At 32.8% G+C, this 72,089-nt stretch overlaps 2 protein-coding genes across 2 annotated transcripts; one reads left to right on the forward strand and one right to left on the reverse strand.

Moving 5' to 3' along the window:
- The first annotated feature begins 33,021 nt into the window (after window positions 1-33,021).
- On the forward strand, window positions 33,022-34,640 carry LOC131174052 (uncharacterized). The gene is made up of 2 exons (XM_058137090.1): window positions 33,022-33,607; window positions 34,078-34,640. Exons 1-2 carry the CDS (start codon window positions 33,022-33,024, stop codon window positions 34,638-34,640), a joined length of 1,149 nt encoding a protein of 382 aa, XP_057993073.1.
- Window positions 34,641-46,057: 11,417 nt separating this feature from the next.
- On the reverse strand, window positions 46,058-50,250 carry LOC110660897 (uncharacterized). Its single transcript, XM_058137091.1, has 7 exons — window positions 50,043-50,250; window positions 47,603-47,767; window positions 47,365-47,495; window positions 47,029-47,249; window positions 46,740-46,946; window positions 46,536-46,616; window positions 46,058-46,409 (listed from the first exon to the last, which is right to left on the reverse strand). Exons 1-7 carry the CDS (start codon window positions 50,248-50,250, stop codon window positions 46,175-46,177), a joined length of 1,248 nt encoding a protein of 415 aa, XP_057993074.1. The 3' UTR covers window positions 46,058-46,174.
- Between the last annotated feature and the right edge of the window lie 21,839 nt (window positions 50,251-72,089).

Consider the following 72,089-nt stretch of genomic DNA (forward strand, 5'->3'; position numbering starts at 1 on the left):
TATATATATATATATATATATAAGTATCAAAGATTGAAACAACCAAAAGGAAATAGGTGAACTGAAATAAATAATTAGACAAATGAAGATGGGTAAGAAAGTATAACATTTGAGAATTTGATGGAGAGAAATAAAGGATGAAAGAAGGGATTTGGGAAAGGTGTTAGATGAGAGAGGCGAGAAGCAACTTGAGAAATGAAATAATGAAGAGATTTGAAAATTTTAATCCATGGAGTCGTCAAATTTAATAATCCTAATTATAATTTAAGTATAATATATTTATAATAAAATTTATATATAAAATAAATAAAATTTAATTTTATATTTATATTTTAAATTTATAATAAAAATAAATTCAGGTAAAATTTTTCAGTAATCAAATTTCAATTATTACAAGTTACAATCCATTACAAAATCCAAAAAAACATGAAATTAATCAAAAATCCAAAAGAACGTGTAATTAATAGTGAAACAAACCAATCTCAGACGACTGCTATTATCTCCTTGGGATCCGTGATAGTTCTGATAAATATAATGACAAGTGGAAATTAAATAGTACAAATGATGAATTTTGTTTATTTCTGAATGTTTTTCTGGTGAGTAAGTTAATAGACCATCTTGCCCCAGCAAAAGGTGTCAAATGCCGTCCGCTGTCTTCTTTATCATTATTGTTGTCGTCCATGGAAAGTTGACTTGTAGAGATGTCAACCTGTATACTTAGTATTTAGACTAACAATACTATTTTATAGCACAAGTGACATTATCTATGTTGATTTCTTGTATTAATTAGCACTGCTCAACTTTACCTGTGTGGTGTTATTTACGTAATTTTAGAGATTAAAAAAATGTAGACTCTAACTTGATATTGTTAAGTGAATAATATATTTTTTAATTATAAAATTAAGCCAAGTGTTACATAAGTAATTAAATATGTGAATTTTAAAGTTTTACCCAATTGACATTAATAACTAAAAAAAAAATCTTTACAAATCTCTTAATTCAGATTAAATGACTAGTAATTTCATATGTATTTTTAAATTTTATAATTAGAGGGTTAATAAAAATTGATTCAATTAATAAGACTCATTCAGTACTTGTATTAGATTAATAATTTGAGTTTTACTAACCAGCCATCTTGATAAGTGAAGTGTAAATTTCACTATAATCCCTCTAAGAGAATGATAATATACTTTTTCTGTGAATTAGGGAAAAATCTCCTCCCATTTAAATTTTTATCTTAAAAAAATTAATTAAAGTGAAAAGTGTATATATATAATTTTTTTTATATAAATATATGTTCGAAACAATTCTATATATTTATTATGTTGGAACTTGTAAGTTTGTAATTTCATGGTTATTATAGTTTTTTATTTAAATTTTGTTTGATATTATTGTTAAGACTGTTGTTGTTGTTGAGAATAAATAGTTGTTTAATGCTTATAATTAGATGATATTAAAAATTAATTTAAATTTAAAATATTTAAAATATAAATTTCAAAATAATAAAATTATTTTAAAATTATTTTTCAACAATATATTTTTTAATTTTTCAATCATAATTTTAAACGGTGTTTTAAGAGGAAGGAGGGAGGACCACTCTTGAGTTCCTCCAAAGCCTGATGCGCATCGATTCCTTCACCTACATTTTTCTTAATAATAATAATAATAATACGAAATTTGTATTTTACAATAATTTCATTATTGTAAAAATTTTTCAAAATAAAAAATACCAGTAAAATAACAAAATCAAGTGACGCCATCTACTTCAATGCTCATCCATGGAGGAAAGATAGATATATATGATAAGGAAAGCCATTACTGCCTTACCTTCTGAAAAGGATGTCAAAGATCCATCTATGGCTATGGGAAAAAGGGTATTAATTTAGATGTCTTTCATGCATAAACCTCATATATAAATATATAAATTTTATTTATTTTATATGTGATGTCATACTATATGTGTAGCCTTTATAAATTTCGTCTATTTTATATATGTATTTTAATAAATATTATAAATTAAAAATATGAATATATAAGTCTTGTGTTGTCTATTTTATAAATACATTTTACCATATATATTAAATATTGTGTCCTAATCAATAATGAATATACCCATTTTTAACTTTAACCTGTCGTGGACCTCACCATGGCTAGACAGACCAGCCAGCTAAGACAGCACATTTATATATCGGCCCTGTATGAAAATTTTATGTACTTGGCTGCACACTCACTGCCCCAGCCTTGGTCCCCTCCTTCCTCCTTCTGCTTCCTTTCTTGCCATTGGATTCTCTCTCTCTCTCTCTCTCTCTCTCTCTCTCTCTCTCTCTCTGTAAGCGTTAGGTGATACATGTAGAAACAGAAGCAAAGGCATCTAACAACCATGAATTCAGTGTCCACTGTTAATTATCACTTGAATGGTCACTACCAATAATTCTAGTGGTAGCTGAATTTTCAAGACCAGTATTCAAAATATAATATTTTGAATATATAGACCAAACCTGAATATATGTTTTTATATTTATTTTTTCAAAAAAGTTCTTTGATCTAGGTACAAAGTAAGTCCCCTTTGTACAAAAATATTAAGTTAGATAGAATTCCAATAAATAAACAATTTTTAAATATAAAGCCACCAACTGGGATGTATTTTTAGAGGATAAATTATAAAAATTGTATCTTAATTTAGGAATATGTAACAATAAATATATTTAAATAAATTATTTAAGCTATACCCGAAGCTTTCGAAAAACTCTTATGATAACCTTTAAAAAAAAATTCCCACCAACTTGCTTATGCTAATAAATATTAAAGAAAAAAATTTATTCATTTTGCTTTAAATTTTTTAGAATTGAAGCGCTTTGATTTCTTTCTCTTTCCTTTTAAGGAAGTATATGAACCAAATGGAGAACTTAGGTTCTCATGGAAAAGCAAATTCGAGGCCAAATTCAATAAAAAAAAAAAAAACATCAAACAAAGTTTAGCCTCCAGAATCAAGAAAAAGTTTAAAATTTAATAAAAATGTAAAGAGTGTGATTTTGATTGTAATAAGGGATTACAAGGATCAAAATTGAGTAATTAGACATTATAATAGAGAACTTGTTAGTTGAAATTCCAATCATTAAAAAAAGAGGACAAGTCAAAGAGAGAATTGTGAAATGGTAGTTATTACAGGAAGCATAGATGCTGTAAGGTTTCAAGAATAAAGAAGAGTTGAGTTAAGTCACAAGCTGGTTTAACTAAAGGCTATTTATTCTAGAAGAATGGTCAGTTATAGTTGTTATGTCATGTCTATTGTTTCTATTGTTGTTAGTTTCGAGTAGCTAAAGTAGTTTCTTCTCCTGCCTTGTATATAAGACCTCCTCTTTCCCTTTCTTGATCAATGAATTCATTCTATAGTTTCTCCAATTTCTTGTTATGGTATCAAAGAAATCTTGGTAACCGCTGTTCTTGATTCAGATCTATTCCCTTTTTTTTTTTTCTTCTTTTTCCCTTTCATAGTTCATTGATTGCTTAGCCATGACTACTACAAATCAAGCTCCAAATCATTTAAAAAATCCATCAAATCTCTATTTTCTTCACCCTATTGAAAATCCTGCTTTAGTTATTGTGTCACTAGTTCTTACTGGTTCAAATTATCATTCATAGGCAAGAGCAATCACAATGGCACTACAATCTAAGAATAAATTGAAATTCATTAATGGATCTCTTCGAATGCCACCAAGCAAGGATCCTCTGTTTTTTGCTTGGCAAATGTGTAATACGATGGTGTTATCTTGGATTAATCATTCTTTGTCTCAGTCAATTGCTCAAAGCATCTTGTGGATTGATTTTGCTATCAAAGTATGGAAAGATATCAGAGACAGATTTTCACAAGGTGATGTGTTTTGTATTTTAGATTTACAAGAAGAAATTTATGGTTTTAACCAAGGAGATCTCTTTGTTACTCATTATTTTACACAATTGAAAATACTATGGGATGAATTGGAGAATTTTAGGCCTTTACCCCAATGTTCATGTGCTATTTAATGTTAATGTAAAAGCATTTACAACAGTGAAAACTTACAGACAAAATGACTGTGTGATTAGATTCTTGAAAGGACTAAATGGCCAATTCACTACTGTAAGATCACATATCATGCTATTGGAATTCTTGCCTTCCATTAACAAGGTGTTTTCTCTTGCTGTGAAATAAGAAAGACATATGATCTATGGCTCTATGAGTGAACCCCTAATTTTGCTTAAGAAAAGTACTCAAGTTAATTTTCAGAAATCTATTTATGAAAGGGGTGGTGACAACTTTTCTCCTAAAGTCATGGAAAGTAGAAAGGGTGATTATCATAACAACAATCTTAGGGTCTTTACTTACTGTGGAAGACCGAAAGACACAAGAGATACTTGCCATAGAAACATGGTTTCCCACCTAGATTGAAGTTCAAGAACTCTTCTGGCCTTAATATTAATAATATTTGTTCTAAATTTGATGAGAAGCCAATTGGTAGTGATGCATCACTGTAGAAACTGAGGAAGAATTGTAAAGTAAACCATAGCTAGAAATAAGAGGAAATGGGAAGAGACATATTCTATATCTGTCAAGAATGACGTTTATATACAAAAAGTAAAAGAAATAACTACACATGCAAACAGCACACAAGCTGACGTGTTGAGCAGGAAAAAAAAATCTCCTAACAGACTCACAGCTCATTTCAGCTTACACCAAAAAACAATTCTCTATTGACAATTGATTCTTGCAACTACACTATAAAAGTTACATATTTACATCCCCCCCTCAAGATGGAGTTAGAGAGAAATCAACCAACCCCATCTTGGACAATAATAAACTAAATGCTTAATTACAGAGAGGCTTGGTAAACAAATCAGCTAACTTTATTGTGTAGTGGAAATGAACCCAGTAGCTAATTTATTTCGAACAATATGGCAATCAATATCAAAATGCTTAGTGCACTCGTGAAAAACAGGATTTACAGCTATGTGAAGGGTTGCCTGATTATCACAGCGCAAAGGAATGGGCAAAGCAACAGGAACCTGCAAGTCTTGTAAAATATAAGTAATCCAATAGAGCTCACAAACTGTAAAAGCCATGCTGCGATATTCTGCTTCTGCTGAAGAATGACTCACAGTGGTTTGCTTTTTAGATTTCCAGGATATGAGGGAGCACCCTAGAAATTGATTTATGGGTAGTAGGGCATGTTGCCCAATCAGCATCACAGAATGTAGATAACTGGAGAGAGTTTGACTGTGGATAAAATATGCCTTTGCTTGGACACCCTTTAGGATATTTAAGAACATGTAACGCTGCATCAAAATGAGGTTGACAAAGCAGTTGCATATACTGACTCAATTGTTGAACAGAGTATGTAATATCAGGTCTTGTTAACCCTAAGTAAAGTAATCGACCCACAAGTCTGCGATAAGAATCTGGATTAGGTAAAGGATTTCCCATAACTGGTGTTAGCTTGCATCCTTGAACCATTAGTGAAGGGGATGGTTTAGCATCTTGAAGACCAGCATCATGAATAATATCAAGAACATATTTTCTTTGATTCAAATACATCCTTGAAGATGATCTTGCAATTTCAAGCCCAAGGAAGAACTTGGCATAACCCAAGTCTTTAATAGTAAATTGATCATGAAGAAACTGTTTGACTTGTAAGATAAGATATTCAGCAGCTCCAGTAATCAGAACATCATCAACATAAACTAATAGAGCAACAAAGACAATCCAGTGCCTTTGAGAAAGAGACAATAATCATGGGATGATTGAACAAAACCAAAACCTTGAAGCTTAGCAGTAAATTCTTTATTCCATTGCCTTCCTGCCTGTTTTAACCCATACAAAGACTTAGTAAGCTTGCATACTTGACTTGGTAAAGCCTTATTATAACCTTCTAGAGGAACCATGTATAACTCTTCTTGTCACACCCTATGCCTCCGTAAGATGTAATATGATCCCGTAGTATACCTAATGAATTACCAAACTTTGTCTACTGATAACCCATTAAATACACTACAAGGGATTTTAAACATTTTCTTATTTCTTTTTACAGTGGTTAACACTTTTGACAGGTGTTAAAATTTTTTTAATCGAAGTTAAATCACATATTGGGTCTGAAATAGCCACAAATTTTATAAAAATTTAGGCAGAGTGCCATTTGTATTTGGAGCAAAACAGTTATTCAAAAACCTGTAGAAAACACTTCCAATATATTTGTTTCAGTTCCAAACTCCAATATGGCTCAACACAAATCAATTTTCTCAAACATAAGTCAAACTCAATTCAACATCACTTTCAGTAGTTTCAAAAATAGAATGCAAAATGACTAAGTATTTCAAAGATGAGATAAGAAAATTATAGTATAACATTTTTACAGGCCAAAATAATTTATAACTTTAGTTTACAACTGCTCAAGACCAAGTACAATATATACATACAGTGCAAATACATTATAATAATATTTACAAGGAAGTGGTATACTCAATATACCTGGCAAAATCCCAAAAGTATAGCACAAGCAGCCTACTCTGCTACTTTATCTGTCTGTCTACCTGCGACAGCAATGAAAAAGCTATCGCTGAGTAAAATTTACTCAGTGGTGTACAATAACAATTTAAAATGCGGTATATAAAACATTTATCGACAATTCACAATTCAAATGATTCACAATTTCATGTCACAATTTTCAAAGCTCATATAACACAAATTTGATCAAACAATTGAATAACACAGTGTTGCCAATCAATAACACAACTTAGGTCATGACACAAACTTTTCCGAACATGTCGTGTTGTACACCACGACAAGGCAAACTCACCCCAGTAATCAAAATCAATGAGAGAGGTGGCTAGCTAGCTAATGAAAACTCATCCATACTCACCTCAGACTGGCAAGTCAAAGAGGAAGGAATATAGTATACCTATCAGAGCACTTGTAGGCGTTACGTATTGCTGTCCCTGCAAGCTCCTGGGCGGAGAGTCATGCTTCGCCACAGTTCACGCGTGAGAGTTCCCAAAAATCGTAGGCGTTACGTATCGCCATCCCTACTTTGCTCTAATACCACTAAACACATTTTATCTCAAAATTTCTATTTACAAAGTAAGCAACACAATAATTCTCAAAGCCAAAACAATAAAAAATTATTCATAACTCATTTCTCCAAATAAAGTTTCTAGTAAAAGCAGTGAATATAAAAAGTATTGTGCACAGACCTTGTTTGAGTCACCTCTAGTCCTTGACTCATTGTTCCTTATGCTTTTTAATATCCTTTTCAACTGAAACATACAATTTAAAGTGTTTCAGTACTCAGTTAAATTGTTTCTAACAATAAAATCCAATATCTAAATTTTCTTAGTACTATTCCCTTCAATTTATTTCATTAGTCAAGCTATAATGTTGACCTTTGATGCACTCTAAGTGAGTCAATTTTAATGTTCTCAATTTGTCATATTTTATAGTCTCTAAGTGTTGGTATATGTTACCAATTTCATTTTAAAGCTTATTGTATTTTATTGCCATTTTCCGGATTTCATGGCCAATATTTACTGTCTATTGGACCAGGCTACAGTATAAATTTAATAGATTTCTCTTCATTATATTGTTTGTCATTGTGTCTTCTTTGATTTCCTTTTTGAATCACTCCATTTGGAGTTGTATAGCTCAAGTTATGATCAATTAACCATAACTAGGTCAAATCTAAAGTTTAGTTTCCTTTTTAGACATTTTCGATTCTGACTTTACTAATTTATTTGAACTGTTTGTAATCACATTGAGGTCTGGCATTCTTCATAAGTATTGTTGCGCTATGTCTTAGGGACAACTAGAAATTTTGCTTACCATTTTTCAAGTCTTATAGAATTCTTTATAGACAAATTGTTAACTTGGACTCAAAGGTCCTATATTGGCATAGTCCTCAATTAGGTCAATGCCTTTGACCTTAAATTCTGACCTTATACATTTATAATTTGAGAAAGTTGTCTAAAACAATATTTTAGGCCTCTTTCTTAGCTTTCCTGATTGGTATGGCTCATTTAAATTGGACACTTCTGGTGGGAGATATGCTTATTTGAATTTTCTGGATTTTATGGTCAAATGTGCTAATTCCAGATTTAGTGTGCCAACTTAATCAAGTTAATTGGCCTATTTCCTTTGATTTTTGGGTTTTGGTCAAATCACCAATATTGTAGATCTATGTCTTATTGGAATTTTGGGACTAATTTCATGTCATTTGGAGTTCTGTGGACCAAGTTATGGTTATTTTACTAATGCTGGTCAAGTTGCACTTATATTGCAAAGTTTAGGTCATTTTTAGGTCAAAGTCAATTCAGCCAGTTTTTGTAACCCAACTTTGACGATCATTTTCACTTGCTTATGGTCATTTCTGGGTTTTGGTATCTTCATAAGAGTTATAGCTCTATGTATAAGCTTTCCATGGTATAAATTTCAGGTCATTTGGACTTGTTTTGAGTGAGTTATAGCCAAAATACTGATTGCTGTTCAAATGGTCAATTTTCAGGTTTGCAATGTCACCAATCCGGATTTGGTCAATTTTCATGTCACGTTGTGGACAGAATTTTGGCAATATTTCTACATAAAAGTTGGCCTATTTTGTGTCTAGTTTTTCCTCCAATTGGTCTCATACCAATTGGGGTCACAAATTTTCACTTATGGTTCAATTTACCTACTGCCTTCAACACACACAACCTGCACATAAAAGAACAATTCCAATGTTTAATCCTTCTTCTCCCAAACTACAATACAATATTCATAGCACTTCTAATCTCATTCATCAAGTCTCAAGTTGGTCAATTTGGGCAGAATACACAAGTGTTCAATACACATATTACTACCCTAATTCTCAAAATTAAATTCAATACAATATATACATGTATTCACTTAATTTTTACTACATACAATTCCACCACTACTTCACATATACTGCCCTTAAACCATAATTACTGTAATTCATGAATTTAATTCATGATATCAAGCATCAATTCATGCACTTCAAGGCTGCCAAAAATGGCAGTTTGCTAAGGTCTCCAAATTTCTTTCCAAAACCCCTAAATTCAATACTTACTTACACATACATGGGAATTAATTGGCTAACACTTCAATTTAACTCCATCAACACTAATTCCCATCAATTTAATGTAAGAAAAATTCAAAGAACATGAGCTTCCATGGCTACCAAAAATTGTACACATCAATAACTCATCAAAACCTTCAAATTTCTTCACCATTTAACTCATCTCAACCTTAAAACAAACTTTAATGAAGTAAGGAATGAAAAACTAATACTAACCTCAGCTTGAGCTTCACAAATCCATGGAATTTCCTCTCCTTTTTGCTGTCTATATGTTGCCCATGGTGTGCAGACAAACTTTAGTGAAGAAATATTGAAAGATGGAGGCTTGAATCAAGAGAGAGAGAGCTTGGTTGGGACGTCCATGGAGTTGGTTTTGGCTGGATTTTGGAGAGGTTGAAGAGGACTTCATTTGCTGTCCAAAGGCCTTTTATATGTCCACTTCATGTGTAGTTAGTGCTCAACTAAGTGTAGTTTATAATTAATTAATTTCCAAGTTCCATAATTTGCCAATTTGCCACCAATTTCCACTATTTACATTATATACTACAATTCTTATTTTTCATGACATTTTCAAAGTTTAATATTGCTTATTTTTAATGGACATTTAGGTCAAAAGTCCACTCTAGGTGTCAATTGACCAAAAATTCCCTCTTCGGATCAAATTCAGACTTTTTCGGTAACACTGATTTACTCCTTGTACCGCCGATTTCCTTAATTTCCATTTTTCGTTTATACTAACTTATTAATTTTTTCTTTGACATTTCCAATGTCAATTACACCTCAGTAGACCTTTAATTAGGTCCCGAAAATATTTCCCTAAGTTTCTCGCCGTCCAAGGCTAGTCAACGGTCCTCGCCGTAACTTCTCGGTGCGGTCACCCATCGCAACGGGTTTGGCTCATTTAACTTAGTCACATTTTATCTCTTTTATTTTTCCTTAATTTTTTTCATTACATATTTCATTATTTTATACTTCCTCACTGTCAATTAAGTGTAGTTCCAAACATTCCGACTTTTCGGGGTAGGCATTAGCCGTCGAAACAGTAAGACATACGGACCACAAAAATGAGGATGTTACAACTCTTCCCCTCTAAAAAGGAATTTTGTCCTCGAAATTCATTGAATTTAAACAACTGAGCTTATCATTATCTCATAATTCTATTCACTTTCCTATCATTGTTTTCTTTTGCCTTTATTATTTCTACTCATGAAAGTCTATTATTCATTAGTTCTCTGATTTCTCATGCTGGAATCCTTACTGGTCCTTTAGTCTCTTTTACCAATTCCAGCTCTGTTAAATTACCCTTTGTCTAGGTATTCTGTATTTATCTCATACAAGACCTTATACCTTGGTATCTTCATACTTATTTAATAAATATCACTATACACAAACTCCATCAATGGAAGGTATCTATTCTTGCTTCCAGAGGGAATAGCACTATAACTTCTAAATATATTTTCAAATACCTAAATCATTCTTTCTAAAAAAAATATCAAAATAATTATAAGACTCTATATTAATGTGTAGATAACTTTACCCAACTTAGTTCAGCGTACTGGTGTTCTGCACTTTTTCCCTTACAGTGTTTCATAGGGTGCTGTTTGTATGCTAGCTTGACACTTATTATTGTATACAAATTCTGTTAGTGGGAGGTATCTGTCCCATATCCCCTCGAATTCAATGGCACAAGTTCTCAGTATATTCTCGAGGGCTTATTACATTTTACAGGTTATCATTATCATTTCATTTCATTATTTACAAAAACTCAATGAGTTTCAGAATTTACCTGAATTACTTGTTTCGACTGTCCATCCGTCTGAGGATGATAAGTCGTCCTGATATCTCTAAACTTATAGCAATTACTGTGGTACAGGTAGTTCACATTATTGTAATCGAGTTACTGACTCCAGCTACCTTATAAGTGTAGTCTTTCGATAGGCTAGTTCTGAAGTTTTAAATTTCTGACTAAAATTTTCACATTTATTTCCCGTAATAGTACTCTATTTGGGCGTAACCGTATCAATTTATAGATTACTTACAAATATTCTTATTTTATTGCACTATGAGGAAGCACATAGCTCTACACAATAATCCCGTGTTGGTACTATAATCTATAGCTTACAATACAAATATCGAGAACATTACATAGTCACTATGTTATAACCTCATGGACTAGGTTTTCTAACATCTTATCTGTACACTTATTTCCTTCTCTGTCTTTTAAAGTCATATCAGTGGTCTCTTTATGTAATTATTTAAATTTAAAACTCATTACTCATATTTATGCCCAAGTAACCTATCAAAGCACTTGCAGGAGTTACATATCGCCGTCCCCGCAAGCCCCTTCTCTGTCTTTGGTGGCAATTAAGGGTACCTATCAAAGCACCTGCAGGCGTTACGTATCGCCGTCCCTGCAAGCCCTTGGGTGGTACCTATCAGAGCACTTTCCAGGCATTACATATCGCCATCCCTGCAAGCCCCCTGATACCGATATTCATTATCTTTTAAAATCATATCAACCATATATTGTCAATCCATGACTTTCCATGTAGGCAGTACTGCTATCTGTAATCCTTAATTGGTATACCAATCGATCCATATGATATACATAAGCCTAGGTTTACTTTGAGCAATTAAGCATTATCAATTATCTAACAAAATCTTCATGTCCATGTATTGTGGAAAAGGTGGGTTCCACATCACTATTTCATGTGATTTAGCATGTAGTGATAACGAAATTTTCATGTCAATGTACAGTGGGAAAGTGGGTCCCACATACATGTTTCAAGTAATTTAGCATATAGTGACTTAGTAGGGATAAGCCAATAATGTTTTTCAAGAACCTTTCTTTAGGTTCAATTTCGAGATTTTAATTTTGCATATCACTTTGGACAGTTTGTGGCCACTGTTTGGCCCCATTTCCTAAAAGGAAATTGTTCTTTTATGCCTTGCCTTTATTTTCCAAATGACTATTCGAGCTCTAACTCATAGGTTTCTCCCTTTTCCCTATTTCACGTTGCCCTTGTGGGGTTGGGTTTGTACTTGGGCTTGGGATGACAGATTATCAGCCATTTGTTGAAAGAAAGTGGCCATTTGCTGGGCCATTTGTGCAGTAATTTGTACAGGTAGGGCTGATAAAGTCAAACTTCAGACTCTCTGAGGGGCTGGGGCGTCACCTTGTACTTTCGCCGTTACAGACTATTCTATTGTCTATTGTCTTATTCTACTCTTCCATATCTTTTCACAGGATTTTGTATCTCTTACACAACCAACACAAGGAGATTTCTCTCCATTGGATTATATTTATGATGTAATGTATTGTATGTATCAAACATTTGAGCAGTTGTATTTACCAACAAAAAGATTTCAAATTCACAGTTCAAAATTTACTTTAAAACCATTGCTCTTATACCACTAAACATGTCACACCCTACGCTTCCGTAAGATGTAACATGATCCCGTAGTATACCTAATGAATTACCAAATTTCGTCTACTGATAAACCATTAAATACACTACAAGGGATTTTAAACCTTTTCTCATTTCTTTTTACAGTGGTGAGCACTTATGACAGGTGTTAAAATTTTTTTAATCAAATTTAAATCACATATTAGGTCTGAAATAGCCACAAATTTTATAAAAATTTCAGCAGAGTGCCGTCTGTATTTGGAGCAAAACAGTTATTCAAAAACCTGTAGAAAACACTTCCAATATATTTGTTTCAGTCCCAAACTCCAATATGGCTCAACACAAATCAATTTTCTCAAACATAAGTTAAACTCAATTCAACATTACTTTCAATAGTTTCAAAAATAGAATGCAAAATGACTAAGTATTTCAAAGCTAAGATAAGAAAATTATAGTACAACATTTTTACAGGCCAAAATAATTTATAACTTTAGTTTACAACTGCTCAAGACCAAGTACAATATATACATATAGTGCACATACATTACAATAATATTTACAAGGAAGTGGTATACTCAATATACCCGGCAAAATCCCAAAAGTATAGCACAAGCAGCCTATTCTGCTGCTTTATCTGTCTGTCTACTTGCGACAGCAATGAAAAAGCTATCGCTGAGTAAAATTTACTCAGTGGTGTACAATAACAATTTAAAATGTGGTATATAAAACATTTTTCGATAATTCATAATTCAAATGATTCACAATTTCATGTCACAATTTTCAAAGCTCATATAACATAAATTTGATCAAACAATTGAATAACACAGTATTGCCAATCAATAACACAACTTAAGTCATGACACAAACTTTTCCGAACATGCCATGTTGTACACCATGACAAGGCAAACTCACCCCACTAATCAAAATTAATGAGGGAGGTGGCTAGCTAGCTAATAAGAACTCATCCATACTCACCTCAGACTGGCAAGTCAAAGAGGGAGAAATATAGTGTACCTATTAGAGCACTTACAGGCATTACGTATCGCCGTCCCTGTAAGCTCCTGGGTGAAGAGTCACGCTTCGCCACAGTTCACGCGTGAGAGTTCCCAGAAATCGTAGGCGTTATGTATCGCCGTCCCTACTTTGCTCTGATACCACTAAACACATTTTATCTCAAAATTTCCATTTACAAAGTAGGCAACACAATAATTCTCAAAGCCAAAACAATAAAAAATTATTCATAACTCATTTCTCCAAATAAAGTTTCTAGTAAAAGCAGTGAATATAAAAAGTATTATGCACATATCTGCTTTGAGTCGCCTCTAGGCCTTGACTCATTGTTCCTTATGCTTTTCAATATCCTTTTCAGCTGAAACATACAATTTAAAGTGTTTCAGTACTCAGTTAAATTATTTCTAACAATAAAATCCAATATCTAAATTTTCTTAGTACTATTCCCTTCAATTCATTTCATTAGTCAAGCTATAATGTTGACCTTTGATGCACTCTAAGTGAGTCAATTTTAATGTTCTCAATTTGTCACATTTTATAGTCTCTAAGTGTTAGTATATGTTACCAATTTCATTTTAAAGCTTATTGTATTTTATTGCCATTTTCCAGATTTCATGGCCAACGTTTACTGTCTATTGGACCAGGCTACAGTGTAAATTTAATAGATTTCTCTTCATTATATTGTTTCTCATTGTGTCTTCTTTGATTTCCTTTTTGAATCACTCCATTTGGAGTTGTATAGCTCAAGTTATGGTGAATTAACCATAACTAGGTCAAATATAAAGTTTAGTTTCCTTTTTAGACATTTTCGGTTCTGATTTTTCTAATTTATTTGGACTGTTTGTAATCACATTGAGGTCTGGCATTCTTCACAAGTATTGTTGCGCTATGTCTTAGGGACAACCAGAAATTTTTCTTACCATTTTTCAAGTCTTATAGAATTCTTTATAGATAAATTGTTAACTTGGACTCAAAGGTCCTATATTGGCATGGTCCTCAATTAGGTCAATGGCTTTGACCTTAAATTCTGACCTTATACATTTATAATTTGAGATAGTTGTCTAAAACAATGTTTTAGGTCTCTTTCTTAGCCTTCCTGATTTGTACGACTCATTTAAATTGGACACTTTTGGTGGGAGATATGCTTATTTGAATTTTCTGGATTTTATGGTCAAATGTGCTAATTCCAGACTTAGTGTGCCAACTTAATCAAGTTAATTGGCCTAGTTCCCTTAATTTTTGGGTTTTGGTCAAATTACCAATATTGTAGATTTATGTCTTATTGGAATTATGGGACTGATTTCATGTCATTTGGAGTTCTATGGACCAAGTTATAGTCATTTTACTAATGTTGGTCACGTTGCACTTATATTGCAAAGTTTAGGTCATTTTTAGGTCAAAGTCAATTCGGCTAGTTTTTGTAACCCAACTTTGACGATCATTTTGACTTGTTTATGCTCTTTTATGGATTTTGGTGTCTTCATAAGAGTTATAGCTCTATGTCTAAGCTTTCCATGGTATAAATTTCAGGTCATTTGGACCTGTTTTGAGTGAGTTATGACCAAAATACTGACTGCTGTTCAAATGGTCAATTTTCAGGTTTGCAATGTCACCTATCCGAATTTGATCAATTTTCATGTCACTTTCTAGACAAAATTTTGGCAACATTTCTACATGAAAGTTGGCCTATTTTGTGTCAAGTTTTGCCTCCAATTGGCCTCATACCAATTGGGTAACAAATTTTCACTTATGTTTCAATTTACCTACTGCCTTTAACACACACTACCTGCACATAAAAGAACACTTCCAATGTTTAATCCTTCTTCTCCCAAACTATAATACAATATTCATAGCACTTCTAATCTCATTCATCAAGTCTCAAGTTGATAAATTTGGGCAAAATACACAAGTGTCCAATACACATATTACTACCCTAATTCTCAAAATTAAATTCAACACAATATATATATATATATGTATATTCACTTAATATTTACTACATACAATTCTACCACTACTTCACATATATTGGCCTTAAACCATAATTACCATAATTCATCAATTTAATTCATGATATCAAGCATCAATTCATACACTTCAAGGCTGTTAAAAATGACAGTTTGCTAAGGTCTCCAAATTTCTTTCCAAAGCCCCTAAATTCAATACTTACTTACACATACATGAGAATTATTTGCCTAGCACTTCAATTTAACTCCATCAACACTAATTCCCGTCAATTTAATGTAAGAAAAATTCAAAGAACATGAGCTCCTATGGCTTCCAAAAATTGTACACATCAATAACTCATCAAAACCTTTAAATTTCTTTACCATTCAAGTCATCTCAACCTTAAAACAAACTTTAATGAAGCAAGGAATGAAAAACTTGCACTAACCTCAACTTGAGCTTCACAAATCCATAGAATTTCCTCTCCTTTTTGCTGTCTATATGTTGCCCATGGTGTGTAGACAAACTTTAGTGAAGAAATATTGAAAGATGGAGGCTTGAATCAAGAGAGAGAGAGCTTGGTTGGGATGTCCATGGAGGTTCTTCATGGAGTTGGTTTTGGCTAGATTTTGGAGAGGTTGAAGAGGACTTCATTTTCTGTCCAAAGGCCTTTTATATGTCCACTTCATGTGTAGTTAGTGCTCCACTAAGTGTAGCTTATAATTAATTAATTTCTAAGTTCCATAATTTGCCAATTTGCCACCAATTTCCACTATTTACATTATGTACTACAATTCTTATTTTTCATGACATTTTCAAAGTTTAATATAACTTATTTTTAATGGAAATTTAGGTCAAAAGTCCACTCTAGGTGTCAATTGACCAAAATGCCCCTCTTCGGGTCAAATTCAGACTTTTTCGGTAACACCGATTTACTCCTTGTGCTGCCGATTTCTTTATTTTTCATTTTTCATTTATACTAACTTATTAATTTTTTCTTTGACATTTCCAATGTCAATTACACCTCAGTAGACCTTTAATTAGGTCCCGATAATATTTCCCTGAGTTTGCCATGGTCCAAGGCTAGTCAACGATCCTCGCCATAACTTCCCAGTGCGGTCACCCATCACTACGGATTTGGCTCATTTAACTTAGTCACATTTTATCTCTTTTATTTTTCTTAATTTTTCTCATTATATATTTCATTATTTTATGCTTCCTCAATGTCAATTAAGTGTAGTTCCAGACATTTTGACTTTCCGGGGTAGGCATTAGCCGTCGGAACAGTAGGACGTACGGACCACGAAAATGAGAATGTTACACTTCTTCAATAAAACCATGCAGAAAAGCATTATTAATGTCAAGCTGGTGTAAGGGCCAATCTTTAGCTGCTGCTAGAGCTAGAAAAATCCTCACAATAACAAGTTTAGCAACTGGCGAGAGATTTTCAGTATAGTCCAACCCCAACAGTTGATTATATCCCTTAGCTACAAGTCTTGCCTTGTATCTATCAACTTGTCCATTAGCCAAATATTTCACTTTGTATACCCATTTGCATCGGATAGGCTTCTTTCCAGGTGGGAAGGTAGTTAGCTGCTAGGTATTATTAGCTTCCAGTGCATCCAACTCCTTTTGCATAGCTAATATCCAATTTTTGTCATGTTTAGCATGATTATAAGAACTAGGTTCTAGGATTTTAGATACATTAACAACAAATTCAAGGAAAGAAGGATTGAATTTAATAAAGAAGGAAGGCATGCCTGGTGTTTGTGTTGGAATGCAGTCAGTATCAATGCTATGAGACACAAAAGAAGGCTGCTGGACATGAGCTATAACATCCTGAAGCTAAGCAGGTTTAGAAATGGTCCTAGTGCTACGTCTGAGTTAAACATGAGGTGATGTGGGACTAGAAATAGGTGAAACATGTGAAGAAGGACAGAAAGACTCTTTTAAGGTTAATTCTAGGGATATGGTTGGTGACTGTGTTAGGGAAAGTTTAGAACCTGAGAGTGAAGAATTAAAAGGACTGGCTTGTGAATAAGAAGAAGTGTTGACTGGAGAAAAATGTAAGTCTTGTGTAGAAAATATGGGAAGTGGAAGAGAAAAAGAAGAAACTGAATGCTTAGTATTTCTAAAAGGAAAGATGGATTCATGGAAAACAACATCCCTTGAAATATAAAGATGGTTTGAATTAAGATCATAGAGTTTATACCCTTTGTAATGTGGAGCATAGCCAATAAGAACTGAAGGTATAGCTCTTGGAGCAAACTTGTGTTTATAAGGGGTGAGGTTGGTGGCATAACAAAGAAATCTTATTACTCTGAAGTAGTTGTAATTTGGTTGAGTGTTGAAAAGAACTTCAAAAGGGGACTTCCATTTTAAAATTTTGGTAGGTAGCCTGTTAATTATGTGCGTTGCTGCAAGTATAGATTCAGACTAGAATTTGATTGGAAAATTAGCTTGAAACATGATGGATCTAGCTACTTGCAAGAGGTGTTTATGCTTCCTCTCAACAACACCATTCTGCTATGGACTATAAACACAAGATCTCTGATGTAATATTCCTTTGGAATTGAAAATTTCAGTACTATTTTGGCTAATGAACTCAGTCCCATTATCAGTTCTTACTCTCTTTACTAACTTGTTATACTGAGTCTGAACCATATACAGAAAATTAAGAATGATAGATGGTAGTTGAGTCTTAGCTACAATCAAGTAAGTCCATGTATATTTGCTGAAATCATAACATCAAGATGAATGAGCTTAAAAACAGCAGAAGTACTGATATTACTAATGGGAAAAGGTTTTCATTGCTGTTTGGACAAAGGACAAACAGTACAAATAGATATTTTGTTAGAACTCATATTTAGTACCGTAATGTGGCTCAACTTGGAACAAGAGACATGACGTAGTCTAAAGTGCCAAAACACGACAGAAGACTCAACAGCAGAAGATTTATTACAAGTAGTAGCATAAACTTGACTAGAGTTGGAATTGACATTAAGGTAATATAGTCCAGCTCTAACTTGCCCCATAGCAATGACTTCATCACTCTACATATCCTGCAATAGGCACTTATCATGGAGAAAGGTTATTAAGATATTTGATGTTCTAGCAAGTGTATTGACAGATAAAAGATTAGATTTAAAATTTGGTAAAAATAAAACATTAGTGAGTATCAACTTTGGAGTTAAGGTAATAGTGCCAATATATGTGACATATTGGGATGAAACATCAGGTAGGTTAACAGTTTTTGGGTGTGACAATAAGGTGGTATCGTCAAAAGATTGAATAGTGGAACATATATGGTTAGTTGCACCTGTATCTATAATCCAAGTACTGTTGTGCTTAGGATTCATACCAACATGACAACTATTAAATATTTCACCCGCAAAATCAACTGTGTTGACGCTGATCGGCTCATTTTCCATAGTCATTCCCTTAATCAGTTTCATGACTTCACTTGCCAGTGCAGAGATATTAACATTAGCATTCCAGTCCTCATGTGCTTTCTGAGAGGTATCACTCATGGGGGATATCAACCATATTAGCTGCGACACTGAATTGCTGCCTACCCTTCCTCTGCTTAAAATCCTTGTACCATTCTAGATAGCTAAATAATCTAAAACATGATTCTTTAACATGACCCCTAACATTACAATGAGTACAGAATCTATCATCTTTCTTTCCATAATCCTTTTTTTTGAATGAAGGTTTATATCCACCACTTGGTCCACCATCCTTAGAAAAATCCTTCTTATAGTTCTGCATTTTAGCTAACATAATAGCAGTATTCTCACTGGATTCAATAGTAGTATTCTGCACCTTTCTATTTTTCTCAACCTTTTGTATCATAGAGTAAGCCTTCTGAACATTAGGAAGTGGATCCATCAACAGTATTTGATTCTTTACATGTTCATAATTTTCATTAAGTCCCATCAAGAATTGTATAAGTCTATCTTCATTGTCTATATCTGCAATAGCTTTTGTTGAACCACATTTACAAATACCACATGTGCATGCAGGAAAAGGACATAAACAGGTTAGTTCATCCAACATTTTCTTCAGCTTAGTAAAATAGACACTCACAGTTAAATTGTTTTGAGTAAATCCACATATATCTCTTTTGATTTGAAATAACAATGGACCATTACTTTGCCCAAAATGCTATTGTAATTCTTCCCAAAGTTCTTGAGCAGAATTAGTATATAAAAAAGCTTCAACAATTTCTTTTGATATAGCATTTAAAATCCAAGAAACAACCATACTATCTACCTTTAACCATCTCTCAAAGGAAGGTGAGTCAGTAGCAGGCTTAACACATTTCTTATTAATAAAACTCAACTTATCTTTAGCTCTAAGAGCTATCACCATAGATCTACTCCATGAAAGGTAATTATGACCGATCAATAGTGTGCTTACCAGAATGAGACTAGGATGATCTGAGTTTTGCAAATACAACGGATCTCTGGTAAGGCTATTTTGACCTTCAACTCTTATCTCACTTTTCACCCCTAATGTCTCGTCTATCGAACTCATATTGCAAAGTATACAAAGGAATTTGCAGAAAAACAAGCAAAGTAACAAGAACAAAGAATCACAGCCTTCAGGTAGAAAAATAGGCAAAGTAACAAGAACAAAGAATCAGAGCCTTCAGGCTCTGATACCATGTAGAAACCGAGGAAGAATTGTAAAGTAAACCATAGCTAGAAAGGAGAGGAAATGGGAAGAGACATATGCTATATCTGTCAAGAATGACATTTATATACAAAAATTAAAAGAAATAACTACACATGCTAACAGCACACAAGCTGACATGTTTAGCAGGAAAAAAAAAATCTCCTAACAGACTTACAGCTCATTCCAACTTACACCAAAAAACAATTCTCTATTTACAATTGATTCCCGCAGCTACACTACAAAAGTTACATATTTACAATCACAAAGTGACCTTGAGAACACATGTTTTGTTTTTACTCCAGAATAATATCAATGTTTGCTTGCTTTAATTCAACCATCTAATTCTAGTCAAGAACCTTATTTCATCAATCAAGTAAGCACCAATTCAACTTTAGTTCAAACACTCTTCATCCTATCACATCGAGTAGTTCTTTTATTCTTTCTTGTTCTTTGCACTATTCTTTGTGGATTTTGGATACAGGTGCTACAGACCATATTAGTTTTTCTCTTTCTTATTTTAGTTCTCATAAGAAAATAAAACCTATTGCTATTAAACTTCCTTATGGTAGTCAGATTATAGCCTAATTTTCTAGTACTATTCATTTCAGTTCTTTTTCTTTTTTTTAATCTCACAAATTTTCTTTATATCATTCAATTTAAATTCTTTCTTATTTCAGTAACAAAAATTACTTCCTCTCTTAAATGTTTTTTGATTTTTCATCATGAAAAATGTTCTATATAGGACATGAATACCTTGAAGATTATTAGTTTAGCTAAAGCAAGGGAAGGTTTATATGTTTTGGTGTAGCATACTACACCTTTAGTTTCACAATCTGCAACTTCCTCACCATTGTCTCATTCCAATAATATTAGTTTGCAGACCACTACCACCAGTCTCTCTACCTCAAATATTTGGCATTTTAGATGAGGACATTCTTTACAAAATAGAATGAATGCGATTTAGAATAAACATCCTTTTGTTAAATCAGTATCCAATCAAGTTTGTGATAAATGTCACTTTGGAAAACAGAAAAGACTTCCATTTCCTATTAGTAATACAAAATCTGCTACTATATTTGATCTTTTACATGTTGACATATGGGGACCTTTTACAATTCTGGATATTCATGGCCACAAGTTTTTCCCTTACTACGGTTGATGATTTTTCTAGAAATACATGGATTTTCCTTATGAAAAACAAATTTGATATAGAAATCTAACTTCAATCTTTTGTCAAACTTGTAGAAAATAAATTTTCTATCAAAGTAAAAACCACTAGAAGTGACTATGGCCTTGCATTTTCTATGTTTCAATTTTATGCTTCAAAAAGGAATTAGTCATCAAACAACCTATGTGAACACTCCACAACAAAATTCTACTATGGAAAAGAAATATCAACATATTCTTTATGTAGAAAGAGCACTTCTCTTTCAAGCTCATTTACCTAAAGTGTTTTGGTAATTTGCTATCATACATTCTATCTATCTAATAAATAAAATACCAACTTTTTTGCTGTAAGATAAATCTCCTTATGAAATTCTACATAATCAAGTTCCTAACCTTGATGATTTGAAAGTATTTGGATCTTTATATTTTGCTTCCACACTTACTTCCCAAAAGTCCAAATTTGATTCTATCGCAAGAAAGTCCATTTTTCTTAGTTACAAAACTGGTACAAAAGGTTATGTTTTGTATGATATTTCCTTTAGAGGCATTTTTCTTTCCAGAAGTGTGATCTTTTATGAGCATGTATTTCCATATCAGTCTACTGTACATTTTGTTACTGATAATTTTTCTTCTCCCATAGCTTCTATCCCTTTACCTCAAGATAGTACCCTTCCTGAATCTGATCTATTACCTTCCATTTTTAATATTTCTTTCCCACAATCTTTTACTTCCACTTCCCAACCTACTCTTAGACAATCTAACAGATCTAGGAAGCAACCAAATTATTTACAAGATTATTATTATAATATATTATCATTGCTTTAGATAACCATGATTTAGGTAATATTCTTTATCCCTTTTCCACTGCTCTTACATATGATTCTCTTTCACCTTCATACAAGCATTTTGTTCTTTCTTCCCCATCCATAATAGAGCCTAGGTCATATTCCTAAGATATCAAAAAAAGATTGTTAAAGGCAAGTAATGCAAACTGAGATAACTACATTGGAACAGAATAAGATTTGGGAACTTATTGATCTACTATGTGGCAAAACTCTAATTGGCTGCAATTGGGTTAACAAAATCAAACTTAAAGTAGATGGCTCTATTGAAAGGTATAAATCTAGACTAGTTGCCAAAGGCTATACCTAAACAAAAGGAGTTAACTACTTTGATGCTTTTTCCCCTGTTGCTAAAATGACAACTGTGAGATTATTATTGGCTCTTGCTACTTCTAATAACTGGATTCTTCAACAATTAGATTTTAATAATGCATTTCTGCATAGGGATCTTAATTAGGAAGTTTCTATGTTCTTCTTTAAGGCTTTTAATCTTTCCAACCAAATCAAATATGCAAATTGCTTAAATCTTTATATGGGCTAAAACAGGCTAGTAGGCAATGGTTTTCAAAACTCTCTACTGCTTTACTTTCTATTGGTTACTATCAATCCAGTCAGATTATTCATTATTTGCTAAAAAGACTTCACAGTATTTTACTACCTTGTTGGTTTATGGAGATAATGTAATTTTAATAGGCACTGATATGACTGAAATCAATCGAGTCAAAGGCTTCTTAGATGCTTCTTTTCGAATTAAAGACTTGGGTACCTTAAAATTTTTTTCTGGGACTTGAAATAGCTAGATCTTCTAAAGGCATTATCATTAACCAATGAAAGTATACAATGGAGATACATTCTTATGCTAGTTATCTTACATCTAAACTAGCAACCACTCCTATGGACTATGCTTTAAAGCTTCAAGAAAACAAAGGAGAAGTCCTTAGTGATCCCTCTTCTTACAGGAGATTAGTTGGGTGCCTTTTTTATTTGACTGCCACTAGGCTAGATTTGACTTTTATTGTTCAACAGCTTAGTCAATATCTAGCTCATCCTATAATGATCATCTTAAGGCTGCTCACAAGGTCTTTCGTTACATTAAAGCTTCTCTAAGTGCTAGCTTATATTTCCCAGCAAGTTCTAACTTGCAATTAAAGAGTTTTAGTGATTTAGATTGGGTAGGGTGTCTTGACTTTAGAAGATCAATCATTGGTTTCTGTGTATTCTTGAGTAATTCATTGATTTCATAGAGTTATAAGTAACAAAACACTATTTGAAAATCTTTTTCAGAAGCCAATGATGCTATTCATGATTTTTCCTATGGATATGGACTTGTAAGACAAGAGAGAAAACATCGGGTAGATTGCCTTGGGCAACTTCTCTAATACTTAAGTTAGTAATTAGAATTGAGATAGAGAATAATTAACTAGAGAGAATAATGTACCTGACTATGGAGGCTTGAGCCACTTATATAGGCATCAAGTAGACTCTTGTTGAGATAAGGAGTGTGATTATAGTATATTCCCATCTTAGAGGAACTTCAATTAGAGTGGGATTAGTAATCCAAATAAATATGGATGTTGATCCCCTGTGGATAATATTTGTATTTTAGAGTGTTACTAATCATTAGTCCTCCTTTGAATATGAATCTTAAGGTTCTTCATCAGATGGTGTATTAGATGATACAACTTGGCTATGTGTTAGAGCCTTTTGAGATTTTTGGGAAAACCATTGCCTTAGACATTTTTGTTAGTATATTATCACTTTAAAAGAGTAGTTTGTCGATGCCTTTTTGGGTAGACTTATGTCTTGAATAGCTTATCAATGCCTATTTGGGTGGACGTATGCCATGGTAGGCTTATCAATGCCTTTTAAAGCAGACTTATGCCTTAAGCTCTTTACAAGCGAATAGAAGCCTAAAGTTCTTTGCAATTGTTGGCTCTTTAGCAGGCACTATATCCTTTGAAGATTTTCTTAGAGATTTTCTTAGATACATTGAAGGAATTCTCAAAAAATAGTGATAAAATTTTTTAGCTGGGTTATCACAAGCCACAAACCATCCACTTACTTAATTCCTTTCCTTGTTCTGTGTTCAGAATATAAATAATATGAGGAAGAGACACAACTTTTTTTTTTTGTGTCATTCCCATAGACGACACCACTAATGTTGTTCATAAGTTTTTCCTGCTGATATGGACCTGCTGATATGGACCTACAAGACAAGAGAAAAAACACCAGGTGGGTTGCCTTAGGTAATCCTTTCGATGCTTAAGTTAGTAATTGGAACTGAGATAGAGAATAATTAACTAGAGAGAATAGCGTACCAGACTATGGAGGCTTGAGCCCCCTTTATAATGTCACACCCTACCCCTCTATAAGGCATAACATGATCCCGTAGTATACCTAATGAATTACCAACTCCGTCTACTGATAATCCATTAAATACACTACAAGGGATTTTAAAAACTTTTCTTACTTCTTTTAACACTATTTACAGTGTTAAAAACCTTTTTACAGTGATAGAAGTAACATATTTGAATTATTTGAAATTTAAAATTTTGGCGAGTGCCATCTGTATTTTGGATAAAAAAAGCACTTCAATATATTTCCAAATCTCAACTCCAACATATTCTCAACACAACATTTTTCTCAACTCAAATCCACAGTGATTTTTCAAAGACTGAGATAAAAGAAATATAATATAATTTTTTTTTACAAGCCAAAATAACTCATAATTATTTTACAACTTCAAGGTATAATTTGAACTTACAACTGCTCAAAACCAAAAACAATATGTACATGAACATACATTAAAATTCAAAATGTGGTATACTCGTTATAAAATCTTCAGGAGGTACTAAAAGCTATCAGAGACAATGTCTCAACATTAACCAAATACAACTTAAATCAAAATTCATAAATCATTTAAATGATGGATATGTAAAATCATAGTTAAATTCAAGACAATGAGTGTCAGAAGGAATTTAACACAATATCACAATAAATCTCAGAGATCAAAACATAGTTAGCTTCAAAAGACAGTGAATGTCAATAAGGATTTAACTCCATTTCACAATCTCATAATTCAAATCAATAAATCACACACACAGCTTAATCAGTTCCAAAGTTCAATTCGTCCCAAAAGCCGATGGCTAATGAGGTATTCAATTCGTCCCAAAAGTCGATGACTAATGAGGAATAACATAGCTAGCTAGCAAAAATATGAGTACTCATCCAATTCATCCTCAACAGGCACACACCTCAACACTTCAGCCAGAGAGGGAATTCAATTCGTCCCACTAGACAAGCTAGCAAGGAATACAATTAATATACATGATAGATGTGGTTTCAAACCATTTCCAATACTTTTCAATCAATAAGTATCCATCAATATCATTCAAACAATTTTTCACAGTTTCACAATTCAAAGCAACAATATATAAATAGTCATAATTTATTTATTAAAAATAATTCAAAAGAAATAGACAAACCTCGATAATGTTTCTTTCCCTGAGTCTTTACTAACTGAGAAACACAATTTGAAGTGTTTCAGTACTAAATTAAACTGTCTCTATCGATAATGTTTGATAAATAATTCACTGAAAGCTATTATTTGCTTAATCACCTAACATCGACCCTCGATGCGTTCTAGGTAAATTAGGTTTTAGTGTTACTAATATGTCACATTCGATAGTCTTTTAGGGTTGGTACATGTTACCAATTTCATTTCCTTGTTTAGTGCATTTTATTGCAACTTGATACTAGTTTGAACCTAGTTCCCTCAATTTTCAGGTTTTGGTCAAAACTACAAACTTGTAGATCTATGTCTTATGGAACGCGGGGCAAAATTTTAGGTCATTCTGATTTATGTAGACCAAGTTATGGTCATTTTACTATTGCTGGTCAAATGGCATCAAATTTTGTCATTTTAGGTCAATTTTGGTCAACTTTGGTTCGGTCAATTTTTGGACCCGAACTTGTGCAAGCTGTTTGACTTGCTTATGGTCATTTCTGGGCTTTGGTGTCTTCATAAGACTTGTAGATATGGGTCTTAACTATTCATGGTTAAAATTTCAGGTCAATTGGACCTGTTTTGAGTGAGTTATGGCTTAAACACTAACTACTGCCCAAATGGTCAGTTTTCAGGCCTCACTTGCACTTAATCCCGATTTGGTCATTTTTCAAGCTACCTTGCAAGCAGAATTTTGGTATGTTTCCTTCATGAAAGTTGGTACATTTTGTGCCTAGTTTCACCTCCAATTGGTCTCATACCAATTGGAGCCACACACTTAAAGTTATAGGCTGAAATGCACACTGTCCTTAAATACATTACTTAAACATCTAGCAATTACACATTACCTTGCTATAAGTCCATCTCTCTTACCAATTCTGATTTGGTACATTACCAAAACCATTTATCACTTCACAATAAAGTCACTTTGGGAAGAATACAATATCCTCAATACACCAAATGAAACACTAATTCACAAAGTCCAAATACAACAATATGTACACATAAACACTCCTAATTATTACCTACAATTTCCACAACCAATTTATATACATATTCATCAATCCTCAATGTCACAATTCACCCAATATCTTCATGAATTTAAACATTCATCAAGAAGTCCCAAGGCTGCCGAAATGCTCCCCATTGCCAAAGTTTCCCATGATTTCGTCAACTTCCATTTCAAGTGCACAATCACCATATACATGTGGGATTAACTTACTAGGACATTAAATCGCCCTACTCAACATGAATTCCCATCAAATATATGCATGAATATTTCATTAAATATACAACTCCATGGCTGTCCAGAATTGGATATGTCAATAACTTCTCAAACTTTAAAATTTCTTCACAAAGCAAACACCCATAACATGCTTACAAACTTTAACAAAGAAATATTCAAAAATACAAACTTACCTATTGTTAGGATTTGTTAAATCTTCACTAAAACTTCTTGAAATTGTTATCAAACTCTTCCTTGTGATGTGGAGGTAATCTTTAATGAAACAACCTAGGTGTTTGGAGGTGAATTGAAGAGGATGATGGAGCTTTAAGCCAAACGGCCATGGAGGATTTCAACTTCCCATTTCGGCATGGATGAGAGAATTGGAGAAGATAAAGTTTCAGATTGTGTAATGGGTTTACACCTGCCCATTTAGTGTTTAGTTTATTCCTTAGTGGTCCACTCACTTTAGTTAAATCATTTTATATGTTTAATGTGCTAATTACACAATTTTCACTCCACTTTTGTCTATTTACACTAGGTACCCCTAATTTAATTTTTCATTATATTTTCCAAGTGTAATATTATTTATTTTTAATGGACATTTAGGTCAAAAGACAATTCGGGATGTCAAATGACCACAATGTTGCATTCGATTTTTTTTCGATTTCTCACTTTTCCTTGTACTAATAATTTAATTTTTCTTTGATATTTTTAATGATATTTATACTTCAATTGATGTCTCTTTAAGTCCTAAAAATATTTTTCAGGGTTCCCCGCGGTCTAGGGCTAGTCAACGGTCCACGCCGTGACTTCCCCATCGCTAGGGTTCTCTAACTTGGTTACCTTTCTTTGCTATTATTTTTCCTTTGTTTTTCTTGTATTTTCTTTTCTTGTATTTCATTATTTTATGTCTCCTCACTCATAACGAAGTGTAGTTCTAGGCATCCTAGCTGTCCAGATAACACTGGCCACCGGAATAGTAAAACGCACTACCGAACATAGGGGTGTTGCACTATAGGCATCAAGTAGACTCCTGTTTGGATGAGGAGTGTGATTATAGTATATTCCTATCTTAGAGAAAGTCCAATTAAAGTAGGATTAGAAATCTAGATAAATAGGAATGTTGATCCCTAGTGGATAATATTTATATATTGGAGTGCTACTGTATCAACCAAGTATCGACCTTTAACCTCTCTTACTTGTGAAGTGCAGTGGTTGAACTATTTACTTACTAATCTTCATGTTCCATTTAAAGCACTAGCCTTAATATACTTTTACAATCTACATCATGCATAACAACCAATCTAACATTTCACGTGCGTACCAATTACACTAAACTCGATCACCATATTGTCTGAGAGAAAGTTTAATAGGGCCTCATTAAGCTACTTCCTATTTCTACTTTAGCATAAGCTGCTGACATTTTTAATAAGCCCTTGTCCCCTGCACCCTTTTCTACCTTACAACTCAAGTCGAGAATGCTTAATATCCATTCTCCAGCTCACAAGGAAGGGGGGGTTTTATAGGAAGTAGAGAAGCTAAAGGCTTTAAGAACAAAGAAGAGTTGAGTTGAGTCACAAGCTGGTTTAACTAAGGGCCACTTATTCTAGAAGAATAGTCAGTTATAATTATTATATCACATGTATTATTTCTATTATAGTTAATTTCAAGTAGCTAAAGTAGTTTTGGTTTCAAGTAGCAAAAGTAGTTTCTTCTCTTGCCTTATATATAGGACTTCCTATTTCCCTTTCTTGATTAATGAATTCATTTTACAGTTTCTCTAATTTCTTGTTAGTAGTAAAGGATAAGATTATTAACTTTTTTAAGGGGAAAAAGAGGAAAAATCTTTACATATCAACCATTGGGATAGAGCTATCTATTTACGAGAGTGAGATGGTTTTGGATTGAGGATCGAATATATAGACATCCACAGTCAATAGTGGAAGGTTGATGTTCGTCACTGGAGTCAACATTTTATCTACTCAATCTATTCTAAATCTATCAGCTATCAACTATATCTAATAACTAAATCAAACAAAGCCATTAAACGGACATCTACACATCCTACATTGTTATGACTATAACTTAAAGAAAGGTTTAGGCTTTCACATTGTTCACATATAGTTTTTGCATGAAGGTAGAGAAATAGAGGCAGAACCAAAAGTTCTATCGATAAATTTTCAAAAATCAATAATATCTAATTTATAATGATTAAGTTTCTTAACATAGCAATTGAATCCAATTACAAGCACATAATTATAGTAAAAACTTCATAATGCCACTAAGAAGTAATTCAAAATAGTAAAAAATGTAACTATAGAAATTCATATCAATTGTTTGTAGTTTGTAACATACTTACCAATGATAGACCACCCGAACCCAATTCACACATTGTGTTCACATGTTTCAATAATGAGAAATTTCAATAATGAGAAACTAAGTAACAACTTGCATAGTTTTTAAAAGTTGAACTCATTACACTAGTATGATGTTTAAACAAATGCAAAAAAGCTGCACTAGGTGAACTCTATTGACTTTATGTCAGGCCATGTCTTAACACTTGCATTTGTGCTTTGACAACCACTACATGATTAACTTAAGCATGTGGAAAGCAAGAAAGACTTTAGTAATAGAAGTTGTTTTGGAATTCTCAACCTGTAAGAGATCCATATTCATGTAAAAGATAAAAAAACAATAAATAAATAAAAGTTATTTGAAATGCACATTAATATCTTTAGTAAAAAAAATTATGGAGAGTATGGATAATTCATATGGCTTGTTAACAATTGAAAGGATTTCCAAAATAATAATATGGCAACGACTAAATGTGAATTTAATAGACCAATGGTGAAATTAAATGTTGGACCCATAAGCTCCAATGAGCTTGATTTTAATGATAACAAAAACTTAATGAATTTAATTTAACCCTTTTGCATAATGTTTAATCACCTTTGTAGGTTGTGCCTTTAAAAGACTTTGATGGAAGGGACATATAATTGAAAAGGAGACATTTAAAGTAAATTGTCATCTTGTAACACAAGAGGAATCAAAGTGAAGGAGAAGATAGAATAGATTTTGGTCATATAGGTCAAATGTAAGGGATAAGAGACTTCTCACAAAAAAAAAAGTTCTATATTTCAAATTTAATTGTTCGGGAATTGTTTTTAACATATTTCTATGGTTTTAGACAATAGTGAAATTAGCTAACTATTTTCAACATCTAATTTTTTTAAAGATCAAAATTGTTAGCTGCCTAATTTTATCTTGTTTTGTTTTTAGCTAGTTAAATCTTACCCAGATAACTTTTTTAAGCTACTTTTGAAGACATCTATCTAAAACTAGCTCGCACATTTACTTTTTTATGAACTAACTGCTAGTTTTTCAAAATTTTCTAGCTGTTGGACATTTTTGAGCTGAAACATATACCTTTTAAACATGCATACATAAGGCTTCATTTACCTTTTCAACTAATAAAAGCATTTCAATTCTAAGAGATTTATTTTGATCATTTATGAGCTTTTATTTTTGAGTTTTAACATCTTTATTTTTTTTGTCATTAGAAAACCTTCTCTCTCATCTAAATAGCTCTTCAATATTGTATTCTTGAGTGAGTGAAAATGATTTAATCAAAACCAAAAACTATTTATACATTACAAGAAAATATCAGAATAGAAACCAAATTTAGAAACGGATTTATGTCGGTTTATAATTTGAAACGGCTTTTGAAATGAAAATTTAGTAGAACGGCTTAAATATATTATAAACCAATTAGTAACCAATTTGAAACCGAAATTAGAAACGGAAACTCGTCGGTTTCTAAATTATGCAAAACAATTTTTCGGCTAATTTAGTATCCATTTATAAACCGATTACAAAACGATTTCTGAAACCGTATCATTTTCCGTTTCTAATTTAAAGAATCAAAACTAGTTTAACTGTATTTAAGTCATATTCGAAACCGAATATATCTGTTCCTAATTTCTTTTAATTTAATTTTGAAACCAATTACATTCGGTTTCAAAATAAAAGTATTATCTATTTATATTTAGAAATCGATTCATATCGGTTTCAACATTTATATAATTTCCATTTTATTTACTAAAAATTAAAGTCTGTATAGAAACCGATTGCTATCGGTTTCAATTTCCCTTTGTTATATTAGGAAAAGAATCTTGAAGATGTGTTATATAGAATGTTTTAGTATCTTTCCAGCTTTATTTTGACCTGTAGCTAAACTATTTCTGAAGCTGTTCTCTGCCAATTTGAAGGACCCATCAGGCAAGAGGAGAATAATATGGCTTTTTTTAAGGATTTTTTTTGGGGGCTTTTTTTCCTCTATTTTTTGGGTCGAGGCCCATGTTGGGAGGGTTTAATTGTAAATGCCGTGGCAATTTTTATATAATTATAGAGAGATTGTGATTTTGTTTGTAGCATATGGAATTAGGATACTCAACAAGTAAAAACCTTTTAATTGTAAAAATTAGAGCAGTACTGCCAATGTGAAAATAAGTTATATATATATATATATATATATATATATATATATATATATATATATATATATATATATATATATATATATATATATATATATATATATATATATATATAAGTTAATTAGTTTTGATTTTAAAAATTTTTTATGTGATTTTAAATTCAATTCCCTAATTAGACTTAGGATCTAGTTCATTGGTTTATTAATCCGACTGATTGATTTAATCGTTCGTTAACTAAATCACACCAAATCACTTTCTTATCTAATTTAGTGATAAATTTAGACTAATTTAAAATTTGATTTATCAATTTATCGATTCAACCAATCAATTTGATCTTAATTTTAATTTTAAAATCATGAATTAATGTAATAGCAAACAAAGACATAGAAAATTGAAAATTCACTTAAGATAGGGGTCTTTGTAACTGTAAGAGATAATTATTTCATGAAAATACTTGTATTGCAAGGGAATAAGCAGGCAAAAGCATGTGCATAAGAATTATAATTACGTAGCTAGTTGGAGGATTTTATTATTATTATTATTAGTATTTATTTGACAACAAGTGGGCAGACCAGGGGAGGGGCTCAACCCTAACCCCCCAAAATAATTGACGCACACATAGCCTTTGCTAGCTTTAGAAAATGGTTACATGTCACGGCAACATTCACTCATTGGTGTTTAGCATTATAGGTTTAGAAAATGGCTCCTTCTTCCCAAATATTTAAATGGATTATATGTAAGAAAGTGCTTGAGTTCTAGGTTGAATATATATATATATATATATTTGTCTAGCTTCTTGCAGCTAATTATCAAAAAGAAAAGCTATGCATTTATGAGCTGAATGTATCAGCAATGATCTAATTTTTAATGATTATTATATTTTTTAATCTTATACTATTATGCCATATAGTCTAGTTATATAGGGTTCATATTTATTTATTGGGTGTTAAATTTTATGCATGAATTTACTAATAGAATTTTTTTTTTTTTTTTTGTGGAACTACAGTCTATTTCACTCTCTTTTGATCACTGTCTCTCATTATTTGTTCCTTGCTTTCAGTATCACACAGATAGCTAATAAATACTACAAAAAAAAAATGTTAGTTTATGAATGTTTACATTTGGATTTTAATTTGTAGATGCATGCATATAAAATTTTGAGGGGATATATATATAATTTTTTCATTGTTGGATACTATTCTAGATTTTGTATATATCCTAATAGTTTTTTTTTTATCAAATTTGTTACATAATAACCTTAGAAAACCGTCCAATGTCCTACTGATAATTGATATCAGTGGACAATGGATTGTCCTGTTGGACAAATTGGAATTGTATACTCTACATAGGAATGGGATGGATATAAATATGTATTATATATTTGTAGAAATTCCATAACATCTCTCATTGTTCTCTAGGTGCAAACTTCATGTTGTGCACTTAGAGAACTAATGGGAGATGCTGCTGGAATTTTTACAAATATATGACATGTCATTATCTGTCTGTTATTGGTGGAGATGATGCAATTCTGATTGGGTTAGGGCCTTATCTTTCAACGCATGATTGGGGATATGATAGAATTTTGATATATGACATGTCATTATTAATATTCACTTAATTATTACACAGCTATTAGCAAAATGGGATCAGATCGAAGGATGTATGCTAGGTTAAAAGACGGCCTACTGACCTCAGAATTCATAGAAGGTATTGAACAATTCATAACATTTGCTAAGCAACATCCAGAGTGGATGGATGGGGATAAACTGAAGTGTCCATGTAATCATCGAAACTGTCAAAATCGTAACTATGCTGATGAGAATACAATTAGGTTACATTTGATGAAGCATGGATTCATGCCATATTATTATAAATGGATTCTACATGGGGAACCACACATAAGTAATATTAATAGTCAAAACATAAATGTTATGATAGAAGAGCCTGTTCAAGAGGTTGATAGTAGCACAAGCAATACATATGAGCAAATGGTAATGGATGCAGCAGGTCGTGGTTTCTTTCAAGATGTAATGGAGGAACCTCTGAATCCATCAGCTCAAAAATTGTATGACATGTTACAAGCTGCTAGTCAAGAGGTGTGGCCAGGTTGTGAAACCCATTCACAACTCTCAGTTGTTATAAGGATGTTGAACATTAAGGCAGAACATCATTTGTTAGAAAGGTGTTTTGATGACATCTGCCAACTTATGAAAGAGGTGTTACCAGGTGATAATTTAATGACTGAAAACTTTTACAGTACAAAGAAATTGGTCCAAGCATTAGGCCTACCAGTTAAAAATATTCATTATTGTACTAATGGATGTATGTTATATTAAGCTGAAGATAGTGAGTTAACGAATTGCAAATTTTGTGACCATCCATGGTTCAAACGACATAGTCGAGGCTCTTTTAATTTTAAAACCAATGTCCCATATAAGAAAATGTACTACTTTCCCCTCACAGAGAGATTGCAAAGATTATATGCTTCGAATGCAACAGCAAAAGAAATGAGATGGCATGCTGACCATGAGCATGAAGATGGGTAATGCATCATTGTTCAGATGCAACTGCTTGGAAGCATTTTAATAAGACACATCCTTCATTTGCTGCTAAGGTTCAAAATGTAAGACGAGGACTGTGCACTGATGGGTTTCAACCATTCAGTTAGTCTGAACAATCATATTCATCTTGGCCAGTCATTGTCACTCCTTACAATTTGCCTCCTTGGTTATGTATGAAGGATGTGTATATGTTCCTAACGGTAATAGTTACTTGTCCGAGAAACCCGAAGGACAAATTGGATGTGTACTTACAGCCCCTTATTGCAGAGTTGAAACAGTTATGGGAAGTTAGAGTTGAGACATATGATGCATCTAAGAAGAATAATTTTAATATGCGGGTTGTGTTATTATGGATAATAAGTGATTTCCCTGCATATTCAATGTTGTCCGATTGGAGCACAGCCGACAAGACTGCTTGTCCATATTGTAGGGAAGATTCAGATGCATTCACATTGACAAAGGGTGGTAAACAATCATGGTTTGACAATCACTATAAATTCTTACTAACTGACCATCCTTTCAGACGGAACAAAACTGCTTTTAGAAAGAACAAGACAGTTACAAAAAGAGCTCCCCCCATTCTAACTGGTGAGGAGATTCTAGAACAAATACAACATCTAGGATTAATGTGTGTCACAGATATGGGTGCAGATGAGAATAACAGTCGCAAAGCAAAAAAAATTGGTTGGAAGAAATAGAGCATTTTTTGGGATTTGCCATATTGGAGTACTAACATGCTTTGCCACAACCTAGATGTCATGCATATAGAGAAAAATGTATTTGAAAATATTTTTAACACTGTAATGAGTGTTGAAGGGAAGATGAAGGACAATGCAAAATCAAAGGAAGATTTGAAAGAGTTCTGTCACCGACCTGAGTTGGAGAGGAATGTGGCAACAGGAAAGTATCCTAAAGCATGTTACACATTAGATAAACAATCAAAAGTAGTGTTGTGTGAATGGCTCAAAAATCTTAGATTCCCAGATGGTTATGTGTCAAACATGGGTAGGTATATAGACATGTGAAAACTGAAATTGTTTGCGATTAAAAGCCATGACTGTCATGTCTTTATGCAAAGATTACTCCTAATAGTATTCAGGGAATTGCTTCCACAAAATGTGTGGCAGGCATTGACAGAATTGAGCAATTTCTTTAGAGAGTTAACTTCAACAACACTCCGAGAAGAAGACATGTTACAGCTTAATGAAGAGATTCCTATAATATTGTGTAAACTAGAGCGTATATTCCCTCTAAGTTTCTTTGACTCTATGGAACATCTCCCAGTGCATTTGGCTTATGAAGCATGGATTGCTGGTCCAGTGCAATATCGGTGGATGTATCCATTTGAGAGGTAACTAGTTTAATATATTGTTGTATACTATTATTATATGGAGAATTAAAAACCTTGTTGTGACTAAATAGTAAGTGGTACAGGTACCTTAGGAAGTTAAAAAATAATGTGAAAAATAAAGCCAAAGTAGAAGGTTCCATATGTAATGCATACTTAGTTGAAGAAGCATCGTCGTTCTGTGCTCATTATTTTGAATCGCATGTCAACACAAGGCATCAAAAGGTTCCACGCAATGATGATACAGTTGAACATATGGATGAACATACAGGGAATCTATCAATTTTCACTCATTCAGGTAGGCCACTGGGAAAAGGAAAAGTTAGATATCTCACAGAAGAAGAATTTCAAGCAGCACAAATGTACATCTTGTTGAATTGTATAGAAGTAAAACCGTACATTGAGTAAGTTTTTCTAATATTGAATTATTATAATTGTTGCAATGCCATTATTGATTCGAAACATGTAATTGAGAGCTTTCATTCATGCAGCATTTTTGTTAATGAGTTACACACGTCCAATCCAAATATCAATGATAAAGAAGTTGATGAGAAACTGGAGCATGAATTTGATAAGTGGTTCAATAAATATGTTCATAGTCCCTCCAATAATATATCAAACCAGTTCTTAAAGGATCTATCAAAGGGTCCATTAAGAAGTGTTATGTCCTATAATGGTTATGTAGTTAATGGTTATAAATTTCACACTAAAAGTCATGGTTCGCATAGGGCAACGATGAATAGTGGGGTATGCATCAAGGGGACTAATTACAGTACTGATGAAAGTGACTACTATGGACAATTAATTGAAGTACTATGATTGGAGTACCCTAGATTACCAATCAAAAGAACTGTATTGTTTAAATGTGATTGGTTTGATCCAACACCAAATGTGGGAACAAAGATTCATGCAAAATATAAACTTGTGGATATTAATCATAAACGATCATTCAATAGGTATAAACCATTTGTTCTCGCTATCCAAGCTGAGCAAGTCAATTATTCCATATATCCAAGCTTAAAGTGTGACAAGGATGATTGATGGGCTGTCTTCAAAATCAAAGTGAGATCTATTATTGATCTTCCTGATCAAGTGAATGTGATAACCCCCCCTGCACAGGAAGAACCCTTTCAAGAAGATGAAATGGAAGTCCCTTTGATACAAATTGATGATGATGATGATCAACAACAATATTTAAATGATCTAAGCGGTGTACTAGTTGAAATTGATGAAGAGGACATTGAGGATGAAGAAGAGCTTGAATTGGACTTAGAAAGCAATGAGGAGGATAATGATGAATATGATAGTGATACTAATTAGATTTAGATATTTTTCTCAATGAATTTATATTGCTAAACTTCAAGTATAAATTGTAACTGTTAGAAACTTCATCTGTATTATGTATAATAAGTTAAATGAAGTTAACTAATTAATACCATTGTTTATGCAAGATGCGAGGCAATGGTCGCAAAGGAGGTTTATTGGGCCGTTCACAATCAAGGCAGTTACTTCTACAGGATGAGGCTAATCATCATCTAAACCAATCTACATAAAGTCAGCCTCAGATTCCTTCACCATCCACTAGAAGGTCGATGCCAGATCCGGAGGGGTCTACTGCTTTAACACAGCATCAAGCTACACCTCTACCTCCATCGCCACCTCTTACTACCCCATCTTTTGAGCCTACGGATGGATCGACCTCTGGTCATGGAGATAATTCAGTTGGGGCAGTACCGATATCATCAATGGATGGCTTATCACTCACTACTTTTGGAAGAAAGAAACGAATAAAGCTCATTAATGGGGCATAAGTATTGAAAATTAATTAACTTTATGTATGATTTGGTATTATTTGTTATTGGCAATTGAAGCACCATGTTTCTACATTTGCATAAAATCAACAGATTAATTGTCTTTCTTATGTACAGGTTACATCCATATGAGGAATGTGCTAAGAAGATGAAGAATATATTCAAGGAGAGGATGAACACAGAAGGACACTGTTGGAAGACTGTTACGCTTGAGACAAAGGAGTTTTACTGGGATGAATTTCAAGTAATAAAATAAATATTTAAATATAATTAGCTATCAGATAACAACTTTGCATAGGTTATGAAACCTTCAAAAAGAATGTTGCGAACAAATGTTGTTTAAGTGATGAGAATTTGTGAAGTTAATGTAAAAGAACACAATTGAAGCATATTAAAATTTAAAAGTTATATGTACAGCTAGTGTGTTGAGTATGTTGAAAATATATATTGTTGTGAGTTGCTGTAGTTAGGGTGGATGTTGTTTGTTGTTGAGAATATATGAAGTATTTTTAACAGATGTAAGTAATGCCTAATAACTAGGTTACATTGTCCAAAATTAAGGGGAAATGCTGTCATTTTTTTCTTTTAACATTATCATACTAATACAACTGTATTAATTTTTATTCATTTTACTATAGAAATACTTTGACTGGCAAGAGGTAACTCCACTCGTAAAGGAAGCATGGAGGCGTAAGGCTGCAGAGCGCTACAAAGCACTAATGTGCAATGTCAAGAAAGAAAAATCCAAGGTCATCGTGCCTAATAGTACAATGCAAAAATGGAAGGAAGCATGGAGTAGCCCAAAGTTCAAATCTAAGAGCCATCAGTTCACTGCTAACCGCTGTAGTGAGACAGGGGGAGTTGGGGCAGGCATTTCTAGACACACAGGGGGTTCAGTTTCACATGCCACTCACGCGGATAGAATGGTAGTAATTTCATATTTACTGGTTTTGTTAGTGTCTATCTACATATTAGTAGGAATTAATTCAACATTATTATAAACATCACTAAAATCATTATATCTTTTTAGGAAGCCCAGCTTGGTTGAAGACCTTTTCCCTATTAGCTTTTCCATAAGACCCATACTAGGAAGGGCACCTCCGATATGGTTGATGCAAGAGCGCAATCAATTAAGATAAGTAAACAAGTATTTTATTTGTCTTTCAATTAAAGGAAAAAAAATGAATAATTAAGTTTGTTTATTCAATTGCCGAAACAAATGTATTTAAAACATATGTATTGACTTATGCAGGATGCATTTTTGGCACTTAAGGAGTAGTCATCTAAACCACAAGAGGGGTGCAGTGACCCTTCTATTATGGATGAGGTGGCATTATATTATCAAGTTGTAGGGGGGGAGAAGAAGAACAGGGTTTATGGCATTGGATCCCAAGCATCAATTTTTTACCCTAGCTCATCCCATGGATCATCTTCTACTGCATCCCATCGCACTCAATCGGAGGCAATGGAGGAAGAGATTAAGCAATTGCATCAGACTGTCGCAACACTAAAAGATAGTCTGGCTGCAATGGAGGAGAGAGACCGACAACGTGAGTTGATGTTGGAGGAGAGATACCGACAACGCGAGCAGACACTAGAAGAGCGCATACAACAAATAATGCAAAACATGATGGCACAAAATGATGCAAGGTACGCAGTTTACAGCTCTAGCTCTAGATGCGACTCATCAGGATGATGGTAGAGAGGTTGATAGTGGTGATGAGTGATGATATTATTGATAACAAGTAGCTTGTTTTTTTTTTTTGTTATTATGATATTTTATTTTTATATATAGTAAATTATTTTCATAACTCATCACTGTTATATTTATATATAATATTAACTAATATTTGATATTTGATAGCTTGATATTGTAAATATTGTGATATTGATATTATATGCATCAATGCAGGAAATAATGTATTAAATAAAAAAAAAATTTCTACTAATTTGAAATGGAATAGAAACGAAAATTTCCGTTTCTAATAAAGAGTTTCGGTTTCAAAATAAAATAATTCTACAAACATATTTGAAACGGAATTTCTGTTTCTATTTAAAAACCGAATGAATTTCTGTTTTAAAAAGTGTTTTAGTTATGTTTACAATTTAGAAACCAATTTGAAATAGAAATCCGTTTTAGGTAAATTGAAACCGAAAGTATCAATTTCTAAATTGAAACAGATTTTGAAAATGAAATTATGTGGTTTGTAAATTTTGAAATGGAACATCAATTTCAAAATGGTTTTAGAAGTTGAAACGAACGTTATATTTCATTTCTAATTTATTTAGAAACATGCAGATTTTAAACCGAATATTTCGGTTTCAAATCGATTTTTAAATGAATTTAGAAACCGATTTTCACTGATTTGAAACTGAATATTCGGTTTCAAATCTCTTTTTTTCTTGTAGTGATAGTTCTCCAGCATCTTATATGCTTGAAGTTGAGTGTTCATATCAAGAAGAGATAACAAAGAGTTGTAAGCACCTAGTGAAGGCCTGTGTAGATTGTATAAAGGCTTTGATTCTTGCCCATTGAAAGGAGCATTTTGTGGAGAGTAACTCTCAAATAAGTTCTTTGAGGAGTAAATTAGGCTAGTGAGAGCTGAACCACTATAAAATGATCGTGTTTGATCTTTCTTTCTCTTTACTCTTTAATTTCAACACTTTTATCATTTATGTTCCTTTATATGCATTGATATATTATCTTGTGTTGTTGAAATTAAAGTTTATTAAGTTGCCTTTTTATCCTTGAGCTTGAATGTGAAAGAAAAATTGGTTTAGTTGAGTTGTGATTTTTTGAATATTTTCTCTTGAGCACACTACACATACTTAAGTTCAAATATTCACACACTTTAGTGTGTATAGTTTCAATTTTTCATAGTGTGTTAAGCAAGGGTAAAAAAATTAGTGAAGTTTCCAATTCACCCCTTTTAGCCACTTTTTATGAGACAACGTTAGACATAAGAGTTGTTTGTTGCATGTTCCACCAATTAATTCATGGGTACAATTTCTTAGGCGGTTAGGGCCATCTACTCCAATAAAAACAAAATTTAGGGAGAAAATATAAAAATTTGTATATTTTTATATAAGAATATTTAAATTTTTTTGAAATGAAAAATAAAAATGAATTTATTAAATTTAACAAGAAAAATAAAATTTTTATTTTTTTTAAAAAAGAAAATTTTAAAAATTTTAGAAAAATATTTAAAAATTAAAAAAGTAAAATACTGTATCCATATGACTCTTTAAACATATATAACTAGTTGATAACCAGCGTAATGCAGTGGCATAATTTTTCTTTATTAAATTAAATTATTTTAATTTTTTAATAAAATGATAATTTTTTATTAATTAAGTTATAATATTATATTCAACAACTATAATTATATTAAAATTAAATAATTAATTAAAAAATAAATTTATCAGATTTTAAAATATAACTAACTTGTAGAAGAGTTTAAATAATTAAGTATGTGCATCATATTAAATAACTAATAGATTTTACTAATATGAAAATAATTATTTTGATTATTTTATGTAATAATTGTAAAATTATATAAATAATTAAAATGAATTAATTACTATAAATCAAATATTTTTATATTTAAAAATGCAACAAAAAATTAAAATATATAAATAAAAAGAGGGCAATTAAATATAAAAGCTTATGCTTTTTACAGGTAGATTAATCCATATTTATTTAATTAATATTTTTCTCTTGGTATAATTTAAATTAATGTCTATATGATGTTTATGCAATTGAAATTTTGTGCTTTAATAAATAGATTTATTGTTTAAACAAACTGATTTTATATAACTCATGAAAGTTTATAATTTTGTATACACTGAAATTATTCCACATTTTTCGTTTGATTGGATTCCATTGGAAATACGAATGTATTGGATAAATTAACATTCATGCAAACGAAAGTAAAAGCACATAGCAAAGGCGTTGGGAGGTGGAATTATATATATATATATATATATATATATATATATATATATATATATATATATATATATATATATATATATATATCTTTTATTTTTAAAAACAATTATTTAAAATTTGAAATATTAAATTTAAATTTAATAATTAGGAAAATTTATTATTTAATCTATATATTTTAATAAAACTAACTATTAAGTCTGTATTTTAAAAAAAATATATTATTTAATTCATATATTTTACTTCTGTTAAATTATTTAGTCCATCTGTGAAATTTTTCATTGGTCAATACAGCCAAACTACTATTTAATCTTTTTATTTTAAGAAAATTAATTAGTTGATTTTTGTACTTTGAAAAATACTATTATATAGTCCATTTATTTTTAGTATACAACTAATAAATTGGTCCTTATATTTTAAAAAATACAATATTTTGGAAAAACATATTCTCATGTAACAATAAAAATTTTACTATGTAGAGAAGAAATCTGCATTTACATTTTTTTTAATTGTGTAGGTATTTTTCATCTAATTCCTTTGATATTATCTTGTGTTTTCTCTGTTGAGAAATAATTTTTCTTGAATATTTAAAAATATAAAGAAACTGATTAATCTTTTTGTGTAGATAATTTGTACTTTTTTTATAAATAGATGAAAGTAAAAAGAAAAGGAGGTGAGAAAGGGTATGGGTGTGGAGAAAAAGAAACATAGAAATAGAGAAATAAGGAAGGTATGAGAGAGAAAAGGAAGAAAGTATTATGATAGTTTAGATATTAAAAATAATTATCATACTAAATAGTTAATAGAATCAAATTATAAAGACTAACTAATGTGTTTTTACAAAATATGAAAATCAATTAATTAGTTTTATTAAGATAGAGGAACTAAATTGCGGTTTGACTAATATTGGCTAACGATAAAATTGACGGAGGAACTAAATAGTTTAATAAAAATAAAATATAAAAAATAAATAATATATTTTTTAAAAAACAGAAATTATATAATAATTTTGTTAATATATAATTTGACAAATAAATTAAATTGTTCAATGAAAATAAAATATATAAATTAAATAGTATATATTTTTAAAATATAAAAATTATATAATTAATTTAATTAAAATATAAAATTTAAATAATAATTTATCCTAATAATTAATACATTAGAATACAATAGCTTTATCTCCACTAAAAAAAAAAAAAAAAAAAACATACGATTTTATCAGGTAAGTCCAATTAAGTTTTGATGAGCTAAGTGCCTTAGACTTGTGGTGTAGTTTTATCTAATTTTATATATTTACTTTGTGCTGACTTATCATAAGAAGTCATATCTTCATCTAATTATGACCATATGGATTCATATGAGCTGTGCTCAGGCAAATGGATTGTAGGAGTCTCATCTATAATTCTTATGTATGAGTTCATCGATTATCACATTTCCCTTTTTTTTTTTTTCCAATTTAAGAACAAAACAATAAAAGTAACGAATAATTTAAGCTGCTAGAATCTTTTTAGCAGCAATGGCAGTTAGAAAATTAAAGAACTTTAAATGTATCATAATAGCCACCACCCAACTTTCCCTTTCAATTTTTCCCTGAGCTCTTAGATTTAGCTCCTTCAATGGAGGATCCAAATCTTGGTTCTCATTCCAGATTCTTTTCCCCAGTTAATCTTCTTCTTCTTCTTCTTCTTCTTCTTCTTCTTCTTCTTTTTAAGTTTTGAGCTTTTTATTTGATTCCCTCAAATCTCTCAAGACAATGAAAACAATCACCAGTTAAACATCGGCTCAGGATCACTTTTAACTTCATACAAAAGGCGACCTCTTTTTTGGCGAAGAAAACAAAAGAAACACTCACTTTTGCTCTTGGATTTTTTTTTTTTTGCTGTCGAAAATTACAACACAATCTCGCAGGGTTCTTGATTGCCTCTCTTGAGATCCTGGCCACTTTCGTCCATTCCAAGACTAATTTCCAGAATGGTACATACACTTATTTTCCTACTTCTACATCTCTAGATTTTGCCTATACGTATGGCTATTTTATTGGTTGCTGAATGATATGTTTACATTTCTGTGTTCCATTCCCTTTGATTGCTAAGATTCATCACAAATCCGGAGAAATTCAGTGCATGTTTAATAAAAAATTGGAACAAGTCCCTGAAAATCAATAGATTCAATAACATTTCTTTGTGCATTTCACAGCGTGCTTTCAGCATTTCTAATTTGCCATGTCATGCGCAAGGCACATCAATTTCATTGTTTCTTTTCTTCACTTAAATCTAGAACTCACGCTTGATCTCACAGCCTTCCTGCATCAATCCAATGCATACAGAGTTATTCCTCCTCCTGTAGGAATCATTTTTCGTTCTTTTTCAGTTTGTATTTGTGGAAGTATTTGTTTCAAGTGGAGTTGAGAAACATCTTGTATTTGGTATTGTGATGCAACTCATCAATCCTTCGATTTTGTCACAAGTCCAATAACACATAAAATCTAGGGGACTACTTATTAAACATTTAAACTTACCCATAAACAACTCATGATTTAGGAAAAATTTCACAATATTATCTTGTGAAAGATTTTCTTTTCTTCCCTTTGATCTTTCGGATCTTTTTGTATAGTTTGCATTGGATTTATTGATTGGATCTCAATTTCATTACTTTCTTTCAACTTTTTTCAGGAAAATGTTCCATATGACCAACAATTCACCAATAGTTGCAAAGATGGAAGGGCATCAGCATGAGACTAAGAAACCGTAGATTCTGCCCCCTAGCTCCAAATTACTGATGGATTACTTGCAAAGAAAAGCAAAGGAGCAAGTAAATGAGTGCAAAAGAACCATAGTAAATATTCATCTCCTTGCACAAGGCAATAGGAAAAAAAAAAAAAAAAAAAGAAATACTAGAGAACCTAAGGACACCAGAAAGCTACAAATTTTTACATGAGTAAGGTCCATTCTCTCTGATTTAATGGTGAAACCATTCTTGCATTTCCCTGAGCAAATCAGAGAAGAAAAATACTTTTTAATAGGCAAGGCCACAAGATCTAATTGCATTTAATGCTAAATCTTTAACATGACAAAAAAAGAAAACTAAAATGATGCAGATTTTGTGTTGACGGTGAATCGTACTATTAGATCCATGTAAACCTAATAGTACGATTAATATCCCTTAAAGATTTAGACAATAAATTCACCGATCTCTTATAAAGGGCATGATAAGAATTATACTGTAAACACCAAGACAGAGGCAGGGACACCATGAGAATGGCACTGTCAAATGAGGCTGTTGTTCATGCACTGTAGAAAAAACAGTGCTCAATTGGTGTAGATTGGTTTTCTTTGAAACATAATGAAACTTCATTGATCAAACAACTAGGCACAAGGCAGAGAAGGCTAGCTAGTGTAATTGGGAAGACAAGAAGGAACCTCTCCTGAAGTGCTTCGTGTTATTCCTTGAGTTCTGGAATAGTTCTTGTTTTTAATTCTGGGACAACTGTTAGTTTATGTGTCACTGGTTTGGCGTAGGCTTGTGGCAATTTCTCCGTTTGTTTCTGAAATCTTCTGGATGCTATCATAATGTTTTGTCCCTATTGCTTGATTGCTGATGATTGTGAAGCTCTTCTTGTTGCTGAATTGCTTCGAGGAGACTCTGTTACAGCTGCGTCTACTTGGCTTATCTCGTGATTCCTGTTCTGTTTTGGTCTTGGCTTGGAATTGCTGCTACTTTGTTCTGCTTACTTGTTCTTCTAGCCTCAGAGCTCTCTTCTTGTTATTTTGCTATATTTTTATTGGGAGTACCAGATCACTAAGCTGACCTGGCACACCAAGTCTATCTTATAATTTTCCGAAAATTCTTATTTAAATTGATCTACCATGAACTTAAATTGCAAATATGTGAACCCGATCTGGACTAGAAAAAAATCCATAATTTTCTTGAAATCATGTTGTGGCTAACAAATGGGCAACATTATTCAGTATTCACTGAGATGCAATGTAACAACTCTTTCAATAAGTTCTTGCAATCAAGCACAATCAATTCAAAATAAGAAGAGTCCATAGCTAGTTGAATTTCTTCAAATTTTTTTTTTACTAATTCAAAGTGGCTGAATCTACAAGTTTTCTTTCCATCGACTAGTCCAAAGTTAAAGCCAAGCCATTGAGGTTTCTTTTAAGTACATACAAATTTTAATTATTATGAATATATATATATTAGCATTATTCTTTGAACATTGCTAAAATGAGAAACAAAAACTTCGCATATTATATCATGATAGTAATTTACTTTCAACTCAATTTATTATATTATTTAATTTTATGACAGCACTTCATATACATATACCTTTTGAAAATAATTTATTTACTTTCAAAGCCATATGTCATTAGATTTCAGTGGTTATTTATTAAATTAATGATTTTTCTTGCCTAAATATGATATATCATAAACTCAAAATATATATATATACGGTGGAATTCATCTATTAAGTACATGAGTTTAATATTTTTATATTTTGAATTATGATGAATCAAATTTAGATAAAATTGCATGTAAATAGTATTATAAGCTTTAATTAGATGTAGTCACAAGGTCAAATTAATTAATTAAACCGAGTTCTCCTGAAAGCTGGAGGTGCTCCAATTGATTGTTTAACTCCATGAAAGGATGAAACCCTAATTTCTTGGCTGTAGAAGTAAGCCAAACCCACCTTCCAAGAACCCCTTTTATTATTGTACAATCGAAGGCAAACCCTTACTATAATAAGGCATACTGCGTTACTCCTCTTGCAGATATAGAATTGGGATCATGAAGTAAAGCAATCTAGCTAGGGGTAGAAAGTGAAATGGAGTAAGCACATGAACTCAGCTAATAAATAAGTTGGATTCGATTTATTTTTAAGGGCTTTTATAGTAGCACATAAATTTAGTTCTCCATGGCTTACTGCAGAATAGGTAGCTAATGGAAATATATATATATTTCCAATTTATTCATTATTTTCATATAGCTATCTTAAATGTTGGATAATTATGAAGTCATTCTTACAACTGATAAAAAAACACACACACATATCATATATGCGTTGAAGGATCAAATTAGCTCCATTGGTACTGTAGGAATTAAAATCCATTTCCTCTAGGAGTCCAAGCACCAACAATAGTAATCGGACCTTGATATTGCAAGCATTTCTTCTGCGCTCATTCTCTCAAGCTCAGCTTGCCTCCATGAAGCGAAATTGTTTCGATTTTGTGGGTCTGATGCAAGTGGGTGATCTTCTACTGCATGTTTTTGGGATCTCATTCTCATGTAAAGCCTCATTGTCGCAACACATTCCTCATAAGGGTCTTGAATGCCAGTTTGAATATCATACCTTTTTATATATGCATTAAATATTTAGGCAGGCATATGAATGCATGTATAGGGGAAACTTAGAGGAAACAAGATAAGGGAAGAAGAAGAAGAAGAAGAAGAAGAAGAAGAAGGAGCTAAAACATACCCAAGATAGGCCTGTGTTAGGTACTTGAGTGAGTTGCTGAGCTTGCATGTTTTCATCAATGGAGGATATGTTGCTGTATCCCTGTAATGGAATCCATCCAAGATGCTTACATATTAATGGGTTATTCTCAGAATAATTGAAAAGAAATGAGTTTTCATTTAAGCAAGTAGCAACTTTGCTAGCTTCCAGGAGGAACTTGATTACCTGATCATCATAGCTGGATATTCTAGTTGTAGACGGTCAAGGTAATGGTTCAGACCATGACCCACAAGAATCCTTGCTTTTCCTCCTCTGGGTCGAATTTTCCACATGGGTTCTCCATTGCAGAGGAAGTTCTGAATCTTGGATTGAACCAGCCTTAGTGGCATTGCATCCCTCAGGTATTCAGACCGAATGCCTGTACTTTCGTACCTGCAAAGTATAGCAAGAGTCAATGAAGACAGTTAACATTTATATTGCCTGATATTAACATTTTTACAAGAAATATTGATACCTGTAATTGGTGACAGGAATGGGTGGTTTTACATAAGTGTGAAAGATAATATTTTCGTTTTCATCAATGAGGCAAACCCTTCCACAAAGATCAAGAGAGCCATCACTGCCACCTCCTACCATTTTGCAGGCCAGAGCGACTACTTGTGGACCTCTTGTGTAACCACTGTCATTTGTCAAGTTGTCTCGCAGGCCTATATTACTCATGCGAGCAATTAGTCCCTAAAGCAAGCAACAACCAAGGAAATTAGCTAGTTTTCAAAAGGGTTTAAATCATTAATTATATAATATGGAAATTGATAATTAATTCTCAAAGGTTGAAGAAGCTGATCAGTACAGCATTAAGATTTGAAAGCTGGCATCTTTCTTGATGAATCATGAGAGAGTTATAGCTATCAAGGATGGTTAAGCAGAATTTGCATCCTAGGACACTGAAAATATTTTTGCATTCTTGTTTAGGCAATGGACCTGTATAGAAGCAAAGCATGCAAATTAATCCCTTGACGAAATTACCCTTATAATGAGAGGAAACTGGAGATTATCTGAGTGAGGATAATTTCTTATTGAAAATTTACCTATAAGATGTTCCCTCAACGATTCAAAGGATCTGCAGTGTTTCTTACAGATTCCACACATGGGTTCATGGACTGAGTGACTGGAGATTCTCATGTGCTCCACTAGGTGCTCCATTTTGTTGAATTGCCTGAAGCAAGCAGCACACTTGTTCCTGCAAATGCAAATGAAAACATATTATTGAGCACTTTCATATATATCATCATTAGTATTGAAGCAGAATTTATTCCTTATATTATGCCTCAATAATTAGTATCATGCTGTAACAAACCAAACCCTATATTTGGTTATTTAGGTGGGTTTGGTGGGTGTGGGGCTGGTAATGGGAATAAAGATAGTGCAAGGAAAAGCACAAAAATTTACATGGTTCAGCGTTCAGCATACATTTAGGATCTGATAATATGAAATATATGTAAATATATATGAGTTCCAACAGATCATGCAAAATGGATATGTGATAATGTGTCATACTAATCTATCTTAAAGTAAATAAGATAAGATTGGGCTCTAGACAACGTTAGCAGAGGTATCTGTGTATCTCATACTGTGTATAACTAATTTGATCTCCTCATAAAAAAAAGAATATATATATATATATATATATATAACGTTCACATCCATGTTTGCTAGAGGAGAGAGAGAGAAAGAAAGAGAGAGAACCTTAAAGTCTCAGATGTCTCGCTTCTAGAGGCCATGAGAGTTGTGGAAGTAGTAGTGTTAATCCTGAAAATTTAGGTAGCTAGGGAAATTTGAATTGAAGGATTTGAGGAATGGAGGTGGATGCTGGCACATATTTATATCAGAAGATAAAAAAGAATCTCTTCCAAGTTGCAGGAGGCGAATCCTCCAAGTCCATACTTGTTACCTGAGTTTTTTGCTTTTTTTAAAAAAAACAAAAAAAAAAAGCTTTTCGGAGCCTTTCTTACTTTATAATATATGGTTGTATTGGATTTTTTTCTTCCCATCCGGTCCATTGTAAACTTAAGGTGCCGGATATATAATGAAATTGCCTATTAAATATTTAAATCTTATATACTTATATATTAAATTTATGAAAAATTAAATTTAAGTAAGAATTTTTCAATTACATCATGCTAAATTCAAACATTCACTGTAATCCTAAAGTTTGGGGGTCATTTGATTAGCTTTCGTTTAACGAGTAAAATATAGAAAATAACCGCATTGAATATTGTTATAGAAAGTGAATCAACAGAAAATTTTGAATTCAAGACTTTATGACAATACTATTAAATATAATTCAACATTAAATAATGAAGATTATAATTTAGAGCTATGCAGGTTAATAGTATAGCTTAAATGTATTAAAATTTAACATTTAATTAAATTTCCTTATGAATTTTAATCAAATCTAAATCAATAACTTAAAAAAAAAAAATATCAGTGATAAATTTAGCTATGATCAAAATTATGTCACTAATAACATTGATTAATAACGGATCCATCACTAATAAATTATGAATTTTGTTGTTGCTAATAAATTGTCACTAATACTTAATGACAGGTTTCAATGACGAATTAAAATCTAGCACTTGAACTTAATTTTTTAAATTAACTACAGATAACCTTATCGCTAACATGCTTTAGTGAAAGATTAGCAATGGATTAATGGGAGATCTAGTAACTTATATTATTAGAGATGGATCCTTTTAATTCATTGCTGAAAGTCCTTTTTTTTTTTTTTTGTAATGAATAAATAGATTATCGAAACAATGAATTTAGCCAAAATTTAAATTTAAGGTCTAAATCCACGAATCCAATTTAAGTTGTTGCCAGTCCAAGAGAGGTTTTTGTTTGATTCATTGAGATTAGAGGTAAGATGCACATATGGGACTTAGTAGCATCACTTTTATTGACCAAGTAATACATGGTTCCCTCATTCTTCTCATTAGTTTATGTTGTAAAAACCACACCCACACAAAATAAGGAACACAAAATTTAACGTGGTTCGGCCTAAGCATACTCTACCAACAAATTCACTATCAAAGAAAAATAATTACAACTACTAATTATTTTTCTCACCCTCAAAATCACTCAAACAAAACTCACGGAATTTAATACACCTATACACTTTGTGAGCTCTCTGCAATACATTTCATATAATGGCTAACCAATTCCTATATATAGGCTACTAAAACCTTGTCCTTTTAGGACACTAATTATTAAACTTTATAATTTAAATTCTACTAAACTTCCTAAACTAATTATACTTCCTAAATTAATTATACTTCCTAATTCCAATTGGACTTGGACTCTAACAATCTCCACCTCCAAGTCAAATGGAATTAGTCTTTATAATTTATGCAAAAGTCAATTTTCTCTTGGGTACTTTCTTACACTCTTAATTGTTGATGTTGCCTCTTGCTTCTACTTGCATTCTTCAAATCAATGTGCTTCCTTCCAATTTATAGAGATTCTTTGTACCAATCTTCTCACCCTTCATGATCACAAGAGTATCTGGGCTAACTCTCATGACTCCACCATGAATCGAACACCCATAACTCAAGGAATCCAATTTACCCAAGGAAATTAAGTTTCTTTCAAATTTAGGAACATATCTCACTTCATCGAATACTTTTACTTGATCACCATGCAGCTTGATCTTTACTCTTCTAATACCTTCAACTTCCATCTTTTTCCCATTGGCTAGCTTCACTTTTTCTCCTTTCTTTTCTTCAATCGCATCAAATCACTCCTTCTTTGAGCAAATATGGAATGGGCAAGCATAATCCATTAACTACTCATTTTGTAATGGATCTTTTGCATTTTCCTTATCATCATCCACATTCAAACATTCACTATCAATATCATCATCCATTACAATTGCAGCAATTCCTTCTTTTTCTTTTCCGCGACTCCTTTTGAATTATTTAAACTCTATAAGATCTTCCTTCATTTTCATACAATGGTATTGAATGTGGCCATTCTCATGACAGTAGTAGCATTCTTTATCTTCATGGTCTGCTTGTGGTCTTGAACTCGATCTACTATTCCTTCTCCAATTATTTCCACTAGAATTGCTTCTACCACGATTAGAACCATTAACAAAAGCTTCACCTTCATTGCTAATACCTGTCTTCTTGAACTTCTCATCATCTAAGATAACTGCGGTAACCTCCTCCACCTTCAAAGTCTCATTCCCAACTGTTAGAGCTGTCACCAAGCTTTTATCAGAGTGTGGGAGAGAGGTTAAATCCAAGAGGGCTTTATCTTCTTCATCAACCTTCACACCAACACTAACCAATTGGATAATTAATTTATTAAAAATATTAAGATGATCTCTCACATCAGTACCTTCATCCATTCTGAGTTGGTACAATTCCTTCTTCAAGTATAAATGATTTGTGAGTGATTTTGACATGTACAGGCTCATCAATTTCTTCCACAAAACAAAAGGCGAGGTCTCCTCTAAGAAATTGTACTTCACATCTGGGGCTAACATCAGTCTAATCGTACTCACAACTCTTTGTTGAAGCTCCTCCCAATCATCATCTTTCATGGTCGCTGATTTATTCTCATTCAATATTTTAATTAATCCTTGCTGTACAAGGACATCTTTCACGGTGATTTGCCATAAACTGAAATTATTTTTCCCATTAAACGGCTCTACCTCAAATTTTGTGCTCCCCATCTTTGACATCTCGAACGACAACTCTGATACTACTTGTTGTAAAAACCACACCCACACAAAATAAGGAACACAAAATTTAACGTGGTTCGGCGTAAGCCTACTGTACCAACAAATTCACTATTAAGGAAAAATAATTACAACTACTAATTATTTTTCTCACCCTCAAAATCACTCGAACAAAACTCATGGAATTCAACACACCTATCCACTTTGCGAGCTCTCTGTAATACATTCCATATAATGGCTAACCAATTCCTATATATAGGCTACTAAAACCTTGTCCTTTTAGGACTCTAATTATTAAAGTTCATAATTTACATTCTACTAAAGTTCCTAAACTAATTATACTTCCTAAATTAATTATACTTCCTAATTCCAATTATACTTGGACTCTAACAGTTTATAAGGACTGTTATTTTATGTGGTTTGAATTTTTGATATATTTTCATGGATCTAAATTGTGATCCGACCCAAAAGTTTCTGTTGCGACCCGATTGGAATAAAAAATGAGGTTAGTGATGGGCTTTGGGCTCAGGCCAATGCCCCTCACAGTATGGACTAGTATAAATATTGTAATATTATGCCCTTTGTTTTAGTTTTGTGAGATATTCGGAAAACACACTGGAATTAGGGTTTGAGAATCCTAAATGATTATATCTTGCTTTTTTTAATCATGGTGTAATATTATGGTCCTTTTTTAAAATTTGCTTGCCTACTATAACAAGGACCTATAGTGTCCTCTTGCTAGCTTAATGGATGATTCCACTAGTTTTTTCATTCATTGGGATCCTTGAGGCATTTGACTTAAGTAATCTTCCCACATCTTCTCTTCTTGGTTGCAGTTCCCCTTACTCCCACATAGTCTATCAAATGTCCTGTATTGATCAACTTTTCTATTTTTATATCAGTTGACAACACTCATTGGAGTTGTGATCATGCCTTAAAGGAATTGATAAAAGCGACTTCAATCACTTTTCTCAAAAGGGGGCCTTTATCTCCCTTAGCCATTATACATATTCCTTGTCTTTGATTGTCATCAATATCTTGGCTTTTTATATAGTCAAAAGAGTGAGCTTTTTTGAAGGTGCGGAAGCATGAAAAACATAAGTTTAGATCATTGAATTCAAAAATTTTTCTTCTAGGGTCACATGCATCATGTAAGATTCATTTTTATCTATTTGATTTCAATGATAAACAGCATATTAAAACTCTTTTAAAATGTTTTTGGATCTACATTTACCATTTAAGATTTTATAATTAACAGATTAATTCATTAAAACCCTAGATTAGATCAAAATTAAGTGCACTAACCTTTTGATACACTGCAGTGTGTTTGGCACCTTTGGGATGTGCCTAGGACACCAGATGTTGTCCCTCTTGCTTGTCCACACCAAGATCACCAATGGCAGCCCCTTGAATAGCTTCTAAAGCCTTTCCAATCAATTAGAAAATCAGGTTTTACCTTTAGAAATGTTATAGATGTAAACATGATAGTAGAAACAATTTTTAGTATTTTTAATTCAAGAGAATATTAGCTATTCTCTTTGAATTGATGAGAGATGAAGAAGAAGAGAGGGAGAGGCTCTTTTGGGTGACGACACCAAAGAAGAACAGCAATCTTGTTATTTTACTCTTTCATAACAACACATTATATAGCTAGGTCACCACTTAAAACCATTGCCACATGTCACCTTCTGATTGGCTCTTAATTTAATTGACCCAATCACATTGTGCCAAGTGTCAAACTTAGGTTTAATCTTCACTTTGATCATCTTACTTGATTAAAAGACAATTGGCAAGCTTATGTGTAGTGCCATGTGTCACCATCTCATGGTGCCACATGTCACCTTGTGAAATGACCAAAATACTCTTGTGTCTTAATTTTGAGTTCTCAACTCAAAATAATTATTTCTCTTCTTCTAATCAATTTATATCAAATATAAATTAATTAATTAATCTCTATTAATTAATTTCTCATTAATTAAATTCATATTTAAACACTTTAAATATAAATTTAACTTATACTATATATCTAATAACCTAGATTTGGCTTCAAGCCATGCTAGGGACTTTGCAATCTAATTGCAAACCAAACCTATTTAATTAATCAATTAAACTCTTTAATTAATGAATTAAATCATATTTAATTTGGTGATTACTTGTGTATGTGTGTGACTTACTAGGCTCATCACTGATTGGCAATGAGACATGATATCAACTCTTAATATCATCATAACTATTTCTTACCATAAATGATTTCTCTAAATCATTTTATGCACCTCATAGACCATGGTTAACACCTAGCATAGCATGCCATGGCCACCCAATTAGTAATAAAGTTTACCTTAAATGAACTTATAATATGAAGGAGCGGAAGCATGAAAAACACAAATTTATACCATTGAATTCAAAAATTTTCACCTAGGGTCACATGCATCATGCAAGATTTATTTTTATCTATTTGATTTCAATGATAAACAACATATTAAAACTCTTTTAATATGTTTTTGGATCTGTATTTGCCATTTAAGATTTTTAAATTAATCAGATTAATTTTAGAACCCTAGATTAAATCAAGAACAAATACACTAACCTCTTGATACACTGCAGTATATTTGTGCCCTTCAGATGCGTCTTCAGGATACCAGATGTTGTCCCTCTAGCTTGTCCATACCAAGAACACCTATGGCAGCCCTTGAACAGCTTCTAAAGTTTTTTCTATTATTTAGAAAATCAAGTTCTGCCTTTTAAGAGATTAAAGATGTAAATAGGACACTAAAAATAATTTCTAGTATTTTTAATTCAAGAGATTATTTGCTAATCTCTTGGAATAGATAAGAGATGAAGAGAAAGAGAAGGGAGACTCTTAGGTGGCGGCGCCAAGGATGAAGAGCTGCTGGTTGTATTATTTTTTTTCATAACAACACTTATATAGCTAGGTCAACACATTAAACCCTTGCCACATGTCACCCTCTGATTGGTTCTAGGTTTAATTGACCCAATCACATTGTGCCAAGTGTCAAACCTATATTTAATCTTAATTTTAATCATCTTACATGATTAAAAGACATTTGGCAAGCTTATGTGTAATGCCACATGTCACCATCTCATGGTGCCACATGTCACCCTGTGAAATGACCAAAATGCCCCTGTGTCTTAATTTTGAGTTCTTAACCCAAAATAATTATTTCTCTTCTTCTAATCAATTTATATCAAATATAAATTAATTAATTAATCTCTATTAATTAATTTCTCATCAATTAAATTCATATTTAAACACTTTAAATATAAATTTAACTTATACTATACATCCAATAATCTAGATTTGGTTTTAAGTCATGCCAGGGACTTTGTAATCTAATTGCAAACCAAATCTATTTAATTAATCAATTAAACTCTTTAATTAATTAATTAAGTCATATTTAATTAGGTGATTACTTGTGTATGTGTGTGACTTACTAGGCTCATCACTAATTGGCAATGAGACATGATATCAACTCTTAATATCATCAGAACCCTTTCTTACCATAAATGATTTCTCTAAATCATTTTATGCACCTCATAGACCATGGTTAACACCTAACATAGCATGCCATGGCCACCCAATTAGTAATAAGGTTTACCTTAAATGAACCTATAATCATATGTTACCATGCACTAGAATCTCTCTGTTACAAAATCCCAACTCAAGCTGGAGTCATGGTTTATGTTAAACTCCATTTGCTATGAATATTATGTTCTCTTTTAATTCCAGTTCTTGATTAAAAAGATTTTTCTCATCAGAAACTCTTTTCTGATTAAATCTATCTGTCCTAGCTAGGAACTTGAAATATCAAGAACAATTAAATGAACATAGGATTTTATCACTATTTACTTAGAGGAACAGATTCCATCTTGATTAACACCTACCTCCATATATAACTAGTATGAGCCAACACATGCCATATACCCATACATAGTGCAAATATGAAAGCAGTATCAAACTCAAACTACCTATATACAAGATAACTGTGCTATCTCAGGTCTAAAGATTATATACACTGATATAATTTATGACAATGCATTGACAAGAGTAAACTCTATGTGCTTGTCATAAGTGTCACTGGTTCTGCCTACTTATCATTTATAAGTGCCTATCATATTTGTCATATGGCATGAGACTCACCATTCCATCTTATTTATATCTCATATAAATAACTTGGGAACAAACATGAATACAATCTTTCTGGATAAGTCATGTCCTTATTATGAAGTATCATCGATTGTGAACCTATTCATGACACTTTATACTAGAAATACTGTTACTCATATTCTTAACAACTTAATAATAGAATTTCTAACAAAATATTAATGGACCTTTTCTATTACACATAAATATATTATGTAAACGGAAAAGTGAAAATGCCTTTTATTAATAAAAACATGTACGAGGTATATACTAAATGATATGCTCGAGGACATACTACTAATATAATCATATGTTACCATGCACTAGAATCTCTCTGTTACAAAATCTCAATTCGAGCTAGAGTCATGGTTTATGTTAAACCCCATTTGCTATTAATACTATGTTCTTTTTTAATTTCAGTTCTTGATTAAAAAGATTTTCTCATCAGAAACTCTTTTCTGATTAAATCTATCTGTCTTGGCCAGGAACTTGAAACATCAAGAACAATTAAATGAACATAGGATTTTATCCCTATTTACTTAGGGTAACAGATTTCATCTTGATCAACACTTAACTCCATATATAACTAGTAGGAGCCAACACATGCCCATATATCCATACACAGTACAAGTATGAAAGCAGTATCAAACTTAAACCACCTATATACAAGATAATTGTGCTATCTCAGGTCTAAAGATTATATGCACTGATATGATTTATGACAATACATTGACAAGAGTAAACTCCATGTACTTGTCATAAATGTCACTGGTTCGGCCTACTTATCATGTATAAGTGCCTATCATGTTTGTTATATGGCATGAGACTCACCATTCCATCTTATTTATATCTCATATAATTACCTTGGAAACAAACATGAATACAATCTTTCTGGTTAAGTCATGTCCTGCGTGAAATATCCTCGATTGTGAACCAATTTATGATACTTTGTACCAGAAATACTGTCACTCATATTCTTAACAACTTAATAATAGAATTTTTAACAAAATATCAATGGACCTTTTCTATTACACATAAATATATTATGTAAATGGAAAAGTGAAAATGTCTTTTATTAATAAAATATGTATAAGATACATACTAAATGATATGCTCTAGGGCATACTACTAACATTTTCCACATCTCTCAAGTTCCTGATTGGGTTTGAACAATCCACCCCCTTCTCAAGTTAGGTTTGCAGCCATTTTCACCCCTTTCTCTTTTTCATATTTCTTTATTCTTTTCTCCTTCATATCTCTTATCCTCCTTTTATTTTAGGGCAAAGCTAATAATTTTGGCATTTAAGGCTACTGTGGATTTGTTTTTATTCTCTTCGTTGAATGTAACAGCTCTTTGTCTTTTCTTTATGTTCTTCTCCATGTTCTTTTTATTTAGCATATCAATTCTTAGGTTGGGTGTAAATGGGTGACCTATCAATAAGAGTTTTGTTGGAATTGATCTTGCTAAGCTTTTCGTGAATTTTACTTAATTTAAATAAATTTATTGCTTATAAAAAAAATAGAAGGGTTAAAGGCCTATTTTGGCCCTTTAAGTTATTCTAAATAGCTACATAAGTCTTTAAAGTATTTTGTGATCTAATTAAGCTCTTCAACTTTTGAAAAAATAAATAAGTCTTTCAAATTTGTAAAAATAGATCAAATAAGCCCTTAAAAACAAATAAACCCTTTTAACTTTAAAAATAGATAAAAAGACTAAACTATAATTTATTGCTAATATAAATCTAACCAAGCCATGCCCGTAAATCTTCTAATACATGGAGTCCTCATCAGCAATTTTATGCATCTAATTTGTAGCATCTCAGTGGATATTTATTACATCATGGAGCATATTAATAAGTTGCTCTTTATTTAGTGGTTCAAGAAACTTCTCTAGAGAAACTATAATGAATATGATGAAACCATAGAGAAACTTCTTAAATCATTCGACAAAGAACAACTTATCGATTTACTCTATAATGCAGTAGATACTTATTGGAATATTGCAAATCAGATACGTAGGATTGCTGATTTGCATTAGAAGATCTTTGTGCATGACCTTGGCTGGATTTATATTAGAGGCAATTTATAGTTCAATTTTTTTTAATCTATTATTAAAAGTTAAAGGGCTTATTTGTACTCAAAATAGTAAAAGAGCTTATTTGATCTATTTTTAAAATTTGAAGAACTTATTTGATATTTTTTAAAGTTTGAAGAGCTTGTTTAGACCTGAAACACTTTAAGGACTTAAATAACTATTGAGCCATACTTTAAAGGCCAAAATAGGCCTTTTGCCAAAAAATAAAAAATAAAAATAAAAAGTTGTTTATGTTTTGAGCATCTCTTCCCTAATGTGTTTTTTTACTTTGATCATCACATTATTAAAGGTGTGAGGGATTCTTAACTATGGAACCAAGGAAGCCCTAATGCGTTTTACCCTTCTAAATAGCCTTTATAGCTTTTGGTTAGTCCATATTTAAAATTTCCATTGCTTCTCTATTAAAATTCACTACATAGTCTCTGAGTGACTCATAATGCTTCACATTCTCTAAGTATATGTATTACTAAATTGCCTACCTAAATCAGGAAAAGAATAGATAATACCTGACATGAGGTTGTTGAAACATGTTTGAGTTACAACATTAAGGGTTGTTAGGAAGACTTTGCTCATTAATTATTTTATCGAACTTAGTTAAAAGCTCCATCACTATTTTGAAATTGATTACATGATTTATAAGATGGGTGGTCTCATCAAAGGCTCTATGATGAGAAGTTTCAACTTTTGGAGAATTTCCTCCCATTGTATTGTCCCCACAAAAGACGTATCTATCTTAAAGCTAGGTCTATTTAAGGTTCCTTTCCGTAGAACTCTTGTCTAAGCTTATTTGTAATCTCTTCAACTTCAAATCTACTTGATCTTGTGTCATCACTGGTCCAACCATTTTGTTTTATTTTGTCCAATTGGCAAAATAAATCCAAACTTTTACTTTGGTTGCTTGTTATATTAAAAAATTTTAATTTTTGATAATTTAATCATAATTTTCAAAATTGAAGAAATTTTATCCAAATTCCAAATTTTAATTTGGGGATTTTAACTTTTGACACTTAGATAGCTAGATGGACATGCCATTTAACATTTTCTAATAAGTTTAATCCACATCATCACTATAACGACCGAAATAAAAGGCCATTACTAGTGCTAGGGATCAGGTCAGCTTGAGGCTGTTGGAACCTGTAGCAAGCCTAAAAGCCTATTAGACATAAATATATTCCTGTATTTCACAACCCAAGCATACTCTAAACTTTTACACTTTAGTTTTTTCATTCATAATTAACATAAGATTGGCTTAGAATTTAAGCCTTCACATACAAAAAATCAAGTATAATTAGTTTATACATACATTCTCACATAAGGAGCTAGCTAGATTTCAACCATTCATAATTACATCACTCAACATCTATCATAAACTTGTATATTAGCATAGTAACTATTCCTTTATATATTACATGTCCGCTAAACATACAACATACATATAAACACTCTACAGCTACTCCTATTGCTAAAACTCCAAAAGACTCTTCTACTCCTGGACACCTGCATCTGGGGTTAGAGGAAAGGGATAAGCTCACACAAGTTCAATGAGTAAACTAACCAATATAATTTAATTATATTATTCATTTCATACATATGCAATGTATCATCCAAATGAATTTTCACATAAAAAAACATTCTACATAAGATGAACTTATTATCGGTGATTTCCCAAATCCAATGTCCTCGGCTCATATAAAGGTTCCTTAGGACTTTAGCTTAAAAGTAGTGCGCCAGGGGCTTGTTAGGCCTCACCTAGTCTTACCACCACAGATCATGTATGATCATAACATAAACATATCATAGAACATAACATAAGGGGAACTAGTGGGGAACTAGTGGGTCATCCAATATCCATCATGCACCAATAAAAATTATGCAGAAATGTAACATATTCGTGTTTTGGATATATGCACCCTACATAATAATGACATGATATGTGAGGATGATCATAAATTAAAATTAAAGAGTTCACGTTAATTAAGGTTAGAGTTACTCATCTCTTGTAGCCTATCAATCATTTAACTCGAATGATAGCCATCCTTAAATCCTTAACTTTTCGAGTCCCTATAGTTCGATCCTATAACATCAGACCTTAAAGAATTATACAAGGTTCTAAAACTTTATACACATAATAAATATCTTATTCTAGGTCCTTGGGAATCATAAAATCATGTTTTGGAACCTTAGAAGGAAAGGAAGAATAAGTCTGGCAGAAACAACTTCGGATGCGGAACTTGAAAATTTTTTAGATTCTTTCATGAAACTGCATGCTTCAACTGCTGAAACTATAACTTTTGACAGTCGAAACTAGGAATTTTTAGAATTTTTAAATAAAAAACCTGCATAATCCTTCTCCCAAAAATCTGAAAACTCATCCCAAAGTTCCAAAACATGAACCAAACATATAAACATGTCTTTAAGGCCTAAAACTTCTTGAAATTACTCTCAAATCCAACATACATCCTCCAAAATCACAAATCCTAGGTTTTCTCCAAAACTAGCATAACATAAATAAGGATTCTCTCAAATCCATTAAGAGAAACTAGCAATTTAAGGCCCATAACACTTAAACATAACTAAACTAATAATAAAGCATGAATTTTCAACATAAAATTACAAAACCCAAACCCTAGCATACATAAGCTTCCTAAAACTCATCTTAACCAAAACTTCACCTAAAATTGAAGTTATAAAAACCAAATTCCTCATCAACATGCTTGGATCTTCCTATTAGATCAAGAAGAAAAGAAAGTTATCTCTTTTTTTGGAGCTTGGAAGTGAGAGAACCAAAGATCCAAAGCTTGAATCTGTTCCCTCAAGCTTCCAAATGGAATAATCCACCTTCAAATCCTTGAAAATGTCAAGGAAATCCCCTCAAAAACTTCCTTGTAAGCTCTAGCAGTTGAGAGAAAAAGGGAAAAGGAAGAAACAAATTTCTTTTGATAGAAAACAACCTTTGGTACCTTTTTATAACCTCACTGCCGAGGAACTTTCAGCTGCCGGAAGCTTTAGTTTGGCTGCCGGAGTCCATTTTGTCCAAAAGGGATTTGAACAGCAAAGAGGACTTCACTTATTGAAAATCCACTCTTAGGCTACCAAAGTTCCTTCGGCCCAAAATACACTTAAAAACTTTTCTTTTGTCAAAACCATTAAAATATTTTCATTTTTAAATGCATTTTAAATAAATCACACATACATACATATACACACACACACACACACACACACACACACACACACACACATACACTTCTACCCCCATTCCCTTATCTGTGGAATCTTTGAATTCACCAGAATATTCTATCTACGACAAAAATTTCAACATCAGAAAATTGTGGGTATTATAATCACAGGCCTATTGGCAAATAAATCCAAACATTTTAGCTTATTGCTCATTGTATCCAAACCTTTTAATTTTTGACAATTAAACTAAATCTTTCACAATTAAAGAAATTTCATTCAACACTAAAATTTGAATTTGATAAATTATAATTTAGTCCTTAAGGTGGTTTAGTGAAACCTTACAACTTAATCCCTATATTTTCAAAACCAAGCAATTTAATCTCTGAGATTTGGCAAAATCTACAACTTAGTTTCTTAATTTAAACTTTATAGTTAAATAACATATTAAATATATTACTCTTCCCCAAATTAATTCTTCTTCTTGTCAATAATTTTTCAGAATTGATTTGGGATTCCTCTTAAGTTTTTCCAATATATGTTTTTTAGTTTTTAATTAGTAAAATTTTGATTTCTTGAAATAAAAAAAAAAAATTCTTGCGTTGGAAAAACAAAGATCCAATTAGGTTGGTTTTATGAGTTGTGACTCGACCCAAGAAATCTCTCCATGTAGCTTCAATCTTCATGTTTTGAGCAGCTGTAGGTTCATTAGGGGATGGGCTGGTGGACAGAGGTGGATCCCAAATTGTCTATGACAACTAGATTAGGGCAAGAAAACTTGCAGCTTCCCATTTCTCTCTTCTAGAAAATATGTAAAGTTAAGGGTATTTTTAGTCATTTTTATTATAATTAATGGTCAATTGGATAGAGAGATTAAGTTGTAGGTTTTGCCAAATCTCAGAGATTAAATTGCTTGGTTTTGAAAATACATAGACTAAGTTGTAGGTTTTGTCAAATCTTAGGGACTAAATTATAATTTACCTATTAGAATTTGAGGATAAATTTTAGGTGTTGTATAAAGTTTCTTCAATTTTCAAAGGTTTGACTTAAATGTCCAAAATTAAAAATTTGGATAAAATGTAAAAGTTTGAATTTTTTGAGCCAATTGAGTCAAGTGATGAGGTAGATTAAATTTATTAAAAAAAAATGTTACATGGCATGTCCATTGGCTATCTAGGTGGAAAAAGTCAAAATACCTAAATTAGATTATAGGTTTGGATAAAAATTTTTTAATTTTAAAAGTTGTGATTAAATTATACACAATTAAAAGTTTTGGATGAAAAGAGTAATATACATAACAGTTTGGATTTATTTTGCCAATTGGCCCTTTATTTTTACCTTTCTTTTTTTCCTTTTTTTTTTTTAACCTTATGGGACTAACTTTTGATTCTTTCGAAGAATCTTCCTCCAGTCTTCTTTGTTCATCGTTAACAACTCTATTGTCTCCCTTCCCCTTATTGGGGAACAATTATTCACTCTCTCGGAGTAAAGGAAGGAAAAAAGGGGATTATCCCTGTCCCTAACATCATTATGACTATCATCTAGTAGGCCAAGAGACGTTTGGAGATTCAGATTTCATCTTGCATTAATTGGGAATAGGGTTACATCTTAACTTTGTTTAAAGTTTTGGGGAGGTTCAATATGCAATCCTACCAGAGGCATGATCCCTACTTGTAAATGTAAGCTCAAGATGTGATTTGTTAGAACATTGACTTCTTGTTGTAGCCATTACAACTTTGATGAGTCTTGTGGTGATAGAATGGTTGTCATACATCAAGAGTTAATAGGGAAGAAAGAGGTATTTCTAGTGTTAGAAGGTTTCAGATCTTATTTTCTAGGAGTGTAGACATCTCCTTCCTTGTTCAAATGGTTCTTAATAGTCATTTTGGTGAAAAATGTTCTAAAATGGAAATTTTTTTAGGCTTTTGGAATCAAAGTATTATCCATAGAATTTGTTTTCATGAATGATTAGAACTTCACCAATCGTTCCCATAAGTGGCGCCAACTAATAAATACTACATTGATAGAGCTAAATGCCAGCAAAAGGGAAAGGAAAAGCAAAGATATTATGACCTAGGAAGTACCTAGTGGGGATACTCTGATACTAACTAGTTTTAGTAGTATTAAAATGAACAAAGAAAAAGATGTTAAAGTGTAAAAGAAACTAATATCTCAGTCATATTAGAAGAAGATATATGCATAAATAAGAGTTATATATATAATTGGATGCCCATTTAGCTCATTTTTTACTTTTGAGCCAAATTATCCCAAAATTTTTACTTTAAGCTCAATTTGGCTCAAACTGAGAATCACGAAATATAGGGTGCGTGGATGACAGTTTCACTTGATGACTGTGGAACCAAATTGAGTTTAAATCGAAACTTTTGAGCTAATTTAACCCAAAGTAGAAAATAGACTAAGGCCTGTTTAACAATATTAATTGTTTTAGTAACTGTTAACTATTTTAGTAGCTATCAGCTATTAGATATTAAATGTTAGTGGTTAGTTGTTTATATAGTGATTTCAAGCATAAGTGTTTGGTAAAATAGTGATATTATCTTTTTGACTCCTGTCAAAATACTCCCTCAACCTCTAAGCACTAATATAAAAACTATGCCACTTAATAATGTAAATAAGAGAGGTAATATTTTGAAATTTTTCTATAAAAGTTATTGCCGGACAAGACATAAATTGAATATGCCTAATAAATATGAGGAGCAAATTAAGCATTATGTATGTCAATATAAACTAGTCATTATAAACTATCTCACTAGTATAATAGATTTATCATCTATCAAGGTTTACTCGACTAATCTGAAATTAAGGAATGAGATTAAGCTTTCCATAGGATAAAAAGGCAGTGATTGACATGACAAAGATTGTCACCTGTTGAATTTCCATAGCCGATGACACTTTGCTTGCTTTCGGCAAATATTAGCTGCAGAAAAGGTCACGAAACAGAGGTATAACTGCGGCTTGTCCTTGTCAGTCTCTAGCCTTTTTCTAGGGCATTTACTCTGCTCTATCTCCACACAGTCATTCATTCCCCTTGAGGTCTCTGACTTTTGATCGTGGAAAGGGAATGTCAACGAGACACGCTTTTGACTGTATTGGCCCCCATTACGTATTACTTTTTCAAGCTCTCAAGAATCAAGATACCCATGGAGAAAAGTATTGGTTCCTATGTAACAGAATTTTCTTTCCTTTTTATTCGGTTTTACTGTGTCGTGCATGATTCCATCTTTATATTAATAGTTCTTTTTTTATGTAAGATATCAAGAAACTCTTTTGCATATACGCATTTAGCCAGTATATGTTGCAGGCTTTATACCAAGGAATCATTATCGTAAAAAGCAAGACACGCCCAAAGATCTTGTGAAAGTCCTTTGCATATGCATCATCCAACAAGGAAGAATGGGGGTCCCTCAGTAAACAAACACCCATACAATAGAAAGAAGTCATCATGATGATTCTTTGAACAACCCATATTGTCAAACATAATATATGGTAAATGTATCCAAGGCTTGGTTCAAGACATTTATTTAATTTGAGAAATCTCATATTTAAATTTTAAGTCTTCTCCATTGTTGGGAATTAATTCCCATATCGGATTGAATACAAAGTAAAGATTGAATATAAGTGATTGTGTTACAATATTAAAATTGTCTATGTAAAGTAACTCGATCATTTATATAAATCACATGAGATTTTTCATAATTCAAATTTATTCAAATGTTAACCTGTCTTAAATCAAGAGATAATATAAATGTGATTAATTAAGCGAGATGGGGGCCAATTAGATTCTCCTCTTGCCTTTTCATCCGAAGAAAGAAAAAGGCAACTATTGACTAGTTCCAAAACCTGTTCTATACAGCTTGTTGCCATTAAGTAGAATTTTGACAATGTCAGAATCAAATGGTTTTGAGTCAAACCGGAAAAGAAAAGAGAAACACAAACAAACAAAGATAGAGAAAACTTTTAAAAAAGATGGCAGGAATAAGAAGAAGAAGATGCTTATCTGACCAAATTCAAAAGCCTTTTTTTTGCATTTATATCAGCATCCTTACCATTGCTTTCTTTTCTTTTTCATATGTGATAAACACAAATTCTAAATAATAATTAAGATTTATATCCTCATCATTAAACCAATTTATTCTTTGTTATAATTGGCTCACTAAAAGTTTTGATTTTAGATGGAGCCTTTTTTCTTTGGTTTTTTTTTTTTTTGAAAAAATTGCCACTTAGTCCTTTCATTTTATTGAAAACTACAAAGTCTCTCTATTTTGAAAAATATATTATTTAGTCCCTCTATTAACTTTTTTATTAGTCAAGGATTTTAATATTAGTCAAACTATTAATTAGTCCATTTATTTTAGTAAAACTAATTAGTTCGCTCCCATATTTTAATAAATACATTAATTAATATCTGTAATTTAATTTTATTAACTCTTTAATTCCTTCAGTTTTTTTTTTATACCTAAACTATCCTAGCCTTCTCTCCCTCATTTATCTCTTATGCTCTCTTATTTTTTTCATTCAATGTTTCTTTCCTTTTGCACCCATACCCTTCTCTCACTATAACACCCTCCCGGTAGCAACTCTGTACATTCTACTGTTCCGGTGATCGGTGTCGGTCCGGACAGCTAGAACGTTCGGAAAAATATTTAAACTAAAGTGAGGAACCATAATTAACTCAAATATTAATAAGAAAAATTTAGTAAAAATTTTAGAAATAAAATACAACCAAGTTAAATGAGCCGGTGCCCAAGCGATGGGTAACCCAGAGGGAAGTTGCGATTCTCGCAACTAGGAGCCCTAGACCCAGGGAAAAATTCATAAAATAATTTTTGGGACTCCAGAGAAGGGTCATAGAGGTTCCTATGGCATTAGAATGCCAAGAAAATATTTAGAAAAAATTTTCAATCGGTACAGATAATTTTGACCCGTTAAGCCAAACGGAGGGCATTTTGGTCATTTCGCCTTCAGAGATGATTTTTGGCCGACTTGTCCAGTTAAGTAAATAATTATTTTGATCTAAAATGTGAATAAATATTGTTGAAAAATTGAATTGAGAATGAGTAGAAAAGAAAGAAAAGAAAAATAAAGGAAATTAGGGATAATGACATCACATGATGTCATTTACTTACTCCCAACCAATCAAATTTCAACAAGCTATTAAACACCACTTAAAAGAGGATAAAATGAAGGAAATAACTAAAAGCTATCAGCCATCTTCTCCCATCAAAACCAACCGCACCACCATAGCCATGGAAGCCTCCATTTTTTTTTTCTTCTAGCTTGGATTTCTCTTTATTCTTACGCCAAAACCCTTAGGTCCCTTCACTAAAATTTGTCACCCAACCTTGCTAGAGTGTTTGGCAGCCAAGAAAACAAAAGAAAGTGGAGAATTCATAAGAGAAAATTCTGTCCTACTAAGGATAGTGCTTATTTATGCATATATTTCTCTTATTCCATGTTAGGGACTTAAAATGAGTATGAAATTATAAATTAAATGAAATAAAACTTATGTGTATGTACACCATGGAATTCGGCAGCCCTAAAGAAGGGATAATATTGATTGTTTTGATGGGCTTAGAGTAGACTAGAGATGATGTTTAAAGTATATATATATATGGATAATGAATTGGTGAGTTTAACTAAGGTATCTTGTGTGAATTTGAAATGGGGAATTAGGGTTTTGGAGAGAAACTTGGACCTTGCTTCTGTAATGGTGAATGAACATTCTAATGGTTAATTAGTGACAATTTTAGGTAAGTTGACCATAATTTGGAGTGAATTATAGCATTACAAACTGATTTGGTATGCTGCTTAGTGAGAGCAGTAGGTGTGGCTGTGAGTCCAGCCTGTTTGGACAACCATAACTTGGGCTGTGTAGGTCCAATTGGTGTTTGGCCAATTGGACATGAAACTAGACACATAATGACACAATTTTGGTGAAGAAACCATGCCCAAAAGACCAAAGCTAGTGGACCAAAAACTTGTCCCAATCCGGATGTCCTGCAACCAGATTCTGCAGAATGACTAAATGAACAATGATTGTTCATTTGGCCATAACTCATCGTAGAATGGCCCAATTGACCTGACATTTTTACAGCAACAAGTTAAGATATAGAAAAACAACTTTCATGAAGAAACTTACCCCAAATTATGACCAGAACCTATCCAACAAGGCAGTTGCAGTCACTGTTCACTGCACTGTAAATATGGTCAGTTTTGCAATTTTTCAATCCGGCCAGCTGTAGTTTTTGGACCATAACTGGAGCTACAAAACTCCAAATGAAGTGATTCAAAAAAAGAAATTCAACTAGACAAAATAAGGAACAACTTTCATGTTTATCACTTTCTCAAATTCCCATTGCAACAGTAACTAATGGAACAGTAAATTTAGGGTACAAAAACTGAAAATTCTGCTCCCTTAGTTTTAAGCTTAGGAATGGTATTGGTGATTAATTCCAACAAGTTTTGAATGCAAAATATGGTACATTTGGAGTGTTAAAACCAATGTACCTATTTTCTATGCAAAAGTCAACATTTTTGTTGACTAGTGAAGTGAATAGTGACACCAAAACTTGAAATTCAAAAATTGAAGAATCCAAAAGTATCAAATGCCCTAGTATACCTAACAAGATTGGTTTGGATAGTTTGGCATGCCAATAGGGTTCGATTAGCGATCGCACATGGCATTATGCCATTCTGTGATTTCATGGCTTTTAGCCATTCTGATATTGTGTTGATATTTGGCCTTGTGCCTATTGTCATTACAGTTTATTAGCTATTTTGTTGTACACCAGGAGATGCATATGTGATCGATGGTGTGACGGCCCGAGGTACTAGATACCCAGTGCCAGTTTACCCGTTTATCCAGTCCAGTCGTCCAGTATAGGTTACTTGGGCAACCAAAAATGAAAGTGGATAAATTTAATGAAATAATGAATATAACAAGTACAAAACAAGTAAGACATCGATACATTTAATACATATTTATCTTCTGTTATTTCCTTTTATTTTATTATTGCACCACTAAGCATTATTGCTTAGCGCGTTGATTTTGCCACGCGTAGGTTCTGGAGATACTGACCGAGAGCCCAGTAGACCGCAGACTGGGTGAGACCTCCTGCAGCTCTGCATAGTGTCCGTGTCACCTCACCATCTACAGTGCATTAGTAGGACACTAGGTTTCATTTTGGTATTTTGTAACTAACTTTTATTTTCTTTTGTGTAAATGGAACTTATGTAATGTATTTTGATGTTCATGTAAATGATGAAAATTGTGGTTCTGAATGGAAAAATTTCAGTATTTACTTATTGCTTATATATGAGTACCATGAGAAATGAATGATTGAGAAATGAAGATGTTGTTGAAAATAAAAATTATATTGAGATTTTGCTATTGGAGTTTGAGAATGATTGAATATGATTATTGGAAGTGTTTTTCACAGGTTCCGAAGAACTGTTTTCTCCATTTTTAGCCAGATCACTGCGGATTTTCTATAAAATTTTTAGAACCTCAAATAGATTATAATTTCAATAAATGACTTAAATAAGTTATATTTCACAAGTTATATTCAAAACTATAATAAAAATAAATTAAGGAAGAATAAAAATGATTGAGATGAAATAGAGTGTTCCGGTACACCGTGTGACATATCTTACTCGAATATACTGTAGACGGGTAAGGGGTGTTACATTTAGTGGCATCAGAGCACGGTTTAGGCGTTTCTGGGCCTAGATTGAGTCCATACCATGCATTGCATTTGTAAGAGTCGAGGTGACACTAATGCAGATCTGTTTGTCTTTCTTGTTTTGAATAGGATATGGATCCCACATCTTAGAGGGCAGTTGAGGAGGAAGTGGAGAGTCATGCTCCACCTGCAGCAGCTGAGACTGGGGGTAGGGGAGAACTGCTCACTCACTCTAGCAGAGCTCGCCGGCCTCCACAGGCCATGTTCCAGCAAATGGCCGAATTCTTCAGACAAATGGCCGGGGTAATGCCAGCACCACCACCCCCACCTCCACAACCAAAATCACATCTAGAAAAATTGAGAAAGTTTGGAGCAGTGGACTTCTTTGGCAAGAGAGAAGATGATTCTCATTGCGGTAGAGAATTGGTTGAATGTAGCAGCGAGTTTTAAAACAACTCCACCGCACCCAGAGCAAAATTTAGAAGTCTTGTATCTCTGTTGCAAGATGATGCATATGAATGGTGGGATACGGTGTCGATGAAGTACAAAAGTAATAACTTGGGACTTCTTCCTCTCTGAATTCAAGAAGAAATATGTAGGTAGTGTATACCTGGAAGAGAGAAGAAGAGAGTTCATTAATCTGAGGCAGAGACAGCTGTCAGTGGCCGAGTATGAGAAGGAATTCGTCAGATTGAGCCGCTATGGAAGGGAGATAGTCCCTAATGAGGCCGAAAGGTGTAAGAGATTTGAAGAAGGATTAAATGACAATATAAAGATCATGATCACTGCTTTGGGAATCACAGACTTCACCAAGTTAGTGGAAGCTGCAATAAAGGTTGAAAAGGTTAGAATAAGTGAGCAGACCAGAAGAGAGAGACAGCAGAAGAGGGGCCCAGGTCAGTCTAGTTCATCTCCTGCACCTGGGAAGAAGTTCAAGGGTCCACCTGCACAGAGTTCAGGTCAGCCACAAGGTCAGGGTCAATCTCAGGGGCCTAGGCCACAGTTTACCCCTGGGAGAGGTCAGTCCACACCATCAGTGGGCAGCTCACCAGGGATGGGGTTCAGGGGACCAGCCCCAGCAACTTCTGCATGTCCACATTGCCTGAAGTGGCATAAGGGGGAGTGTTGGAGAGTGATTGGTGCCTGCTTAAGGTGTGGGTCAACAGAGCATCAGTTGAAGAACTGTCCACGCAGAACTACTACAGCTGCTCCAACACAAGCGCATGCACTGCTCCCGCACCACAAAGGGGTAGGAAATCGCAACTGACGCAGATGGGACCATCACAGAGGCTCGCATCTCGAGCCAGAGAGGCTCGATAATGCACCACCTGCCACAGCTTATGCCATGAGAGCTCAGGAGGAGCAAGATGCCCCGGACGTCATCAGGGGTACGTTCTCCCTCTATAATACATCTGTGCATGCATTGGTGGATCCAGGATCCATTCATTCATACATCTGCATCAACCTACCCGTAGAAAGGGGGATACTAGTAGGGGAGAGTGACCAAGACATTCTGGTCACTAATCCATTGGGCCACAGTGTGGTAGTGAACAAAGTGTACAAGGGTTGCTCGCTAAGGATTCAGGGGTATGAATTCTTGGCAGACTTGATTGAGTTGCCTTTCCATGAGTTTGACATGATTTTGGGAATGGACTGGTTGTCACGTCATCAGGCAATGGTTGATTGTAAATTGAAGAGGATTTCTTTGAAAACTCCTGGGGGTAATGAGATCACAGTTGTGGGAGAAAGGACAGATTTCTTGTCCAATGTCATCTCAGCCACAGTCGCAAGAAGAATGATGAGAAAAGGCTGTGAAGCCTACCTAGCACATGTGGTGGATACTAGGCAGGCTAAGCCAGATCTGTGTGACATATCCACTGTAAAGGACTTCTCAGATGTGTTTCCTGAAGAATTACCTGGTTTGCCACCAGAAAGGGAAGTTGAATTTGCTATTGAGACACTGCCGTGTACAGCACCCATTTCCATTACTCCTTATAGGATGGCACCCACGGAATTGAGGGAGTTGAAAACTCAGTTGCAAGAGTTACTTGATAAGGGGTTTATACGCCCAAGTGTGTCACCATGGGGAGCTCCAGTGCTCTTTGTAAAGAAAAAGGATGGGACTTTGAGGCTTTGCATTGATTACCGGCAGTTGAATAAAGTGACTGTGAAGAACAAATATCCGTTGCCTAGAATTGATGATTTGTTTGATCAGTTGAAGGGAGCAGGAGTATTTTCTAAGATTGATCTCAGATCAGGGTATCATCAGTTGAGGGTGAAGGATGTAGATGTGCCAAAGACTTCATTCAGGACCCGGTATGGGCATTATGAGTTTCTGGTGATGCCCTTCGGCCTAACGAATGCACCAGCAGCATTCATGGACCTTATGAACCATATCTTCCATCCATACTTAGATCTGTTCGTAGTGGTCTTTATTGATGATATTTTGGTGTATTCCAAGACTAGGGAAGAACATGATGAGCATTTGAGGATTGTTCTGCAAACCCTGAGAGAAAAGAAGCTGTATGCTAAGTTGTCCAAGTGTGACTTCTGGTTGAATGAGATTGCATTCCTTGGACACATAGTGTCAGCTGATGGGATTAGGGTGGATCTTAAGAAAATAGAAGCAGTGATGGAATGGAAGCCTCCCAGAAATACAATTGAGGTCAGAAGCTTCTTGGGGCTAGCTGGGTATTACAGGAGATTTTGTGAAGGAATTTTCCTTAATAGCTGCTCCAATGACCAAGTTGTTACACATGAATGTCAGATTTGACTGAAATGACAAGTGTCAGACCAGTTTTGAGAAGTTGAAGGCTATGTTGACAGAGGCACCAGTGTTAACACAGCCAGTGTCAGGAAAGGACTTTGTGGTCTACAGTGATGCCTCTCATAATGGGTTAGGGTGTGTATTGATGCAAGAGGGGAAGGTGGTCGCTTATGCTTCCAGGCAGCTAAGGCCACATGAACAAAATTACCCTACCCATGATCTAGAGCTTGCAGCAATTATCTTCGCACTGAAGATATGGAGGCATTACTTGTATGGTGAAAAGTGCTACATTTACACGGACCACAAAGCCTGAAATACTTGCCAACCCAAAAGGAGCTCAACCTTAGACAGAGACGATGGATTGAGTTCCTGAAGGATTATGATTGTGTAATTGACTACCATCCTAGGAAGGCAAATGTAGTTGCTGATGCTTTGAGCAGAAAATCCATCACAGCTTTGAGATCATTGAATGCCCGTCTATCTTTGGTTCGAGATAGAGCTATTTTGGCTGAGTTGCAAGTGAGGCCAAACCTGTTACAGCAGATTTTAGATGGGCAAAAGGCAGATGAAAAGTTAATGGCTATTATGAGAAAAATCCCAGAAGGAAAAGCAACTGACTATGAGGTGAAAACAGATGGGTGTCTCTACTACAAAGGAAGAGTATATGTACCAGATAATGAGGAATTGAAAGCCAGTATTCTGAAAGAGGCACATGCCAGTGTTTATGCTATGCACCCAGGAAGTACAAAGATGTATCATGATCTAAAACTTCAGTATTGGTGGCCTAGTATGAAGAAAGACATAGCTGACTATGTGACTAAGTGCTTGACATGTTAGCAAGTCAAGGCAGAACATCAAGTTCCATCAGGTTTGCTACAGCCTATACGCATACCTGAATGGAAATGGGATCGAGTCACCATGGATTTTGTA

This window comes from Hevea brasiliensis, chromosome 15, assembly GCF_030052815.1.
Source record: "Hevea brasiliensis isolate MT/VB/25A 57/8 chromosome 15, ASM3005281v1, whole genome shotgun sequence".
In the NCBI taxonomy this organism is placed as follows: Eukaryota; Viridiplantae; Streptophyta; class Magnoliopsida; order Malpighiales; family Euphorbiaceae; genus Hevea; species Hevea brasiliensis.

Bases quoted from the DNA above. Each gene is read 5' to 3' on its own strand.
- LOC110660897 (XM_058137091.1), bottom strand. From the start codon at position 50,250: ATGGAAGTTGAAGGTATTAGAAGAGTAAAGATCAAGCTGCATGGTGAT. The intron at 47,496-47,602 runs GTAAATTTTCAA...GCTTCTATACAG, and splicing joins GTTGAGGGAACATCTTATAG to GTCCATTGCCTAAACAAGAA. The intron at 46,947-47,028 runs GTATCAATATTT...TATACTTTGCAG, and splicing joins ATTCCTGTCACCAATTACAG to GTACGAAAGTACAGGCATTC.
- LOC131174052 (XM_058137090.1), top strand. From the start codon at position 33,022: ATGGGATCAGATCGAAGGATGTATGCTAGGTTAAAAGACGGCCTACTG. The intron at 33,608-34,077 runs GTGATAATTTAA...CATCTTGGCCAG, and splicing joins TATGAAAGAGGTGTTACCAG to TCATTGTCACTCCTTACAAT.